Below are 72089 nucleotides of genomic sequence, written 5' to 3' on the forward strand. Positions count from 1 at the left end.
AGGAATAAAGTCCTGACCTGTTCAATCTTTCCTTATAACCTAAGTCCTTCAGACATGGCAACATCCTTGTGAATTTTCTCTGAACTCTTTCAAAGTCCTTACATCTTTCCTGTAGGTTGTGAACAAAACTGCACTCAGTACTCCAAATTAGGCTTCAGCAATGTCTTCTGCAAGTCAACATAACATCCATCTTTTGTTGTCAGTATTTTTGTTCATGAAGGCCATTGGGCTAAAATCTTCCCTTCCGTCTCTATCTAACTGTGATACCACTTTCAGTGAATTAAGGACTTTCTTCTTCAAGAGGTCCCTTTCTGCTATAACACTCCCCTGTGCCCGACCAGTCACTGTGAAAGACCTCCCTTGGTAGGTCAGACCAAAGTGCCACAACTCACACTGGTCTGCATTAAATTCCATTTTCCATTTCTCAAACCATTTTCCCACCTGGTCCAGATCATACTGAAAGCCCTGATAGTCCTCCTCACTGTCCTCTACACCACCGGTCTTGTTGTCATCCACAAATTTGCTATCCAGATTACTGATATAGATGAAAAACAACAACAGATCCAGCACTGATCCTTTTTGCAACCACTAGTCACAGGCCTCCAGTCAGAGAGGCAACCATCTGCTACCACACTCTGGCTTCTCCCAAAGACAGTGTCTCATTCAATTTACTGTCTCATCTTGAATGCTGAGTGACTGAATCTTCTTGACCAACCTCCCATATGAGACTTTGTCAAGTGCCTTGCTAAAGTCCATGTAGACAACATCCACTTGCCTTGTCTTCATCCACTTTCCTGATATCTTCCTCGAGTAGCTCCATGAGATTGGTTAGACATGACCTATCATGCACAAAGCCATGCTGTCTATCCTTAATCAGTCTACATCTATCCAAATACTTATATATCCGGTTCCTGCACTTATGTCCCAATGACTTTCTCACTACTGCTGTGAAATTCACCAACATATCACTTCCTAGCTTAATTTTAGAGCTTTTCTTGAACAGTGGAACAACATTGTCTGTCCTCCAATCCTCCAGTACCTCACCTGTCACTAAGGATGATTTAAATATCTGTGCTTGGATCCCGACAATTTCTGCACTTGTCTTCCACAGGGTGCCAGGGATCTACATTTCAAGCCCTGGGGATTTATCCACACTAATTTGCCTTGAGACAGCAAATAACTCCACCTCTGTAATCTGTCCAGGGTCTCTGAAGTTGATGCTGCTTTGCCTCACCTCTATCGACTCTGTGTCCATCTCCTGAGTCAATATGGATGCAAAACTGCTATTTAAAACCTCCCCCATCTATTTTGTCTCCTGTACAGATTACCATTCTGATCGTCCAGAGTGGGCATGTTTCTGTTCTGACCTTCTCCACGTTTCTGTGACAGAGAAGCTGGCCAAACCTGACTGGAAGGGGAATCTGGTAGGAATGACGATGGAGCATCAATGGCTGGAGTTTCTGGGAGCAACTCGGGAGCTGAGTGATAGACACATCCCAAAGAAGTGGAAGCATTGGAAAGGCAGGAGGACACAACCGTGGCTGAAATGAGAAGCCAAAGCCAACATAAAAGCCAAAGAGATGGCAAACAAAAGAGCAGAAACTATTGGGAAGCTTTTAAAAACCAAGAGAAGACAACTGAAAAAATTGTCGGATGAGCTCACGGTGTGGAATTACGATATTGCAGTCATTACTGAGTCTTGGTAGCACCCAACTGTCTAAGGTATTTAGAGGAACAAAATATCCGGGGCCTCAATATCTCTTGAAAACCAAGGTTCCCTGCACCAGTTACCTTTCTACTTTTAGTTTTGCAGGCACGTACAAACTCTACACCTGCAAAATTTCACTTCTGAAGAACTCCCACTCACCAAGTGCACATTTGCCAGAAAACAGCCTGTCCCAATCCACACTTGTCAGATCCTTTCTGACGCCATCAAAATTGACCTCTCTCCAATTTAGAATCTCAACCTGTGGTCCAGACATCTCTTTTTCCATATTTACTTTGAATCTCATGGCATTATGAGCACTATTCTGTGTCACCAGCCCTAGATCATTTTCTAACAGCCTATTGCACATTTCTACATTGGGAATTCTACATTCCGATTATGGGCACATTTGACAAACTCTACCCCAACTAACCCTTTTACGGTATAGGAGTCTCAGTCAATATATGGAAAATTAAAATCACTTAATATATCAAGCTTTGTTTCTTGGCATAGTCTGCGATCACTAGAGAAAAATTTGTCGCTCTAAATTCCTCAGACTGTTGGCTGGAGCCAAGTTCCTGTAATGGCTGCAATATAATAATATATGTTCCATACACACTGGTTGTCTGGTGACAAATACACAACAGTGCTCTTTCACTTCAGAGCATTGAAATGTTTGAAATAGGGACCTAAATCCTAAGAACTTTCTACAGGGTTACAATTGAGAGTATTGTAACTGGCTGTGTCACTGTCTGGTATGGGGACTGTACTTCCCTCAATCGCAGGACTCTGCAGAGAGTGGTGCAGACATCCCAAAGCCAGGACCAGCAAGCTCTGGGACAGCTTCTTCCACTAAGCCATCAGACTGACTAATTCATCCTGATTCATCCTGTATCTCTATGTAATGTTGACTGCCTGTTGTACACACTATTTATTATGACTATAAATTGCACATTGCACATTTAGTCAGAGACGTAATGTAAATGTTTCTTCTCCTCATGTATATGAAGGATATAAGTAATAAAGCCAATTCAATTCAATTAACCCCCTCCATTATTTGTTCTGTCATTCTGGCTCCCTCCCTGCCTGCAACTTTAGTTTGACTCTCCCACTAGCACTTGCAAGCCTTACCACTAGGACGTTAATCCTCTTCTAGTTATGTTCCCCTAACTATCGAATCCCTATCACACATTTGACTTAGCTCTGCCAGATAATTCCTCCTACAACAGTTTCTAAAGTGTCCCACCTGTTATTGTGGAAAAGCCAGGTGTTACAAATTTCAAAGCCTTATAAATACCGACTCCACAAACCTTGGCCCAACAATCAGCAGCCACGGGCTCCGCTAAGTCCCTGCCTTGCACTCTGAAAATTAAAATACATAATGCCCACAAAGCAAGAGAAGACAGCAAAGGTTTTGCAGTTAGCCATTTCCTTAGTTCGTAATGTACTTAAGAAATGTCAGGTAACAGGAATGGTGGAGGTCATTTTGAGGTCTAGAAGACCAAGAAGTCCTTCCGAGAAAACTGCTCGTAGGATTGCTAGAAAGGAAAATCAAAACACCCGTTTGACTGCAAAAGACCTTCAGGAATATTTAGCAGACTCTGAAGTGGTGGTGCACTGTTCTACTGTGCAGCGATAACTGCACAAATATGACCTTCATGGAAGAGTCATCCAAAGAAAAATTTCCTGCATCCTCACCACAAAACTCAGCATCAGAAGTTTGCAAAGGAACATCTAAACAAGCCTTATGCATTTTGGAAACAAATCCTGTGGACTGATGAAGTTACAAAAGAACTTATTGGCCACGATGAGCAATGGTATGTTTGGAGAAAAAAAGGGTGCAGCATTTCATGAACAGAACACCTCTTCAACTGTTATGCAAGGGGGTGGATTGATCATGCTTTGGGCTTGTGTTACAGCCAGTTACATGGGAATATTTCACTGGTATATGGAAATTGAATCCAATTAAATACCAGCAAATTCTGGAAGCAAACATCACACCGTCTGTAAAAAAGCTGAAGATGGAAAGAGAATGGCTTTGACAACAGGATAATGATCCTAAACACACCTCAAAATCCACAATGGACTACCTCAGGAGGCACAAGCTGAAGGTTTTGCCATGGCCCTCACAGGCCCCTGACCTAAACATCATCGAAAATCTGTGGATAGACCTCAAAAGAGCAGTGCATGCAAGACGGCCCAAGAATCTCACAGAACTAGAAGCCTTTCAAACAAGAATTGAAAGACTCTTGGCTGGCGACAGAAAGTATTTATAAGCTGTGATACTTGCCAACGGGGTTGTTACTAAGCACTGACTATGGAGGGTGTCCAAACTCAGGCCCTTTTCCTTTTTTATTATTTTGAAACTGTAAATGATGGATGCAAAACAGTAATCTTGCTTAAAATATTAAACAATGTGTCATCTATAACTTTATGCCTTTTGGAAATCAGGTCATCGTTTTACTCGCTTAGCTGTTCTCAGGAACAGGAATTTTGAGCAGGGGTGCCCAGACTTTTGTATGTCACTGTGTGCAATTTTCTTACTAAATGATGCTTTAAAAAGTCAGACTTCCAAATATCACTCCCCTTCTTCCCACTTGCAAATTCTCCAGCAAATTTTGCATCACCAAAATGCAAACAGGTACAACCAGTTTCTGTATTTTACATAAATATTTCCGCTGAACCCTCCCGCAAGTGACGGACGGTGATGAACTCGGTTATGGCAATGCCAATGAATATGAAGGGAAGGGGGTGGTAGTTTGACTCACTAGAGTCTGGCATATTTGTGATTTGAAGGCTACTTGTTGCCCAGGACAAAGGTGTTTGATATCATTATGTACCCAGAGAGAACGGGTCAAAACATGTCCTCACGTGTAGAATAGTCCAGAACAAGAGGAGGTAGAACAAGCAACACACACAAAATGCTGGAGGAACTCAGCAGGCCGGGCTGAATCTATGGAAAAGAGTACTAATGCTGTTCCAGCATTAAAAGAGTTCCAGCTTCTGCAGATTTTCACTTGCTGCGGTTGGAGATAGAACAAAATTGATTTTCTCAACAGCTGATAGAAAGATTTTGTTCTCTTTTTCCGAGTTCCTAATCCTTGCATTCAGATAGCTGGAGCTCAGCTCCGTCTGTGAGATCTATCTGCTCCCGTTCCCTGATTAGCCGGAAGCTCCCCGGGGCCCGTGTACGGATCGTGGGGCTGACAGAGAAGAAAAAATCTGGCCTGTGCTGAGTTTGCGGGCCACAGTCTCCGGTTCTCACAGCAATTGTCACCCAATTAGAGTCAGAAAAACCCTTACCTTTCCGATCCTCCCGACATTTTGTATACAGCGCGCATGCGTAGTTATCGGAGACGGCTGCGATCCTGACGCCTGCGCATCTGATCGGTGCTTCAAACGACAGCGAAATTTTAAACGCGATGAATTATGGGTAAGTATGGTGCCATTAAAAGATTCTGCAGGGACCGGTTCCACGTCCATATCTCAGTTTTTTTTCTGTGTAGAAAACTCAGCAGCTTTCTTAACGCAGAAACCGGCTCCCATAAACGATACACTCAATATCAACAGGCATTTCGTGTTCTGAAACAGATCTGAAACAAAAGAGATTCTGCATTTGCTGGAAATACAAAGATGCACATACACAAAATGCTGAAGAGGCTCTGCAGTTCAGGCAGCAACTAAGCAGAGGAGTACACAGTCTAGACATGCTCAAGGGGATCGGTTTAAATGCTGCCCATTTATTCCTCTCCACATTTGCTGCCTGATCTGCTGATTACCTGCAATGTTTTGTAGAGATTAACCATTTTGTTTTTCGATTAACCAGTTTCCAAAAGTTTCTCATGTTTCCTTCATAGCCACATCCCGCTGGTCTGGTTCCTCTTCCTCCTCCTGTTCGTAACCTCCAGAACCCATCTCTTTCCAGGGCCCCAAAGCCCTGACTCAGGCTGGCAACCCTTTGGTCTCTTACTCTGCTCCATCGAAGATTCACTCGCTAGTCTGCTGCCAGGCTTTAGAGGCGCATTGCAACAACCCGGCTGTCTGAGGCACAGTCCTTTGAAATTAGTGAAAATGACACAAAATTTGAAAAGAGCAGGGAAAAAGTTTAACCACCTTAGTCCAGAGCCCTGGGGAAGGTCAAATACTCAGCGAGCTCATCCTGTTAATTAGCCTGGGGAAAATCATGCAGGTGTATCAGATGATGAGAGGCATTGATCGTGTGAAAAGTCAGAGGCTTTTTTCCCCGGGGCTGAGATGGCGAACACGTGGGGGGCATAGATAAGGTGCTTGGAAGTAGTTCAAGGCAGATGTCAGAGATATATATTTTATACAGATAATGGTGGGTGTGTGGACTGCACTGCCAGCGACGGTGGTATAGACGGGTACAATAGAGTCTTTTAAGATAATCTTAGACAGGTACATGGAGCTTAGGAAAATAGAGGGTTCTGTGGTAGGGCAATTCCAGGAATTTTCTAGAGTAGGTTACGTGGTCGGAACAACATTGTGGGCCGAAGGGCCTGTAATTTGCTGCAGATTTCTCTGATTCTAAGAAATTCAAGGGAAATCTCTTCTCCCACGGAGCGGTGACAAGTTGCAACAGGGAGTGTGAGATGTAAATTTTAAAATACTGATATGGAACAGATAACCTGGGCATGGAGCAGATGGACCGAGTGGACTCTCTAGTGTACATTTTTTTTTTAGTTTGGCGGTGACAGTAAGTACCTGCGACATAGGATTTGATACAGAATTGATTTATCTTTCACAGCTCCGCAATATTAAACACCAGTCTAGTTTAAGTCTAACATCAGCAGAACCGACTCCTCCAATGCTCAGTGACCAGGGTTCAGTCCTGGGTGCGATGAGCAGCCGCAAGAACTGCAGAATCTGACAGTAACAGTCCCTCATGAACCTGCAGCTGCCTTCAGTCACCGTGATGGTGAAACATTTAACACGGAGCTGATTTGAACTTCCTCCCTGATGTGAAGTTGCTGGTTTTGCAGCAACTGGGATGAGTGAGTAAAACTCTTTGCTCACTCCGGACAGAAAAGTGGCCTCTATTTATTGTGAACTCACCGGAGCATCACAAGGTGGGTTAACTGAATGAGTCTCTTCGCACACACGGAGCAAGTGAACGGCCGTTTCCCAGTGCAAAACTGTAGATCACGGTTTTCAGTCTCGGCCCGAAATGTTCACTGTTCGTTTCCACGGATGCTGCCCAGCCTGCTTAGTTCCTCCAGCATTTTGTACCTGTTGCTTTGCCCACAGCATCTGCAGTGTACTTTGTGTTCAAGCTCTGGTGAACTGACAGATAAAGCGGATCAAACGTGCTGTTGTGTTTGTGATTCCCATACACAAATCCTTTGACTTTTGTACACTGTTAAAGGTTTATAAAGCACGTCAGTGGATAAAGGACAACACTTCAATTGCAATTATTTCAGTCTCCATGGTAAAAGCACTGTCACAGCTCAATACAAATTGGAGTAACAAAACTTCATCTTCTAACTGGCTACAGTTCCGACATCAGGCACAACATCAAACCCGCCGCTTCCCGCTCTGTATCAAAATGGATCATTCCTCCCCTTCATCAGTCTGTGACTTGGCTCAGTCTGTCTGTCTCCTTCGCATTCTGAGCATGCGCCACACACCCACTGAGATCACATTTTATTCACACGGCTGTGACTAGAGACTTTCTGATTATTATGACCCTCCCGGCATTTGACGGTGGTAAACTCAGAGTCAGCAATGGTATTGAACATCGGGAGTAGGTGATTAGGCTTTTTCGTTGGAGATCGATAAACTGCCGGTAGTGTGTGTCTGGATGAGTGGGTCGTTTTCAGACTGGAAGGAGGTAGCGTTTGGAGTAACCCAGAGATCAGACCCTGACCACAGCTGTTCACAGTTTAATGTCCTGGCGGAGGTAGTGAGATGTGAGATGTCCCAGTCTGCTGGTGATGCAGAAAGAGTGGAGTTAGGGGAGGGGAGGCTATTCACATGCAATTTCGTAGCTTTGCTATCAGTACATAGTCCACTGTGGGGCTGCAGGGGCGGGTTCCAATCTGCTAATTAATCAATGTTGACTACACTACATTGATCGGCCGAATCCCAAACAATAACGAGGCAGCCTACAGAGAAGAAGTCATCACCCCGACACAGTTGTGTCAAGAAAACAACCTCTCCCTCATTGTGACAAAAACACAGGAGCTGGTTGTGGATTACAGGAGGAATGGAGACAGGGACCAAATTCAACATTTCCAAGTCTGTTATTGACACAAATGCACATTTTAATATTGATCATGACACAATGTATTTTAAATATTGTTAATGACATAAAACAATTTTTTATAGATTGTTACTGACAGAGAATCGTATAATTTGTGTTCCGTGTGTTATCTGAATGTACTTGCCCTGTGATGCTGCCACAAGTCAGTGTTTCTCTGACCCTGTACCTTCCCGTACTTGTGCACTTGGCAATAAATTCAACAGGACCTGAGAAATCTCAGGGAGATTTGATTAGTGATGATGATCTTGGCAGTTTGGTAGGTCGAATGTATGCGACAGTACACTGTTAAATACAAAACCCTGAACAGTGTTGATGATCAGAGGGATCTTAGACTCCAAGTTCATCGCTCCCTGAAAGAGACTGCACAGATTGACCGGGTGGTTGAGAAGGCAAATGGCATGGTTGTCTTTATTAATTGAAGCACTGAGTTCAAAAGTCGGGAAGTTGTGTTGCGGCTGTTACGAGCCTGCGGTCGTACTGTGACTGTTTCTTTAAGAGCGCCGGCGTGAGGAGGCGGGGCTATGACGTCAGTCACAGGCTGACAGCGCTGACTGTGGACTGAACCATAAGAGAGAGAGAGAGCGATCTGCAGACAGGCAGTCGGCCAGTCTAAAGAGAGAGAGAGAGAGACTGGAAAAGCTGATCGCTTCAGTTAGTCGCAGCTGAGGCTTGGAACTCTCCTATGCCCACAAGAGTACAAGAGTGGGTTGATCATCGGTACACGGAACCACAACGAATGTGTGTGGCTGTCACTTTGTATAATCCATAGGAGTGGATTTTGGAATATCTTGTGTTAACCCTTGCCTGGGCATGTTGTGTGGTAACCCCTGGAAAACGGTATTCCTGTGACAGGTCACTTTCGCTAATAACTTGTATGTAGAAGGATTCAACGGATAAGAACTTCGACGACGATTATTTTGAAGTAACGGCCGTTTCTCTACGTTTCACCCTGGATCACAAATATCTCTCTCCCATCATTTACTAGGTTACTGAACTTACCTACTTTTTTGTTCCCTCAGGCTCGATAGTCTGGGAATTATATTTACACATAACACTGCTAACTTTCCTTTATTTCATTGTTACTATATTATAAGTAGACACTAATAAAGAGAGTGGTTTAAACATCAAAATCAGACTCCAGTGTGAACTCTATTCCTGCTGGTTCGTTTCTGAAACGTTACAGTTCGTAACACAGTTTTATAAAACTGGTTAGACCACATCTGGAGTGTTTCATACAGTTCTGGTCGCCCCCATTCTCGGAAGGATGTCGGGGCTTTGGACAGGGCGCAGAAGAGGTTTACCAGGACACTGCCTGGATTAGACGGCATGAGCTATAACGAGAGGCTGGACAAACTTGTGTTGTTTTCTCCAGAGCGGAGCAAGCTGGGGTGAGATTGGATGGCCGTTTATAAGATTACGAGAGGAATAGATAGAGTGGACAGACGATATATTTTCCTGGGAGTTGAAATGTCTAACGCATTTAAGTTGGAAGCAGTTGTGAGCGGCAAGTTTTTTTGTTTCCACAGAGTGGTGGGTAACTGGAGTCACTGCCTGGGGTGGGAGACCCTCCACCGTCACGTGATCCCGTTTCCTGTTCACGTTTTTCTGCAGATCTGCAGCATCTGCGGGTCACTGCTCTACGTGTACGTGTAGCGTCATCTTTCCCCGTTCAGACAAGTCAGTGAGATCCGCATCTGTCACGTCCTCTCATTGTGGGTGGACAGTATATTTTTTTTTCTGCAATATTTTCAGCATGTTTCATTCCACTGTTTTTATCTGCTGAAGTGCAGCCAATGTTTCTGGGTGTCTGACCCGTTTATGTGAGAATTTAGCCTGTTCTATTTATCTGAGTTTCTCATAAATGTGTACAGTTCAGTTAATCTTCACTCCACTACTTCCAAAGCAACAACCCGGTCAGTCAAATCGTTCCACACAATTAAAATAGCTTATTACATTTCTTATTTTTTTAAAATTTTTGTCCTATTTATATAATTTAACAATGTAATATTTATATTCTTATTTTAAATCACAATTGTGAAAACCTGTTCTTATGAATTAGGTTCTACTGCTGCCGCAGAGACAACGAATTTCATGACATATGCCGGTGCTATTAAACCTGATTCTGATATTGATATGGGAGACCCACCACCAGTCACCTGATTCCAGTTACCGCAGATCGTAATGTGAGATTGAAGCCTTTTCCATATATTTGCTTTCCACAGAAATGACAACAGTTCAGTTTCTTTCTGAGGTTCCAGAGCAGAAGCTCAGTCTGTCTAATATGTCCACGTAATTAAAATGTGAAATTTGTTTATTCTCATAACGTACTGAGCTACAGTGTAATTCTTGCCTGCCGTACCATCCACACCGATCGATATATTTCAATAGTACATTAAATAGGTTATGTTCGTCCTGTTATTTCTTCCTTTATTTGGAACAATAAGATTAAATAAGTATCACTTAGAAAAATCCAAAAAAGCTGGTGGACTTGCACTTCCTAATTTAAGAGTATTATTGGGTGGTGAAAATTAGACAATTATGTTTTTGGTTATATTGGCTTGATAAGAACCAAAAATCATTATGGGTTGATTTGGAATTAAAAGCTGTTAAACAATTTTATTTAAATTCAATTTTAGGAGCTCCATTACCTTAACAGCTCTCTAAAATTCCAAATTTAAATCTTTACCCGGTTATTAAACAATTCCTACGGATTTGGGTTCAGATCCGTAAATTTTTAAAATTTTAAGCAATTTAAGTTGTCTAGTTTTTTTCATCGAAACTTTTCATTTAAACCTTCAACAACTGACTCTATTTTCTCCCATGGAAAAATAAAGGGATCCATTCTATTACAGATTTATTTTGTAATGGTCTATTGATGACCTTTGAAGAGTTAATTAACAAATTTTCTCTGGCTCATACACATTTTTTTGCAATATGTTCAGGTGAAATATTTTTTACAACAATGTTTACCTAAGAATCCATATTTACAAGAATCTGATTTGTTGTAAACCATTTTGAAATTGAATCTCGTAGTGTAAGTTTCCATTAGCAGATTTTATAATTTATTTTTGTTACACAAAAAGAACCTATCACTAAAGATTAAACAAGATTGGGAGAGAAAACGTAATATGACCTTTGTTAATGAAGTTTGGCTTCGAGTTTCGAAAAAACGTAAATTCTTCTTCTGTATGTGCCAACCATTGTTTATTTCAATTTAAAGTCGTTCACCGTTATTATTTAACAAAGGAGAGACTATCTAGAATATTTCCTAGTATAGACAAATGATGTGTTAGATTTAAAACTGAAGTAGCTACTTTGTCGCATATGTTCTGTTCATATTTTTCATTAAAATCGTTTTGGAAATCTTTATTTTCTGCAATTCCTAAAGCTCTGAAAATTAATTTACAACCTAATAGATTGACTGTTCTATTTGGAATAGTTCCACATCATATTCAGAGTATTTCATCTTCAGATCAACATGTAATTGCATTTGTTTCACTACTGACAAGAAGGGTTGTTTTCTTAAAATGGAATGATATTTCTTCCCCTACATTAACTGAATGTTTATCTCAAGTGATGTTATGACTTAGTTTGGAAAACAAAATGGACGTTGAACTTTTTGATCCTCGATTCAATTTTGAAAGAAGATGGGGTTCTTTTACCAAATATTTTCATTTAATTTGTATTATGCTATATTGGTTCCTTCCGGGTTGTTGATTCCTAATGGTTTTTCCCCTTTTGTTATAGTTAGTGGGGCTTTTTTCCTAATTAGATGGGGTTCTTCTTTTCCTTTTTTTTTCCATTTTTATATTTTACGATCAGTTTTTTCAGCTTTATTAATTGTATACATATTAATCCATAGGTTTTGTCTCATTTTATAGCTGTAGAAGATTATGTACCAATAAGAACGATTCTAAAAATGAAAAATGAAAATGATAAAACAATCACTGTAACAAAGCATTGTGGCTGCAGAGAAAGCGCAGTGCAGATATACATATGGTGCAGGGTCACGTCGAGTTACATTGTGAGGCCGAGTCCATTTTATCATTCATTTGGTTTATAAACACAGACAGGAAGCCGTCCTTGAGCCGGGTGGTTCGCTTTAAGGCTTTTGTATCTCTTCCCCGATGGGAGAGCGGGTTTGCAGCAAGAATGACCAGGTTATGAGGTTTTTGTGTACATGGCCTGCTTTTCCGAGGGAGTGGAAGTGTAGGAAGAGTCCATGGAGTGGAGGCTTGTTTCTCTGATGTTCTCTGCTCTCCAAAGTTCTCTGCAGTTCCTTGCAGTCATGGGCAGAGCAGTAGCCATACAAAGGCGTGAGGTATCGACAAGAAGCTCAGAGACCTCGGCCTTCACCCTGCCTTGTGTAGCTGGATCCTGGTGATAAGAGTGGGCTCCATCTCCTCTGTCTCGCTGACCCTCAGCACACATACCCCACAGGGTTGTCTCTTTGGCCCTGGCATTTACTTTCTGTGCACCCATGACTTTTGTTGCCACCCACAGCTCCAATCTGCTAATTAAATTTGCTGACGACACTACACTGACTGGCCTAATCTCAAATAATAACGAGGCAGCCAACAGAGAAGAAGTCATCACCCCGACACAGTGGTGTCAAGAAAACAACTTCTACATCATTGTGACAAAAACAAAGGAGCTGGTTGTGAATTACAGGAGGAATGGAGATAGGGAGCACATTCAACATTTCCAAGTCTGTTATTGACACGAAAAGCACACTTTAATATTGATCATGACACAATGCATTTTATATATTGTTAATGACATTACAATGGCATTACAAGGACCAGTGTTTGAGTAAATGAGACTCACCAACTTTCTCTTGACTGAATCACTGGAATCTCCGAGTCAGATGGGTTCTCTCCAGTCGGTGCTCTCAGTCCCCGGGCTGGTTCACTTGTTGTTGTTCCCTCGTCTTCAGTCGTGGTTTGTTTCCAATAAATCTCTCACTGCAGGTCTAACTTTAACATAAAAGATAATGAAGCACGTTAACAATGAAAAGGAGGACCAAACATATCTGCTTAATGTTACTAGGAACAAAACTCACTGAAATTTAAATAGTTGGGAGTGAGACAGAATGTGCCCAGAAGAACCAGTTATGCCAGTACCAGTCAGACCCAGTTGTGAAGAAGGCCCCCCCCCCCCCAATATTCCCTTTAAACTTTTCTCCCTTCATCCTTAACCCATGTCGTCTGGGTTTTTTTCTCCCCTAGCCTCAGTGGAAAAAGCCTGCTTACATTCACTCTATCTATATCCATCATAATTTTATACACCTTTATCAAATCACCCCTCATTCCCCTACGCTGCAGGGTATAAAGTCCTAAACTATTCAACCTTTCTCTGTATCTCAGTTTCCCAAGTCCCGGCAACATCCTTGTAAACCTTCTCTGCACTCTTTCGACCTTATTAATATTATTCCTGTAATTCGGTGACCAAAACTACACACAATACTCCAAATTCCCCCTCACTAATGCAATATACAACATCACTATTACAGCCCAACTCATATACTCAGTACTTTGATTTATAAAGGCTAATATACCAAAAGTTCTCTTTACTACCCTATCTACATGTGATGCCACTTTTAGGGAATTTTGTATCAGTATTCCTAGATCCCTCTGTTCTAGTGCACTCCTCAGTGCCCTACCATTTATCTTGTATGTTCTGCCTTGGTTTGACCTTCCGAAGTGCAATACCTCACACTTGTCTGTATTAAACTCCATCTACCATTTTTCCAGCTGGTTCAGATCCCTCTGCATGCTTTGAAAACATTCCTCACTGTGCACTACACCTCCAAACTTTGTATCATCAACAAATTTGCAGATCCAATTTACCAAATTATTATCCAGATCATTGATACAGATGACAAATAACAATGGACCCAGCACTGATCCCTGTGGCACATCATCAGTCACAGGCCTCCACTCAGAGTAGCAATCCTCTACTACCACTCTCTGACTTCTCCCATTCTCAATTCCCATTCAAATTTACTACCTCACCATGTATATCTCGTGGCTGAATCTTCCTAACTAACCTCCCATGCGGGACCTTGTCAAAGGCCTTACTGAGGTCCATGAAGACAACATCCACTGCCTTCCCTTCATCCACTTTCCTTGTAACCGCCTCGAAAACCTCTAATATATTTGTTAAAGTAGACCTACCATGCACAAAGCCGTGTTGACTCTCTCTAATACGTCCCTGTCTATGTAAATAATTGTCGATCCTATCTCTTAGCACTCCTTCCAATAATTTACCCATGACTGACATCAAACTTACCAGCCTATAATTTCCCAGTTTACTTTTAGAGCATGCTTTAAACAACAGAACAACATGACATTTAAATATATCTGTTAGGGTCCCTGTCAGGTCCTGGAGATTTATCTACTCGCCTCAAGGTAGCAAGCACCTCCTCCTCTTCTATCTGTATAGGTTCCATGACCTCAATACTTGTTTGCCTTATTTCCATTGATTCCAAGCCATTTTTCTTAGTAAATTCAGACACAAAAAAAACATTTAACATCTCCCCAATTTCTTTTGGTTCCATGCATAGTCGACCACTCTGATCTTCAAGAGGACCAATTTTATCCCTTAACTATCCTTTTGCTATTAATATACCTGTGGATGCTTTTACTATCCATCACCTTGAATGCCAACGTTACCTCATGTCTTCTTTCAGCTCTCCTGATTTCTTACGTAAGTATTTTTTTGCAACGCTTGCAGAGTTATTTAGGCCAGTTAGAAGAGTGGGTTGAACGATGGCAGATGGAGATTAATGCTGATAAGTGTGAGGTGCTACATTTTGGTAGGAATAATCCAAATAGGAAATGCATGGTAAATGGTAGGGCATTGAAGAATGCAGTAGAACAGTGATCTAGGGATAATGGTGCATAGTTCACTAAAGGCGGAATCTCATGTGGATAGGGTGGTGAAGAAATCTTTTGGTATGCTGGCCTTTATAAATCAGAGTATTGAGTATAGGAGTTGGGTTATAATGTTAAAACTGTACATGGCACTGGTAAGGCCGAATTTGGAGTATTGTGTGCAGTTCTGGTCACCGAATTATAGGAAAGATATCAACGAAATAGAGAGAATCCAGAGAAGATACTAGAATGTTACCTGGGTCTCAGCAACTAAGTTACAGGGAAAGGTTGAACAAGTTAGGTCTTTATGCTTTGGAGTGCAGAAGGCTGAGGGGGGACTTGATAGAGATATTTAAAATTATGAGGGGGATAGACAGAGTTGACGTGGATAGGCTTTTTTCCATTTAGGGTAGGGGAGATTCAAACAAGAGGACATGAGTTGAGAGTTAGGGGGCAAACGTTTAATGGTAACACGAGGGGGAATATCATTAATCAGGGAATGGTAGCTGTGTAGAACGAGCTTCCAGTAGAAGTGGTAGAGGCAGGTTCGGTAATGTCAATTAAGATAAAATTGGATAGGTACATGGACAGAAAAGGGATGGAAGGTTATAGTCTGACTGCAGGTCAGTGAGACTAGGTTAGAGTATGCGTCTGGCACAAACTAGAAGGGCCGAGATGGTCTGTTTCCGTGTTATAATGTTTATATACTTATATGGTTAATATTCGGTGGGACATCTTGTTGAGGCAGCGAAAGTGTGGAACGGGCTTCCAAAGGAAATGGCGGATGCGTGAACGATTTCAACATTGAAGAGGAGATTTTATCCGACATGAATGGGAGGGTGGTGGACGACATGGTCCAGGTGCAGTGTCCACGGGACTAGGGAGAGGATCAGTTCGGTGCTGCAGGATGAACAGAAGAGCCTGTTTCAGTGCCGTACTGCTCGATGACTCTGTGACCAAATGCCACTGCGGGATGTTCCCCAGCGGGGTAAGGGTACTCCCGTCAGGCTGGGTGTGGCGGGGCATCAATATGGGACCGCTGACCATTTCTCTCAGAGTCTGTTGTAGCCAGAAATAATTACCGCATTTTTGAGCAATTCTACTCACTGAGTTAAGCAGTGATTTGGCAAAACAACATATAATATTCCACAAAGCATCTTGGATTTATCCTCTGAATTTGGCGACTCTTGATTTGGCCTTGAGTAAGCTCAGAAACTCTGGTGACTGAATCACTGAGCGACCGGCGCGATGGTGAAAGAACTTATCATGTAGGCAGCATCAGGAGAGGAATAAGGACAGTTGCCTTTTCGGGTCCGGACACTTTATCTCGACTCTTCACAAAATCCATGGCATACAGATCTTCGAGGAGGGGATCGCTGCGCACAATTAGCCATTTTATTCTCATGCACATAGAAAAGGGTTCGACAATTAGTGCCAAAATCCTTCCTGATTTACCATCAATCCGCTTTCCCCGGCACTCAGATAGTTGCGCGGCTCTAATCTGAAGCCAGTGCACGCCCGGAAGCTCAGTTCTTGATGCTGGTTCATAATGCTGCGTTCTTTCCAATGCGTCTCTCCTTGGACCGTCACTCCGTTCCTGATGTGCTGTAGCGGAAGTGACGCAATTGGCCCGTTGTAAATCATACTTCATGAAATGCCAAGGAACCCCGGCCTCCTGATTCTCCATGTTTCTCTATCTAAACGCGAGAACAGCGTGCTTCAGGAATAGGTCGGTTTAATTATGCCGATGCTTTGCTGTGTCCGTGTATTTATGCCCCATTACGCAGTTCATCTCTGTTTAGCTTTTAATCCGCACTTTTTCCCCGAATCAATTTCTTTCTCGTTCAACTTCGAAAATCATCTCGTGACTCTGTAACATATTTAATATCATTACTGCTATTTATTTGCATTAAAACCGGTTTTGATACAATATATTCTGTTTTCTCTGTCTGCTACAGCAGTTGACAATGTCTGTAATGCTGGGGTCATTGGTTTGCATTTCGCGCTGCATACTTGCCAACCTCTGTGTTTGCGACTGACTCCGCTAACAGTGCAAACTGTGAGGGTTTGCGCCAGAAATCATTCATGTTAATGTCCAGTAAAGAATAAATCACCGCAAGCAAAGTGACAGTCACATGAAAATCACATGAAAGGTGCGTCATCACGGGGAATTAACGAGACAGAGACTCCACTCGCAATGTGAGAGTGGAATCAGCGCTGATGAGGTGGACTCACCCACAGGATTACAGACTACTGTCGTCACCAGCGATGCGCAGATAATTACACGGAGTAGTTTGAAAACCTCGCATCAAGTGTTGCGATCCCAGCATCGGCCGTCTCTTGAGGCTTCATGACAGGTGTTGCGTTCAGTTCAATGAAATAAGGCGTATTATTTCCCCACTGGCATTACGGTTCGTTAGAGCACAGATACTTTTGCTAATTAGCGGTAATTAGCACCAGTCACTGTACAAGTTGTTTTCATTATTGGTGACCGATTTTCCCATAAAATACGACATTTTGAGCTTCAGTTACATTGAGGACGGAAACATCCAGACGCGGTAGACTCTCAACAACGTGTAATCGGTGAAGAGTTTTACCCTGCAGGCGCGAATGAAATTTGCTCTCTGGGCTTTGTTATAACTGTTTGAGTTCATTTACTGGCTATTTTCAACTTTTATGATGTTTAGAAATTGACAACATTCCAAACAGAACAGCCTTGGATTAACAATGTTTCCAGACAGGGAGATTTGTTACACCTTCATTGTAATTGTCGGTATCCCGGGTAAGTACCTTTCGATTACTTATACGGAAGCAGAGACCTCACGCCGCGCTCAGCTACTGATGAGTGAGTGAGTGTGTGTGCCTGTCTGTGAGCTGCTGATTGTGCATCTGTGAACAGTGGCAGGCATGCAATGATGTTTGTCCAAAGGAGCAAATTATAGGAGGTTAGCGTGACGTGCTGGGGAATTAGCTCAAATGGTAGAGCGCTCGCTTAGCATGCGAGAGGTAGCGAGATCGATGCTCGCATTCTCCATCGACATTTTGTATTCAGAGGATTCGTCGCATCAAATCCCTGAACTTGGAATGCACAAAAGATGTGGTTGTGCGGAACGTGTCTCTGTCAAAGGGCCGGGAGAAAACGTCGTAGGTTTGCTGCGTTGAAAGCAGATAGGAGGAAAAGCCGGCTGGCAGCTGGTGTTTCAGTAATGCATGAGCTGCAGGCGACGATTCAGGCATAAATCAGGTGAGTGGTTAGAAGGACATTGCCCTGGTTACTGGGTGAAAAGTGAAAGCTGAGTAACCTTTGATTTGAACGGGCGAGGGCGATCAAAGAGCTGTGTTGGAATCGTAGTGTCCCTAGAATTGTCAGAAGCGCGGTGATCGGCGTCATCCCGTGGCCTGTGGCCCCCAGTGCTGGAAGGACGAGATAGTTGCCACAGGCAGGCTTTTGCCATCGGTCGACAGATGCCGGGCTGAAATCTGCATAATGATTGTCGGTAGGAGCCAACGTGGAGAAACTTGGTGTCGCTTTTCCTTCGATAGCTCAGTTGGTAGAGCGGAGGACTGTAGAGGAAATGGAGTCATCCTTAGGTCGCTGGTTCGATTCCGGCTCGAAGGATCAGGACTTCTTTTACTGTGCCCGTCATCAATTCCATACCACAGCCTCGCCATGATTGAAATTCCCCCGCGAACGTGGCATTTGTGGACAAGCAGCTGAAATTTCCTTTATACCATGTTAACATCATTTTAAAATTATGCTAAAATCTTTCGACATCTTTAGTAATATTATAATGAAATACTCTGAATTTAAGTGCATTAATGAATATAATCCATAAATGTGTTAAACACTAAACGTATCACATTTACAATGAAAAATTTCAGCTTCAACGTATGTGCATTGTCATTGTTTTCAAGTTACAACACTGTCACAAATGGTCACAATAAAGACAGAATAGAAGTCTTACTGTTAAGAAACCACCAACGTCGTCCCGTCAGAAAATTTCACTGTTGCATCCTCCCTGTCAATTGTGACTGCCTGACAGTGTCTACGTGTCTTGTGTGTTATGTTTTGTCATCGTTTGAATTGCATATTACAGATTTAAACAACATTACAAGTGCCGAGCACTTTTAAGTCCGGGTAACAATCTTCTGCTCTGAGCAATGGTTTGTCTCCGAAGCAGTAAAATAAAACAGAGGGAAGGTTACTGCGGTGCAATATCTTGTTTTCAGAATCTGACCTTGCAATCGAATAGTAACTCAGACTTTCGGAAAGAAGTCAATTACACTACTCCTCTCCTTGGAGATACCGCGCTTGGAGTTCTGTGAACAGTCTTGGTCGCCCTGTTATAGGAAAGGCAGAAGTCCGCTGAAAAGAGTGCAGTCAGTATTTACAAAGATTTGCTGGGACTCGCGGGATTGAGTTACAGGGAGAGGTTCGGCCGAGTGGCATTTTATTGAGGGCAGAAATGTAGCTGGATCACGAGCGACGTTTCCTCACGTAGAAGTTGCTCTGTGTATTGAACAGCCTGAAAAAGGAAATGGGCGTACAGAGTCGTTAACAATATTTGAAGTACACATGGACAGTTTGACGAATGTGACCCAATCACGAACAACTGTATCAGGTGGCCATGTCGGTCGGCATGGAGATATTGGGCCGAAGGACCCGTTTCTGTGCTCCATCATTCCTGGACTCTGCTCATCGCTGTTGCATCCGTGAACGTGAAGCGATTAATGTGAGCATGCGCTACTGTAAAACGCTTTATGCTGCGGTCACGTGTTCAAACAAACAAAATATCTTTTTACTTCCACTGATAATGTCCAGCAGAGGTTTAATTTCAAGAGAACAATTGACGGCTGCATTTCTGCCAAAAATGCGTTTGCATTTCTTTATTCTTATTTTTGGTCTATTTTTTCACTGCAGTTAACCTTGTGGCGATCATCATTCTCAGCCGAGGAAACTGCGGTCTCTCCACATCCGTCACGCGGTACCTGGTGGCGATGGCTGCGGCGGATCTAATGATGGTGATTATAGAAGTCCCGTTCTACCAGATGGGTCAAGCAAACGGACCGTCTGTTGAATCCGCTACTTCCTTTCTTCCTCATTTTGACCCTCAATGCTCTGACCGTCAGACAGATACTGGCGGCGAACTGAGTCCGCAGGGGACTGAAGGGACGGGGAAATTGTGGGAAACAGCGAGATCCGGAGATGGAGAGTCCGAGACAATCCATCATTCTGCTCTTCAGTCTGTCGGCGAGTTTCCTTCTATGTTGGGCGACAACCACTCTGGTCTTCATTCTCATGCGATGCCTCTACACAGACCGGGAAACGTCTATTCGGCTTTTTCAGGCACAGTTTGGGGTTCAGTGATTCAGAATTTCAGCAGCTGCACGAATACATTTATCTACGGAGTGACCCAGACCAGATTCAGAGAGCAGGTGAAAATCATTCTGCTCTCGCCGGCTACTTTAGTTTTGAAATATTTTAGGTCTGTACCGCTCAGATGAAAGGGTCAAATAATTTACAAATTTCGAAATAAGATACCGCTCTGCAAGTACATTAATGAATTGAACTGCCTGAAAAAGTTACTGTTCGCAGCATTTCTGCCTTTCCATTATTTCAGAAGTAAAATCATTTATTTTTCTGTTACAGATTAGATTGCTTGTCGTTTCTGTTCGGAAAAATGTATTTTACCTTGCACATTATATCACCCTGATATCCGGGATTGAAAACACGCAGATCCATTGTCGAAGTGTCCATTTTCAAAATCTTGCTAGTGACCTGGCCGTGTCTGCCAATCCCGACGTCCCTTCTCCTTCCCTCTTGTTCCGAATTCTCCCTTTTATTTAAACTTCCGGTCTGTCTGCTATACCTGTATGTAGCTGGGAGAATAATTGCATCTTCTCTGTCCGGATGAAGCTTTCTAGTTTCAGCAAGAGTCGAATCCTACAGTCCGGATGAGATGTAATTCTTCACCGGCCCAACTTCGCTCTAATTTGATAACATATCGGGACACATTTCCTATTGGACTGAGAGTATTTTCATACAGTAAATACAAGTTACCCTTGCTATAACAGGTTTGCAGCACAGGCCCTTTGCAACAATGATGTCGAACATGAGGAAAGCGAGAAACAAGTTAAAAGAATTTACGTTTTATACTTTCAATAATGTTAAGTTGTATAACTTCAGAATTAATAATTTCGGTAGGACTAATGTGTGCCCGGCAAGTTTGCTTCAGAAATATCAATCACAGTATTGATTTTTATTATTTATGTTGTCTTCTTATCGTGACATTCAAACGGTAAAATTGCAGCATAATTGCTAAAAGCGTTCACTATCAGTGATACGGGTGATTTGGAGAGAGGGGTTAGATCATCCTTGGAAGATGGGAGACTGTGATGGAATCTGCCAGGATGATATCGCGGTTTGTAGGACAGTCAAATGCTAAGAACGTTGGCTTTCAGTTATATGGAAAATGTGGAGAAGGTAGTTAAATTATGCCTAGAAGAGAGAAGATGTGGGGAGTCTGCCAGGATGATATAAGAATTGCGAAGGCAGAGTCACAGTAGGTGTAAGGACTGTGGACGGTCGGTACCGGAAGAATACACTGAATGTGTCTCGAAGAATCTAACCGGGAATCAAAAGACATTCCACACAGAGGATGGGGATGCGGGGAAGGGGCTCAATTTGCATTAACTGGGACAATTGCGATATATTAGAACAAGGTTGTTTAAAAAATCGCTTCTTAGTTACACGGGGGAACCCTTCAGTGAAGCAGAGGATGCGTAAGCTCATGCAATGGGGCAGTTACTGACTCCCAAAAGCTGCTGGGTAATCGGGTTGCCATGGAGATTTGATATCGTGCAATAACGGGGAGCGCTACTCCGCAGAATCAAGCCCTGAAATGTTGCTGCTTCTCCGGACAGTGAAGGATTCACACTGGACTTCCTCAGATGTCAGTAGCATTTGCAAATTTTTATAATCACTAATGGAGAGCGGGAAAACTTTGGGAGAACATAACCGTGATATAGAGGAAGGTTAATGGGAAATATAGCAGGTGAAATAAAATACTGAAGATCGTGACTCTCGATAATAAAACACGCCTCTCGCACGACCCTCTCACACTGACTACGCGTGTCTCCAAGTAACTACAGATACGGACCTTCGGAGTCTCTCAGCCCCCACAGACACCACAACTCCTCCTCTAACCTCTTCCAATCATCCAGCGCCTTCCGGGCGGGCTGTACCCACATCTCTCCAGCAGAGACCGTTCCCCCACAGCTCGCCCGCTCATTAAACACACCTCCCAATAAACACACGACTCCCCAATGACCTGTCCGAATCAGCCCAGTCCTCCAACACGGAAACCCCCTGAGTCCAGTCCATCAGCACAGACCCTTCGCATTGAAATCACCGACACCCACCCCACACGTTTTACACACATCCAAAGACCACACGCCACCTCACTGAACCCTCCTTCTGAATCTTCCTCCTCGCCACCGACACCCAGCAATGTCTCTGATCCTCCCCATCAGCTTGTGCCAGTGGGTGTTCTACGCTCAGACTAATGGGCAGGCTGAGAGGACGGACACGGACCTGGAACGAGCCCTTCTCTGCCTTCTGTCCGGGAATCTGTCCTCTTGGAGTGACCATTTACTCCGGGCCGAGTTCGCCCACAATACCCTTCAGCATTCACCGCTGGGTATGACCCCATTCGCATGTCAAATTAAGTTTCTGCCCGCTCTGTCTCCTGATCAGGAATTAGATGTCGGAGTTCCCTCCGCCCAGTAATTTGTTCAAAGGTGTCTCAAGTACAGAAACTCGGAAAGGAAATTCAGTCGGGCTGCAGGCCAAGGCCAACAGACACAGGCGGCTTGGCCCCTCTTTCAATATTGGCAAGCGGGTCTCTGTTCAAGTAAAGATCGTCCACTCAAACTGGAATGGCGGAAACAAACCCCTCGCTTTATCCGTCTCTCTAAAGTCGTGAGGGAAACTGCCCCGGCAACATACACATCACATCTTCCCCGTTCTCTAAAAATTCATCCCGCCTTACATGTATCGGGATTTAAACTTGTACGTTGTCCCTACTTGGCCCCGAATCAGAAGCCACACATGGCTCTCCTACCGCCCCTCACCACTGGGAATCATTTCACTAGTATAGGAGGGATATGGTCCGTAGGAACCAGGGATATTTTGAATCCGGTCCTTTATTCAGAATTCCAGAGGACACTCCGGACTCTACTGGGCGTCAGATGCCGTCCAAGGAGGGACGGGATTTGTCGCACCCTTGGGTCGGCGGTAGAGCATTCTCAGCTCTCTGTTTTTCCCTTTGCTGTTTTTCTAATCCTCTGCTCATTTGCTGCCTGAACTGCAGAGTTCCTCCAGCATTTTATGTGTGTGCGTCTCTGTATTTCCATCAACTGCAGAATCTTTTGTGTTTTATATCTGCCTTTGTAAGACGATTTGCATTAGATACCCTTTGATATTGAGTATGGGGGCCGCTTTCTCCGTTAAAGCAGCTGCTGAGTTTTCCATATACCAAAAAAAAACTGAGGTTTGGACATGGAATTGGCGCTTGCAGAAACTTTTAATGGCACCGTGGTTACCCATAATGCTCAGCATTAAAAATTTCGCCTGCGCTGAAGCATTGATCATATGCGCAGGCGTGAAGGTTGTGCCGATGGCAAATTTCACGCATGCGCGCAGTTCTCAAAAGGCCACGGGAGCACGGCTGCTGGATCGGACGCAGGTAAGCGGTTATCTGCGGGCGACTATCCTAAACTCCGACTGAGGGGCAACTGCTGTGAGCATCCCACACCGTACCCCGCAATCCCGGGACAGCCCTGCTCACCTCCCTCTCTCTCAGCCCCACGATCCGTGCACGGGCCCTGAGGTGCTTCCGGCTGATGAGGGAATGGGAACCGATGGATCTCTCAGACGGAGCTGAGCTCCAGCTATCTAAATGCAAGGATTAGGAGCTCGGAGAAAGGGAACAAAATCTTTTACATCACCAGTTGAGAAAATCACCTTTGTTTCACTTCCAATCACAAACTCTGCAGATGCTGGAAATCCAAGCAACACACACAAAATGCTGGAGGAATTCAGCATTAGTTCTCTTTTCCATAGATGCTGCCTGGCCTGCTGAGTTCCTCCAGCATTTTGTGTGTGTTGCTTGAGCTACCTCATTTTGTTCTCGACTTTTTTACCCATGACGACATGTTTTGACCCATTCTCTCTGGGAAGATAATGACATCAAAAACCTTGGTCCTGGGCAACAAGTAGCTTTCACATAACAAACGTGCCAGAGTCTGTTGGTCCTTTCGCTGTGGTACCGTTTCCTGGATGGTAGCACCAGGAACAGTTTGTGGTTGTGGTGAACTGGGTCCCCAATATCCTTAGGGCATGTTTACACACCTGTCTCTGTAAATGGATTGAATAGTGGGAAGTTCACATCTGCAGATGTGCTGGGCTGTCCGCACCACTCTCTGCAGGTTCCTGCAATTAAGGGAAGTACAGTTTCCATACCAGGCAGTGATGCAGCTCTCAATTGTGTTCCTGTAGAACGTTCTTGGTATTTGGGGCCCCAACCCAAACTTCTTCAGTCGTCTGAGGTGACAGAGGTGCTGTTGTGTTTTTTTTTTTCACAACACAGCTGGTACGTACACACGAGGAAATCTGCAGATGCTGGAAATTAAAGAAACACACATAAAATGCTGGTGAACACAGCAGGCCAGGTAGCATCTATAGGAAGAAGCACTGTCGACGTTTCTGGCCGAGACCCTTCATCAGGGCATCATGTGATATCCTCGGAGGTGTTTATGCCAAGGAACTTAAAGCTCTTCACCTTCTTAAACACAGATTGTTTAATGTCAATAGAGGTTAGCCTGTCTCCATTCCTCCTGTCATCCACAACCGGCTCCTTTGTTTTTGTGACATTGAGGAAGAGGTTGTTATCTTGACACCAGTCAGATTTTGTTCAAACCTCAGACAGAGTCAGCAATCACATGGAGCATGGTGTGATGAGTGTGCTGAGCTGTGTATATCACAATGCAAGAAGCATCGTTGGAAAGCCAGCTGAGCTCACGACAGAGAATTATGATATTGTAGCCATTATTGGGACTTCCTTACACCAAACAGTCAGAGGGATTGAGAGGAACAAATCTGTTGAGAGATTGTAAACCATGTCAATAAACATAGTTTGATTCAGTAAGTGATTTTAAATTTACACATATTGACTGGGACTCCCACACTGTAAAAGGACTAGATGGAGTAAAGTTTGTCAAATGTGCCCTTAATCAGTACGTAAAATTCCCGACGAAGAAGTGTGCAATAAGCTGTTATGAAATGATCCAAGCCTGGAGACAAAATTTAGTGATCATAATGCCATGATGGAAAAAGAGAGGTCTGGACCACAGGTTGAGAGTCTAAATTGGAGAAAGGTCAATTTTGATGGTATCAGAAACATCTGACAAGTGTGGTTTGGGACAGACTGTTTCCTGGCAACAGTGCATTTGTAAGTGGGACTTGTTCAGAAGTGAAATTTTGAGGGTGCAGAGTCTGTATGTGACTGCCAAGATAAAAGTTGAGAGATAATTGGTGCAGGGAAACTTGTTTTTCAAGAGATAATGAGGCCCCAGATATTTTGTTCCTCTAAATCTCTCAGACTGTTGGGAGCTACCAAGACCCATTAATGACAACAATATCAGGATTCCACGCACTGAGCTCATCTGAGTTTTTTTTAGTTGTCTGCTTTTGGTTTCTAAACGTTTTTGCTCTATTATGTGCCCTCTCTCTGGCTTTATGTTGGCTTTGGCTTCTCACCTTACCCATGGTTGTGTCCTCCAGTCTTTCTAATATTTCCACTTCTGTGGAATCACTCAGCTCCCGAATTACTCCCAGAAACTCCAGCCATTGTTGCTCCGTTGTCATTCCTATCTTTCCCTCCCAAACAAGTTTGGCCAGCTTCTCTGTCATAGAAACATGGAGAAGTTCAGTATGCAATTGGGCTATTTGGCCCATCTAGTCAATGCTGAAAAAAAACATTTAAACTGTCTAATGCAACTACCTGCACTGGGACCATCACCCTTCATACCCCTACCATCCAGGGTCCCATCCAAACTTCTTTTATATGGTAAAACCGAGCTCATATTCACCACTTGTGCTGGCATCTCATTCCACGCTCTCACAACCATTTCAGTAAAGAGCTTTTCCACATGTTTCCATTAAATATTCACCTTCCCCACTTACCCATGAACTCTGGCTTTAGTCCCACCGAACCTCCGTGGAAAAAGCTGCTTGCATTTAACCTATCTATACTCTCATAATTTTCTATACTTCTAACAAATCCCCAATCTAATGTATAATTTCCTTCTTTATGTTTAGAGCCTCTGTTAGGTGTATAAAATGAAGAGGGGCATAGAGCGTGTTGACAGCCAGAGGTTTTTTTCCAGGGTTGAAATGGTTAACACGAGGGGGCATTGTTTTAAGGTGCTTGGAAATAGATACTGAGGGATGTCAGGGGTAAGATTTTTACACAGAGATTGGTGCGTGTGTGGAATGCACTGTCAGCAGTGGTGGTCCAGGCCCATACAATAGGGTCTTTTAACAGCCTCTTAGATAGGTACATGGAGCATAGAAAAACAGAGGGCTGTGTGCGAGGGAAATTCTAGGCAGTTTCTAGAGTAGGTTACATGGTTGGCACAACATTTTAGGCTGAATGGCCTGGAATATGCTGGAGATTGCTACCTTCTATTTTGAACAGTGAAGTAACTACTCTTCTTTAATCTGTATAGGGTCCACAATTTGAATGCCACTTTTCCACACTCCCATAGACTCTTTGTCCATCCCCTGAGTAACCGGAGTTGGAAAACTATTTAAGATTTAAGATATCCACCATCTGCTTTGGTCCCACACGTGGATTGCCATTCCGGTCTTCCAGAGGACCAACTTTGTGCCTTGCAATCCTTTTGCTCTTAATCTATCTCTAGAATCTCAGAGAATTATCCTTCGTCGTTTCTGTGAGGGCAACCTTATGCCTTCTTTTAGCCATCCTGGTTCATTTCTTATGTGTTCTCTTGCATTTCTTAAACTCCATAAGATTCTGCCTGCCTATACCTTTGACATAAAACAGCCTGTCCCAATCCACAGTTGCCAGATCCTAGTATCTCAATTCCAGGTGTTGACCCATGCCCTGAACACATCTGCCTTTCCTAAAATGCTCCTTGTATTGAAATATACGGAGCTCAGCATATTCACTGCATCATGCTCAACTTTTTCATTCCTGACAATTGAGGACTGAACAACAACTATCTGCACAAACACTCCACTCTCTGTTCAGTTATTCAGGCTCCCATTCCCCCTGCAACTTTCATTTTACCCCCCCCCCCCCCGTTACCCCAACTTCTCAGCATGCCGCTCTATCACCCCTTTGGCTTTCTCCTCCCAGATCAAAAAAAAAGGAGACGCATACCAGGTACAGGCAGATAGGAACAAATGGGGTACTTAAGAATTACAGGAAATTCAAGAGAACACTTATGAATGAAATAAATGAAGGCATGAGGTTGCCCCAGGAGACAAGTTGAAGTAGAATTCTCGGGGAATCTGCAGATATGTTCAGAGTAAAAAAGATTACATGGGAAAAAATTAATCCTCTGCAAGATCAGAATGGTAATCCATATGAGGAAAAAAAATAGATGGGGAGGTCAAGGCAGTGGATGTTCTCTACATGGACTTTAGCAAGGAGTTTCGTCAAGAATGTTCAGTCATTCAGCATTCACGATGAGATAGCAAATTGGATGATCAAACCTTGGCAATTCAAGTGATCTCACCTGAAATGTTGTCCGACACCCATTGATGTATTTTGTAAATCTATTTACAGGTCACAAATGAGAAGGAATTTGTCTCCAGGAATCTCAAACACAGCATACCAGTTTTGCTGTCTCTGTCTAGATGTTTAAGAAGTGGAGCAAGGGGTTCAATCGACCATCCTTCCTACTCAGACTGTGGAGAGGGATTCACTCGGGCATTTGACCAACTGGCACGCACGTCATTTTACACAGCAGAAAGGCCATTCACCTGCTCAGACAGTGGGAATGGAATCACTCGGTCGTCTCAACTGAAGGTAAGTTCACACTGGACAAGGCCATTCACCTGTTCTGTGTGTGAGAAAGGATTCAGTCAGTCTTTCCACCTGTGGACACACCAGTCAGTTCACACCGGGCGGAGGCTGTCATCTGCTGAATTACTGGGAAAGGATTCACTCAGTCATCTGACCTAATGGCACACTAGCGAGTTTACAATGGGGAGAAGCCTTTCACCTGCTCAGTCTGTGGGAAGGAATTCACTCAGTCATCCAAACTGCTGAGTCATCAGCGAATTCAAACTGGAGAGAGGCTCAGTTTGTGGGAAGGGATTCACTCGGTCATCCCAATTACTGGCACACCAGTCAGTTCACACTGGGGAAAAGCAGTTCACCTGCTCAGAATGTGGGAAAGGATTTACTGAATCATCCACCCTGCAGAGTCACCAGCAAGTTCACAGTGGGGAAAAGCCATTCACCTGCTCAGAATGTGGGAAGGAATTCTCACTGGCATCCCACCTACAGAGACACCAATCAGTTCACACTGGGGAGAGGCCAGTTATCTGCTCAGTCTGTGGGAAGGGATTCACTAAATCATTGCATCTGAAGGTACATCAGCAAGTTCATGCAGGAGACAGGCCGTTCACTTGCTCAGACTGTGGGAAGACATTCACTCAGTCATCCCATCTACAGAGGCATCATCAAGTTCACACTGGAGAGAGGCCATTCACCTGCTCAGAATGTGGGAAAGGATTCACTCAGTCACCCCAAGTACTGGCACACCAGTCAGTTCACATTGGGGAGTGGCCGTTGTTATGAATCCCTAGGTTTTGTTTGCCGTGGACTGTCATTTTAAGAGAGAGAAATTAAGAAGGCTAATCAGTCTGACTTGCAGCTTGTTTACATCGCTCCCAGCTTGTTTAGTTTTAACCGAGGACACCGACACTCAGAGTTAGACGGAGAAGAAGGAGGAAAAATGGAAGGATCGAAACCAGGGAACTAGTGGCCAAGGGTAACTGATTGCAACTTTCCTATGCCCATAAGGGTGGGTTAATTAACGATTCAGCATACATCGAATGTTTGGATGTCACCTCGTTTGATCCGTAGGAGTGGAACTGATTTGGGGTAACCTGTGAAGACTACTGATGTGTTAACTCTTCCTTGGGTGTGGTGTGGTAATTCACTTGAAGACAGTACTCTTTGTGACAAGTCCCTTTCGGTGATAATTCATATGTGGATTTGGAACGAAGAGGGATAAAATCTACAGCAACTGTTGTCTGGTTTTACCACCATGAAACCTGTGGAATTCGACATAATTGCCTTCTCTGAACTTTTACGCTGGATTACAAATATCTCTCTCATCACCTATTCCATGGTTGAACTGAACTTTCATACTTTGCCATCTCAAGACTCCAAACCTTGTTTCTCCCAAGTTAAATAGTTTTGGAGTTATATTTACACATATATGTATACACATAAAAATGTTAACTTTTGTTTATCTTGCTTGTTACTATATTATAAGTAGATTCTAATAAAGGTAGTTTTAACTTCAAAAAGACTCCAGGTGTAGTCTATTGTTGCTGGTTCATTTCTAAAGCGTTATGATTCATAACAAAATTGTGCCCGTATCCAAGATATTAACATTTTTCGGAGCATTGACATTAATTATTGACTTAATTGAGGAAGTCCATTTGATTTATTTGTGTGTGGAAAATCAGCAGCAAAGAATGTTGATAGATGTCAGGAAGCGCCAACCTCTGAGATATTAGGGGACACCAGAAGGACTGAGTTGTTGAGTCTTGCTAGAAGGTTAAATCTTGCTAAGGGGAAATCGACAATAAGCAGGGCACAGATGCAGAGGATAATAGCTGAACATTATGTATCTGAAGGAGTGTTTAAAGTGGAGGAGTTGGAGGTGTTTCCTGAAAGTAAACCTCGTGAGCTTGTACTCCAGTACAACTGAGAAAAATGAAAGATAAAGGCTGCGGAAGGCAGAGGCAGTTTGAGGCTAGGGAGGCAGAAAAACAGAGGGACGAAGCAGAAAGACAGAGGCTGTTTGAGCTGTAAAAGATAGAGAGGTCTAGCGTTAGACTCTAGTGAAAAGTTTAAGGCCAGTCAAGAAGTTAAATTGGTACCTCCATTTGACGAGACCGAGGTTGATATATACTTTCAGCATTTTGAGAATGTTCCTGAAAGTTTAAAGTGGCTGAAAGAGGGTTGGCCTTTTCTCTTATGAAGTATAATTAAGAGGAAAGCTCAGCAAGACTATTCTGCTTTGACAGTTGTTGAAGCAGCTGACTATGACATCGTGAAACAGTCTGTGCTGAACGCTTACGAGTTGGTCCCAGAATCATACAGGCAAAAGTTTGGAAATTTGAGGAAATCTGTGAAACAGACATATGGAACTTGCTTATGAGAAATTTGTGTGTTTTGACCGGTAGTGCACATGTAAAAATATAAATGATGATTGTGACAGATTGAAAGTTTTGCTATTAATTGAAGAATTCAAAAGGTGCTTTCCTGATGACATAAAGACCTATTTAGATGAAAAGGATGCTGCCACTTTTCCGGAGTCTGATAGAGTAGTAGATGAGTTTGTTTTTACTCATACGGTTAAGATTATCTGGAATAAGAGCTTCCAAAAGAGTAGCAGGGATCACCAGGGTAAACCAGAAATTAAAGCTGGGACTAGTGACAAGTGTAAGGATGAAGGAGAAATATTCTGGTCTTACTTGTTACTATTGTAAGAAAGCTGGTCATACGGTGGCTAATTGTTCCATCCTGAAGAAGAAAAAGGAAAAGGAGGCAGTCCCAAATGTCTGTGTTCAGTATGTTGAAGCAGCTATCAACCCACAGAGTTCTGAACATTCTGTTTCAGGCTCAGTTAATGTTTGAGAGATCTGACCGTGTTATGAAGGGATTCGATCATTTTATGTCTGATGGGTTTGCATTAGTAAAGGAAGGGTCACCCCGGTAGCAGTGAAAATTCTTCGAGTTACTGGGGCTTCTCAGCCACTTATATCAGACAGTGCTCTAATGTTTGGTGATGAGACTGACACTGGTGAGGTAAATCTTATTAAAGTTATTGGGGGCGACATGGTTTCCGTGCCATTGCACAAGGTAACTTTACTGTCAGGGTTGGTTTCAGGACCTGCTGAGATCGGATTATGCTCCAGTTTACCAGAGCAAGATGTTACTTTGCTGTTAGTGAATGAACTGGCAATTGGTAAAGTTGTTCCTGCAGTGCAGTTAACAATTAACCCAACCACTGATGACCCACTGATGGATTTTAACATTTATCCTTCCTGCACAGGAACTCGGTATGGCTAAAATGTCTGCAATGTTTTGTATCAATAGTTTCATGCGCGCTGATCTCGGAATTGCGTCAAGGGAAACGAGAATCCCAGTCGGGAAAGTATAAATAAGTAAATGCAGAACACAATCCAGAATGTTTAACAAAATGCTTCAAGGGGTTCTGGTTAAATATCAGAGAATGTATACAGTATACAATCTGAAATTCTTACTGTTTGTAGACATCCATGAAAAACAGACGAGGGCACCGAGGATTGAGAGACATAAATTATCTGTGAAATTTCCTCCTACAACCCTCAATGCATGCACACTGGTGATAGTCATTTCAAACCTGTCAGACTGATACTGACTTTCTGGTCTAACTATGACTCTGAATCTGATAAATCAATAAATCCACTCGGTTATACAAAAAAATGAAACCTAATTTTGTCCAAAATCATCGAAAGCGCATGTTTTCTAATTCAGGCATCATCTGGAAAACATCACCTGCGCCGTTATCAGACTCTCCATATCCTGTCTGAAATACAGAGGCCAGACCTCAATGCAAAATTCCACATGCAGCCTAATGATAATTTTATAAAGAATCGTCAGAAATTTGTCGATTACCTAATAGTCAATTCATCGACTGATAAATGCAATCATCCCACAGCGCCTTCTCTACCACCCTACCAACATGTGTAGTCGTTTTCAGTGCAGTGTGAACCTGGATCCCGAGAACCGTCTCCTCATGAATATTGCTGTGAATCTCAACATTACGAACATACTGTTTCTTTACATGTAATGGCCTAAGGTACAAAAAAAAAAGCAACAGGACGCCCAATCATTAGCAGGAAGTAGAGATAGATGTATATAGGGTAAGGGAGGGATACATTAAAAATAATAGGGTGTAATACTTGATGAATTTGTCCTCCGAAATACTGCGAGGGACTGCCCAAGCGTCAACAACTTCGATTCGCTGAAGTGCGTTAATTGTTCCCAGGAATGCTTTGAGAGGTTAAATAAAAAATGATACTAAAAGTCAAATGGTTGAATTCGATCACCGTTGAAGGAATGAGTTTGTTCGATTGGCTGATGTGTTAGCGTGGAAGTTGCTTGGGACCGATGGCCATCACTCTGCTGGTTTACAGGTGTTTAGAGAGAACAGATAGAACTGATACGCAGACATTGAAGTCCGAGACCTTAAATGCGCGGACCGTAGTTTAGGTGGCATGGGGAAGGAAATCGCAAATGACACCGGGAAAGTGTGCAGCCTTTAGGAAAACAGTGGAAGAATGTTCGTGTTCGAGTCAAGGGCAGTGATGACAAAATTAGGGCAGTTCATTTGGCAATGGTCATGGAAGAAATAAACAGATATTTCCAGATACAGACAGCTTGGATCAAAACAGGTGCTTGTGACGTCAAAGGGTCATGGCAGCACTTTAGTAGATCCATGAATATTCTTTTTTTAAAATTATAGAAGAGAAACGTGAAATACTGCCTTTAAAATACTGTACAAAATTCTTGAGCATATGTACATAGGGTGCCACCGACTTTTGCACTGTACTGTAGTAATTTTATATTCGCACTGTACTGCTGCCGAAAATAAATCATGGCATATGTGTGTGATGATAAACCTGTTTCATACATTGATTTCAATTGTAGTCTGAGAGTGGGGAGGGGGACAGGGTGAGAGGAGATTACAGGGAAAAAACGGATGGGCGTGGGGAAGGAGCGGAAGCACCAGACTGATATTCTGTAATAAACAATAAAGAAATTGTTTGGAATCAATTCTCCTTGCCGGGTATTTCAGGGATTTGTGTGCCCTGGTATAACATTCCTGCCATCTATCCCACAATCCTCCCGTGGAGGTCCATCCTTGTCCAATCCTTATTAGAACCTAATGTATTGAAAGTGCGGGAGACAGCTAATGTTGTGTCCTTATATAAGGGAAGCAAGATACAAGCCAGGGAACTACTGGTTGGACAGCTTTACAGCAGTAGAGAGTCGGCTAATGGATGGGATTCGGATGGGCAGGATTTACCTGCAGAGAGAAGTAGTATCGCTGACATGCAGTGAGTTTGACACAGTGAGCCAAGTGCAGGTGGAATTCAGTGTATGGAGGTATGAGGGATACACTTCGGAATGAAAGGTTAATGTGTCGAAACGTTTCTAACTGAAGAAAATTCAGGAGTGATAAATACATAAGGATTTTTGGGTCTTTGTTCTAGATTCCCTGAAGGCTAACTTGCAGGTTATTTCGGAGTTATGAAGGCAAATGCAATGCGGGAACTCATTTCCAGGGGACTCGAATTTGCTGCCTCGGAATGTGTGGAGACCAAGTCACTGAGTCCAGTGAAGAAAGGGGTTTAAATATTTTGATTGGAGAGCGTGCTAACGGTTTATGGCAGGAAGGAGATTGGGTTTGAGGAACAGATCACCCACTAAAGGATTGGTGAAATAATTCGATGGAACGAATGGCCTACTTCTATTCCGATATCCTGTGGTTTAATTGTTTTATCCCAAGTCAATAGATTGTCTGAATCAACCATCGGGCCACACAGAGCCTTACTAAATTGCTTATCGGTGGCTTCTGCTACATTGCGGTCATTACACCTCTTTGTTATTGATTAAAGTACACCCAGGATAACAAAGAAGGAAGGTTCCTTCCTCATAAATTCAGGCAATAACCTGTAGAAAATGACTCGCTTCAGATGATAATTCGACTTTGAGCAGAATATTGTGAGTAGAACACATCTAAAATTTCATACCATCGCACTGAACACAGGTAAACTCGACAGTTGAAGTTAGGATATCGGTAGACGTGGATATTGCCAGCTGACTGAGAACTGAGAGACGTGCTGATGTTGGATACCATCAGCTAACTCTCTCTGCGGTGCTGCCTGCTCAATCTGCGCAATCCGAGCCGGTCCCGATCTGATCTCCGGTCGCTCAGTGAATCCCGCCCCATCTCCGGATGACGGCAGTATTTCCTCTCAGAGAATCGTTTCCTTTCCGTCGCCGAGATGCAACGGCTTTGTAGGTCAGATGAGCGTTGCGTATTTACGCTGTGATGAGGGATACATTATTAAAAGAAGGATGGCTGTAAGGAAAGCGTGAACATGGGGAAAATGAGGAAAATAAATTTAATGAGTTTAATAACTGGTAGGGGGTTGGCGTCGCTGGCTGTGGGTCTTTTCCCGTGCTGTGTCTCTCGGGCACGAAACCGGTTTTATGCTCCCTGCAACCCCACTTTCCTGTGACGGCCCGTTCTACAGTGTGCAGATGGAAAACACTGTGATTGCCTCTGAGAGGAACTTAAATAGCTTGTTTATTAATTAGTTGAATAATTGACATGAGCGGATGTTTCGCAGCGCTGATGAACTGCTCTCTAAACTTGTTCTGAGTTATTCCATAAATAAAAGTGTTTGTGCAGCAACTGAACACCAGCAGTATGTGTCCAGAGTGTTCAAATATGTATTCCGAATCGTTGTAATTAATCTGATCCAATCCGGCGATGGTGTAATAAAGGAATTCGGCAACATTCACCGACCACAGGATGATGAAGCTTCCGGAGACGGAGAGAAGTAAGATCACAGACCTCCTCCTGCTCTCCATCTCCGGGTCACTGCGGTTCGCCGCCTTGCTCTGACTTCTCAACCCCTTACGGACGCGACTCGTTACTAAAATGTGTCTGACTGTCAGCGCGTTGAACAATAGTATTAACACGAATGGGAGTAACGGCGTCAGAACGATAGAAAAGCATCTAAATCCCACCCACCCGGGGTCCGTATAGTAGCCCGGCTTTGTAATACAGTCCCAGGGTATATTGTCGATCACTTTCAAAGGACGATATCGAAAGAAGTAGGGCACATCCTTAAAAAAGAGCAGGACGCCGGTTGTTGTCAGAACCACAGCGGCAGTTTTCCCGGTGCAATATTTTGCTTTCTGATTCTGGCAACAGATGGCGACAAACCGATCAAACGTAAAGCTGACGGTGAACCAGACAGAACAGTCTGTGGCTGCCTCTCCCAAGGCGGAGATCACACTGCACACGGGGGTGATGTCCAGGAAAGTCCCGGGGAAGTAATAATAACTGACTCGCCAAAATATGACCTGAAAGATGATGGTTAGTAGATCTGCCGTTGCCATGGCCACCAGGTAGCGAGTGGTGCAGGCAGAGATGCCGCACTTTCCCCGGGACAGGATCGCAATCGCCACTAAATTCACTGAGGGAACAACAAAAAGAAAGAGTGAATTACTGTGTGTCCGTTCCGTGGGTCTCAGGGCAGAGACAAGCTGGAACTTTGGACTCTATTCATTTCTGGAGGTTTAAAGGTTGCAAAGCGGGAGACGCAGATGCCACACACGCGTGCCTGCTGGGTGAAAGGTAACAGTTTTCTGTACTGGATAAAGAGCTGCGTTTGGGAAGGATGCATTGTCAACTGATCGCTGAGTGTGCGTTGGAGAAATAAATATAAATCTCCTGCCATCAGTTTTTCGACTGATGTGTAAAGGCTGGATACCTCGGCAACTTTCTCAGGGGTTGTGTTCAGATCCCCCTTTCCTGACACATTCTCCATACGGCGAAGTCCCTCTCCCTCCGCCTCGGACGATTTACAAAATTCAAAGCGTTGATTTCACCTGTTCGCATGTCTTCGTCTCCTCCTCGACTCTCCTTTCTCCCCCACCCACAGGCTCCCTTCTTTTAAATTCTACAACTGCTCTTACCCGCGGTTCCTTCTCATTGTATCAGAAAATTCCCAGTTTCGTTTTTTAAATATTCTGGACTTTTTAGACATCTTTCATTTGGTGGGTAAAGCATCTAATTTCTGAAGCAACGCCAATGTAGATGCTTCGCAGCAGTTTCTCCTTTGGAGTTTGCCTCAAAACACTGCAGATTATTCTAAATTACTTTCTTTTCTGAGCCGAGTATCACATGTAACACAGACCGTCTGACCTTTAACAAACACCGCTGGTTTGGCTCTTAACTCCCACCCCACTACACGAAAAATAGAATATGCAAACTAACCCTGTTACAGTAAAACACCCACAGACCCTGATTTGAATTTTCTATGCTCCCGGTGTTTCAGAGTTTGAATCACAAACGATGTTTACCGGTCTCCCCTGAATCCCGCCGGTGATTTGCTTTACCCGTTCCATTCAAACTTGCAGCAATTCCTTAAAAACAGCGCAATACATTTAAAATTGAATTTGAAGCACATTGCTTGATCAATACGAAATAACACCAACGAGGCCGTAAAGGTACCGGTCACGATGGACTATTGGAGTTTACTTTGCCAGCGAATTTCCATTGATAACTCAAAACTGTCTTGCATGAATCCACTTCCCAAATCTTCCGCTCTCCATCTCTTTAAGCTACCGGTTTATTTTCAGCCGAGAGCACTGCAAGGGGACTGCTGAACGAACACGCAGTTTGGCCGCAGTGTCTGCACCGCACTCACTGATACACCGGCATCACAACGCTTTCGGTAATTGACCGAGTCCAAGTACTGTGCCCACAAATCTGCAAATGTTAGTTCGCCTCTGTCCTTACCAGGAACACCGATAACGGAAACGATCAGGTAATATATCTTTCTCACACGGTAAAATGTTTCAATCATGCCGTGTGAGATTCAGCCTGTCTTCCAGCCGCCCGCGATCTCGCTGAAGAAACTCTGAGCTGATGAACCTCCACGGTCATTCATTTATACTCGATCCAGCACACTGAATATTCAATACTGCACAAGGCTGACGTTTTATTGCCCAACAGATAGGGTAAAAATAAACATGATTTCATTCAAGTGAAATCCCAATTGTGATGAGGTGTGGGTAGCTTGACACAAAATTGCAAAATCTCAAAGACGATTCGAGAAGTCAGTGAACATTGTTGGGAAACGCTCTCCGGCTCATCCCTCGGTTTCATGATTGTTGCTCATCTGGTCCATTCCAAGGCTTTGCCGTCCATCGATTTCGTCATCAAAGGTGTAACATCATGGTCTGCTCTGTTTCACTCCAGACATTGCTTCGGTTACAGGCGACAACAATAGAAATATGGCGTTTGTATGTTGCTGTTAATGCAATAACCAACATAATCTCTCGTTCCTCTGAATGAGGAAACAAAGAAATAGCGGACGAATTCAATAACTCCTGTCTTTTCCCACCGTGAGAGACGCCAGCAGTATGCCAGTCGAACGAGACTATCAAGCCATAGACGTTGCTATTGCTGAGGAGAAGGTGGCTGGGAGGCTGACAGATGTGGAGTTAAATTTGTCATCTGGACATTAGTATTCCGAAACAGGGATCTGCCAGACTGTGGAAGCATTAGCGGCGAACTTTCAATACCAATTGGAATTTGAAATAGTCCACTAGAATATAGGAAATGTCATTCCACATAACTTGTTACGAAGAGAGATAGTCAATAGACAGAACATTATACGGCAGGTAGCCTGACCTCAGTAGTTGAAAAGATGAACCTTTATGAAGGATGAGGTCTCGGTTACATGGAGACACGTAATAAAATCGGCCGAATTACGGAAAGTCCGGCCTGAAAGCTGTTGGAATTCTTTGTCAACAACAAAAGGCAGATGAGATAAACGGAGATCAATGGATGTTGTTTCATTGGATTTTCAGAAAGCCTTTTACAAGATGCCACACACGAGAGTGCTAAAGAAGGTAGAACGCCATAGGTATTACTGAAAGATGCTATGGTGCATAGAAGATTGGCTGAATGACAGGAAGCAAGGAGAATAAATAAACAGGACTAATTCCTGTCGGCGTCGTTTGAGAAACGGTCAGCCCTGAAATGCCGAGAACGGGTCCCATTCCTCGAAGAACCGAAGTCAGCGTGTAACTCCAGGGCAGGGTCTTCAAAATATTCTGAAAGGAAAAGAATAAAGACATTAAAGATGGAAATAGAACTGTTTCCGAAGATGCAAGCAAATGATTCGCCGTTTAGAGCCTCCTTAACTTCGCCACGTATTCTCGATTTACTCTGGAGCATGCGTCGCCGGCTCTCGTAACCTTCCATCATCGCAGATGTACGTCAGTTCATCGATCTCTGCCTTCAGTGTGTCCAACCAGCGGCTCTGTTACCTCCTGCGGTGCCCAGCAGTACCTCGACGCTCAAACTCACTCATCGCCATGGATTTCATAATGGGATTAGCACCTTCTGATGGGGCCACGTGGTCATGAGAGTGGTAGATCAGTCGTTCAAACCGGCTATTTAATTGTCCTACCCAGGCTTCCGTCAGCCGATGAGCCGGTGATCTTAGCTCTACATTTAGCACACCTCCATTGCTTCCGTCAGGACAGTATGCAGGCCCGACGATCCGAATTCGTCTCCGATCTAGAGAAACTTTTATTTCCTCCTCCGACATCAGTAGAGTTCTCCTCTGGTGATTATCCGCAGACCAACGGTCAGTCAGAATGAACAAATCAGCAATTGCATGCGTTTTTCAATGATATACCGTCTCTGACCTTTCACATGGAAGAAGTATGTTCCCTTCACCGAGCAGTCCCACAGGCTATACGCCTACTCTGAAACTTGTATATCACCCTTTGATGTCTTCCTGGCTACCAGCCTCCGCTGTTCCCTGCGGAGGAGCCCGCGTTGGAGGTTCCGTTAGCCAGAGTCCTGGTACGCTGCTGCTCAGTACTTCGATGAAGACATGGAGGGCCATTCCAGTCGCCATCTATGCCTACTGCCGCCATGACAATTGCTCTGCCGCCCATCTAGACCTAACAGGCTTGGGGAATTGTCTGGCTGTCCACTTGATATCCACCCCTGCACAACTACTTTCTCTCTCCGGTTTGAAGATAATCCAACGCATCATCCCAGTCACTTACCGTCTCCAGCCGGCACCGCCCCTCAAGATCACACCTAACAACCACAAGGTCTACCCCAAGCCAGCTGTCTACCCCAAGACGGCCCAACCTACCCGATTCTGCACCTCCGGAACCTCGGACGGTTAAATGTGCTCCAGTGTACACGACTCACAGGTTGTTGGATGATCGAATATAAGGGATGGTGTTTATTGGGTGCCGTTGTTGCATCTTGGATCCTTCGCTCAACGATGATTTCCATCGAATGGATCCGGAATATCCTGGAACGTTAAGGATCGGCCGTCGTTCGTTGCGGGGATCCTGCCAATTCTGCTCCCGATGACATCTCCAAGCCTGCACATGCAGGTCTAAACGCAGATAGTGGGATTACCCTGCCACCCAGTGAATACTCGTCATCCACAGCCTATTCAACCCCAGCTCTCAACCACCGTCATTGTGCTATCATAGAAACAGCCGTCCGCAACCGGTCATTCCTCGCTCTCACTCTGCCTACATGAAGTATACATTGTTGACCGCTGTGTTTAGTTGCATTTCGCTCTTGTTTCGTGGCCACTCGTAGCTTTTTTTTTAAATTTTGCCGACTGTAATTAACGTGGCTTATCCATCTCGAAATGGGATCAGTTGCATTCTGACAATTTGGAATCTACTTGCATTGGGGTAGCGACTTAATTAGACATGGAATGGAAAGCCATGTAGGGGAAAGATTATGACCCTGCACTGGTGGTTGGCGGTGCAGCTGCAGAACAGGAACATCTGGTCTAACTCTTACTTGAGCTGTTATTTGCGCTATCGCTTGCGGCAGTAATGCCAATGCGAATGCCGAGAAGTAAAGCCATCGAAGACAATAACGAGAAACAGAAATGCCTAAAATACAGGTATGAACTTAGTTGATCTCTTTGATCTAGCTCATGGACGATCAGCTGACTGCAACGATCGTTCACGGATTTGTATAAATCACTAGCTGAATATTCTACAAAGAGGATAAATTTAAAATATGGATTCTTAGGACTGCATTTCGGTGAATGACCAGCGTACGCTGTGACATCATCACTTTGGTCAGCAACTGTGCAGGAGAAAACATTATCATAATGGTCAACATTCGGCGTGGATTAGTAATGACGCCGTCATCTTTGCCAGAAATGATATCATCATCTCAGCTCATCATCATCATCATCATCTTCAGCAGCAGCAGCAGTGATAACATCAGATTGGCAAGTGACGTGTTAATCAAAGCGCGGTGCAGACCATTCAACTTATATAACGGAAGTATCTATATGAGCAATAAACCAGACACGTAATCATTCAAACAGTTCAATAGTACAGTCAGGGTGTCGGCTTTATGTCAGCTGTCGTGCTATCCCAGTCCAGGTAGTGATACTCCAGAGAATCAGACAGATGTGGGTGAGTGCGCTTGCTGGACAGTTTAAGCACCTTCATCAAATTGTGTTTCACTTCAATCCCCATCTGCAGAGACCACTTTATTCTATTCATTTTCTCTAATTACAGCAATATTTACAAATTATTTCAAGATCTTTCACAAAATGCATGGAGGTCGGTGATCAGTGAGGTGCCTCAGGGATCTGTTCTGGGACTCTTACTCTTTGTGATTTTTATAAATGACCTGGATGATGAAGTGGAGGGATAGGTTAGTAAATTTGCTTATGACGCATAGGTTGGGGGTGTTGTGGATACTGTGGAGGCCTGTCAGAGGTTACAGCAGGACGTTGATAGGATGCTAAACTGGGCTGAGAAGTGGCAGATGGAGTCCAACCCAGATAAGTGTGAAGTGGTTCATTTTGGTAGGTCAAATATGTTGACAGAATATAGTATTAATAGTAAGACTCTTTGTAGCATGAAGGATCAGAGGGATCTTGGGGTCCGAGTCCAGCTGTGCAGGTAGACTCTCGGGCTAAGTATGCATACGGTGTATTGACCTTCATCAACCGTCGAACTGAATTTAGGACCCGAGAGGTAATGTTGAAGCTCAATTGGACACCGGTAAAAACCCACTTTGAGTTTTGTGCTCAGTTCTGGTCGCCTCACTACAGGAAAGATGTGGAAAGGCTGAAGAGGAAATTTGCAAGGATGTTGCCTGGATCGGGAGCATCCCTTATGAGAATAGGTTGAGTGAACTCAGCCTGTTTACCTTGAAACGACGGAGGATGAGAGGTGACCTGATAGAGGTGTGAACGATGATGAAATGCATTGATCGTGTGGATAGTCAGAGGCTTTTTCCCGGGGCCGAAATGGCTGCACAAGAGGGCACAGCTTTAAGGTGCTGGGGTGTGGGTACAGAGGAGATGTCAGGGATAAGATTTGTTTCGCAGAGAGTGGTGAGTGCTTGGAATAGGCTGCCGGCAACGGTGGTGGAGATAGGGTCTTTGAAGAGACATTATTTGTTTGTAATATACATACATGATCTGGATGATGGGGTGGTAAATTGGATTAGTAAGTATGCCGATGATACTAAGGTAGGAGGTGTTGTGGATAATGAGGTGGATTTTCAAAGCTTGCAAGGAGATTTATGCCGGTTAGAAGAATGGGCTGAACGTTGGCAGATGGAGTTTAATGCTGAGAGTGTGAGGTTCTACATTTTGGCAGGAATAATCCAAATAGAACATACAGAGTAAATGGTAGGGCATTGAGGAATGCAGAGGAACAGAGAGATCGAGGAATAACAGTGCATAGTTCCCTGAAGGTGGAGTCTCATGTAGATAGGGTGGTGAAGAAGGCTTTTGGAACGCTGGCCTTTATAAATCAAAGCATTGAGTACAGAAGTTGGGATGTAATGTTAAAATTCTACAAGGCATTGGTAAGACCAAATTTAGAATATTGTGTGCAGTTCTGGTCACCGAATTATAGGAAAGATATCAATAAATTAGAGAGAGTGCAGAGACGATTTACTAGGATATTAACTGGGTTTCAGCACTTAAGTTACAGAGAAAGGTTGAACAAGTTAGGTATCTATTCATTGGAGGGTAGAAGGTTGAGGGGGGATTTGATCGAGGTATTTAAAATTTTGAGAGGGATAGATAGAGTTGACGTGAATAGGCTGTTTCCATTGAGAGTAGGGGAGATTCAAACGAGAGGACATGACTTGAGAGTTAGGGGGCAGAAGTTTAAGGGAAACACGAGGGGCTATTTCTTTACTCAGAGAGTAATAGCTATGTGGAATGAGCTTCCTGTAGAAGTAGTAGAGGCCAGATCAGTTGTGTCATTTAAGGTAAAATTGGATAGGTCTATGGACAGGAAAGGAGTGGAGGGTTATGGGCTGAGTGCGGGTCGGTGGGACTAGGTGAGATTAAGAGTTCGGCACGGACTAGGAGGGCCGAGATGGCCCGTTTCCGTGCTGTGATTGTTATATGGTTATTTGGTTATTTAGATAGGTACGTGGAACTTAGAGAAACGGAGGGCTATGGGTAAGACGAGTAATTTCTAACGGGATATGTTCGGCACAACTTTGTGATGCTGTAGTTTTTTCGTTTCTATGTTCCTAAAATAAATCTGTTCGCTTGTTCTACGTATCCATACTATAAGGAATTAACTACGTCGCTTCTTGACTGTAATTAATCTGATTAGGATTGTGCAACAATTCTCCCTTGATGTTGTTGCTACACATCCTGTTTGGAATCACAAAAACTTGTATATTTATCGCAGCATACAATATACATTTGTTCAAATGTTAACTGTATTAATCGTCTAGTAAACATGGGTGAAAGTTGTAAATGATGTCGTCTCGATATTCTAATGCTCTCCGATGGTTCCATTATCAGCAACACGGCGCACCTATTTTCTTAAATTATGTTCTTTATCCACTGAATAATGCCGCGGTTTGCATCGAGCCCGGAGCCCGCAAATATTTGAGCGTAAGACGTCTTGAAAATAAATGAATAACACCGAATTTCATTTAGATATACAAAAATAAAAATATGCCGGAAAATCACTCTCTTTCCCTGGTGGCCTCGAAATGTAAGCACGGCCCAAAATGATGACACAAAGAAAAAGAGTATTTTCGCTAACCACCTGGTCATTCTTTAAAATAGTAACAAAATGCAAGTTCAACGTCTTTATTTTCTGCTGTCATTTTGGTCGATCGTTGGTACATTGTCCTCACACCTCTGCCTCTAAACTATATTACCGGTAAACTCCAATCGAAATCGACACGTTACACGGGATGGAAATTCTGCCTGTCATCTCTTTCTTTGCAGCCGATCACGAGTTCCATGTATGGCTGTAGTTTTGAAGTATTGATTCTGCCGTTTGTGAGTTTTGGCATTGCCAGCATTTTTATTCGCTGTCAACGGAGCGGGAATGACCAATAAATTCATGACCAATGTGTGCCAATATCGAGTGTCAGTGTGATCAGATGACTGGGCATCATCGCTGACAGTGTGATTGCGTTGAGGAACATGTTTATAAAGAGGGATATTTTCGCTATGTCCATCAACAGACTGGACGAGCTACGAAAGTACAAATTTTGCCAGAGGGGATACTGAATATGCAGTGACATTCTCTCTGTGTCCAGCAGTGAGACCCAATAACATTGTGTTACAGAGGGAACCGGACAAGCAGGGACATTATCTGTGTGGTTGCTGACAGGTCCGAGTAAGCAGTGATGATACCAGTGTGGCCAGTGATGTACCACTGGAGCGGCAACAGTTCTGTTCATTCCCGTAATGGAGACACCTGAAGGAGGGAAATAACCAATCTGTTATCCTTTGCAATCGATGGTGAAATGCCATGATTTTTTTGGGGGAAAAAATTCTCATTTGAGCGGTCTATCCATAAGTATTATTGTCATGTTAAACGAAGACTGGGGAATGACACCTGTTCGGTTTTAATTAGCAGACCCACAAGCCTCTGTAGCAGGTCAGGAACAATCACACTATTGGAAGTATTCCATGGATACCACACTCCTTCCCCGCCCTCCCACCCCGGAGTGACCATGTGGGGTTTGGTATCACACAATGAACCGGATCAGGGGAGAAGTCTCTCCGTAGCTGAGCATATCGGACACAGTAACCACAACTCCCTAACATTCCCCGTTTGGGGACACACTTTGGGGGTGATAAATAAAGCTCCACACTGTATCTGACCAGTGTCCCAGGGGTAGTCGCCCTCAACACCTTACAACATTCGGCGCAGGGGATTTCACCGTTTAAGTGCTAATTTGTTTACCGACTGCCTCTCCTTTTGGAATAAGAATCCCAGGTTAGGTTCCCTGCGGCCGAAGATCTCCTCCAACGCTGCAAGCACAAAATGATTCGGGGAAGAGCGATTTTGCTGTCTGCCCGTGGAACGGAGACTAATGAAAACCGATTGAGAAGTCGGGGACTGATTTATAAGTCTGTGACTAGTAGCGGGCAGTAGGGATAGTTGTTGGGTCCTGAGGTTTGAGCGGTACAAATTGCTGATGAACCTGAGTATCATTTACACTCCACCGCGTATCAAACATAATTTTATTAGATGACGTGCCGAATCTTTGCAAACGTCTAATAAAACAGAAAGGCTGCACTGGCTTCTTTATAACTGACCAATAAGACCATAAGATGACGATGGCATTCGTCTGTATCGAAGGACAATTGCTATTTGTGCTGAACAAACCAAATGGAAATGTGGTCCAGAGCTGACCCCCCCCCCCCCGGGAACTATGCTGCTAATGAGAGAGAGAGAGATGAAGAACAGGGGTAGAGGCAACTGCTACAGATAGGAGAGAGACGAATGATTTAAGTATTATGGCTTCTTCACTGATGGAAATGTAAACAATCATTTGCTACAAGGACACTTCTTTGCTCGTTAACATTCTTGCTGAGACAGCAGGGAGTGGCCGAGTTTGATGGACATGGTCATTTGAGTTGATGGACGGCTGATACACCATCAAGGGGAGTTAAACGACGGGTCTGCGGAGACACAGATAGACAGACCAGTGGACACTGAAAGAGTGTTGGGCACCCACAGGAAGGTGGGGGACTGAAGGATCGGTTCAGGAGAATCGGTCCGGAGCACGGTGGATGAAGGCAGACCGGTGGGGACTTGTGTGCGTCCGCCCTTGCCTGGGTGACGAGTCCGTCACTGAAAAACGGTCTAGCCCGGAACGGAAGGGTCATAACCGATGACCCCCAACCGTACAACGGAACACGAAGACTACCGAAGGTTTGCCTGCTGCAGCTGCTCAACTCTCGCTCTCTCTCTCTCTCTCTCTCTCTCTCTCTCTCTCTCTCTCTCTCTCTCTCTCTCTCTCTCTCTCCAACATTGCAACACAACAACAATTACCTCAGCACGAACTGAACTGAACTGAACTTTATATTCTTCTATGACAATTCATTTACCCCGAGACATTGATAGAGCTTGTTTCTTATTATTGATTATTATTCCTACACTTCTATGTTTATTATTGCCAACCTGTTTTATAAGTATATTTGCATTATTGACACTGTTTTGCTTATTTTACTAACAAACACCTCTAGTGACGGTACCACCAGACTCCAACGTATCATTCATTTTCTGCTGGTCTGTTAACCCAGTCACGGGGTACGTAACAAATTGGTGCATCGTCTCGGGATTTGAATTCGCAAATTGGGGTGCCGGTGAATCTGGATAGATTTCCCTTATCTGATCTGGTTGTGTGAAAAACCAGAAAGGCAGGCAGCAGAAATGGATGTTGACGAGTGTCTGTCAAGTCCGAACCCTGTGGTTTAAAGACGGCTAAAAAGTCTGAGTTGTGGGAGATGCTGGAGTCCTTGGAACTCACGGAGGTGAAGAAAGGGATGACGAAGGCTGAGATACAACGTACGATAGCTGAACATTATGTCACGATGCAGATATTCAAGGCGGAGGTGTTAGAACACTTTCCTGCAGGGAAAGGGGAGGTCCAGTTACGTCTAGAATAGATGCGACTGGAGAGAATTAAGTTGGAGGGGGACGAAGCAGAGAAACAGCGACAGTTCGAGAGGGAGAAATGGAAACGTGTGGATAGCGGGGCAGACCGTGGGGAAAGTTTAATGTTAGTCAGGAGATTAGGTTGGTACCTCCGTTCGAGGAAACGGACATTGATCGGTACTTCCTGCATATTTAAAAAGTGGCCGCCAACCAGAATTGGCCTAGAGATAAGTGGGTGGTGTTGTTACAAAGTGTAATTAAGGAGAAGGCTCAAGGAACATGTGCGGCGTTGTCTGAGGAGGTTGCAGAGGATTATGAGGAAGCAAAACTGGCTATCCTTTGGGCCTATGAGCTTGCACCCGAAGCGTATAGATAAAAGTTCAGGGACTTAAGGAAGCAGTGGAATCAGACGTTCACAGAGTTTACCCTCGAGAAGTGTGTCTACTTCGACCCTTGGTGCGCTGCAGAAGGGGTGGAGGAGGACTTTTATAGCTTAAGAGAGTTGATCCTGATCGAAGAATTTAAAGATTGTGTTCCGGATAATGTCCGGACATACCTGAACGAGAAGAAGAATAAGCCCATATCAGAATCTGCCAAGCTAGCAGATGAATACGCCTTAACCCACAAGATAAATTTTTCCCCAAATAAGAGCTACCAGAGGGGTGGTAGGGACGGTAGAGAAAGCCCACCGGCTAAGTCAGAGAATAAGCAGGGAACTGGTGGAAAGGGTAAGGAGGAGGAAAAGCAGGCTGGAAGGAAGTTTGCCAGCTTTACGTGTTATAATTGTGGGAAAGCTGGTCACATCGCATCTAAATACCTTGCTCCGAAGAGAGAGACAGGAAACGGAAAGACGACAACCCCGACTGGTTGCATTGAGCCGTTCAACAGCCCGATGAAGAAGGCGAGGTTAGATAGAGCCCAAGAGGGGCGTGAGAGGTTTATTTCGGAAGTGTTGGTATCTGTGAAGGAGGGAGAAACTCCAGTTTCAGTGCTGATCTGGAGAGATACTGGGGCTGGTCAGTCATCGATCCTAAGGAAGATGTTAGAATTCGGTGCTGAGACCGAGACCGGGGAGGTAAATGTGATAAAAGGTATCGGAAAGGGGACTGAGTCCGTACCTTTGCACAAGATATATCTGAAATGTGACCTGGTATCTGGACCAGTCGAAACCAGGGTGCCATTAGATGAGGACTGGGCGGTGGTACACTAACTAGGTGGTGGTTCCGAAGGTTTATCGGGAAGAAATTTTGAACCTGGCTCATAAGATACCCCTAGGTGGACACTTGGGAGTGAGGAAGACAGTAGATAGAGTTATGAAAGATTTTTACTAGCCGAATGTGAGGAAAGATATTATCGACTATTGTAGAAGGTGTCACACCTGTCAGGTGGCAGGAAAGCCAAATCATGTTATCCCTAAGGCACCTCTTAGACCGATACCCGCCTTTGAGGAATCTTTTTCCCGAGTCATGGTGGATTTTGTGGGTCCCCTGCCTAGAACTGCGAGTGGGGGGTCAGTACGTGATGACCATGATGTGTACTGTCACTAGATGCCCGGAGGCTGTGCCCCTGGGGAACTTTAAAACTCCCTCGGTGATAAAGGCACTCATTAAATTCTTCACCACGGTAGGATTGCCTACGGAGATACAGTCAGATCAGGGGAGTACCTTCACGTCCCTGACTTTTCAGCAGATGTAGACTCAAATTGGAGTTAAACAAATTCTGGCCTCTGCATACCACGCAGAATCTTAGGCGGCGCTGGAAAGATTCCACGCGACTTTAACGACCATGATTAAAACATACTGTCAGGAAAACACTCGAGACTGGGATGAGGGACACGGTTCAGGAATCTCTGGGGTTCAGTCCATTCGAGCTTATTTTTGGTCATAGGCCCACTAACCTTATTTAAAGAGAAATGGTCTAGCCCGACCATGCATGTCAATATGATTGACTATGTTTTGAAGTTTCGAGAGAGGCTCCACAAGGTTTGCGACCTTGCAAAGAAAAAACTCAAAGACTCCCAAACTAAAATGAAGCAATGGTATGATTAACGAGCCCGAGGACAAGAATTTCAAGTGGGCGATAAGGTCTTGGCTCTGTTCCCTGTAGTTACCAACCCCCTACAGGCGAGATTCCAAGGGCCGTCCAAAGTGATCAAGAAAACAGACTCACTGAATTATGTGATCGAGACTCCTGATAAAAGAAAGCCGAGCCAGTTAGTACACGTTAATATGTTGAAAGGTTATCACAATGCAGAGCCCGCGCCGGTCGGTGCTGTCACGAAAACTGATGAGGCAGTAAGGATTGATAAGGAGGGGCCCGAACGTTTTGAAAAGATAAACTTAGTGCCCACCAGACTAGTGAACTCTGTTATTTTGGCCAACTTTGCTGATAAGGTCAGTCATTTGAAGCCTGGACAATAGGAGCAGCTGACAAAGCTAATTAACTGCAATGCAGATTTATGTCCAGACGTTCCGAGAAGATGCGAGGGAACAACATATGATGTTATTGTAACTTCAGCCCAGCCTATTCAGCAGTCCCCTCATCGGATGAATTTGGAAAAGATCAAGCTAGTGGAAAAAGAAATTGAACATATGTTAGCTGCTGGTAATATCCGGGAATCTTCCTCAGCATGGGCATCTCCATGTCTGGTTGTCCCGAAACCCGATGGTAGTGTAAGGTTCTGTACAGATTACAGGAAGGTGAATGCCGTCACAAATACTGATGCTTACCCTATCCCCAGGGTGTATGATTGCATTGATAAATTGGGTAAGGCGAGATACATCACCAAGATTAACTTGCTAAAAGGTTACAGGTGTGTTCCTTTAAATGACAGGGCTCGAGAAATTTCAGCATTTGTCTCTCCATCAGGGATATATGAGTACAATGTCTTGCCTTTTGGAAAGAAAAACGCTCCAGGGACATTTCAAGGAATGATTGACTCAGTGATTAAAGGATTAAAGAACACAGGGGCATAAATTGACGATTTAGTGGTTTGGAGTGATACGGGGGACGATTACATTGAGGCTGTGGGAGGAACTATTTAAACGGATGTCTGCAGCCAATCTCACAGTGAACCGAGCCAAAAGTGAGCTTGGCTATGCCACGGTCACATACCTGGGGTATATGGTGGGACAGGGGCAGCTGGCTCCTGTGCAGGCGAAAGTACAGGCTTTTTCTGAAGCTCCCGTGCCGACTGATAAGAGGGCACTGAGAAGGTTTCTCGGGAATGGTGGGATACTGTCGGAAGTTTTGTAAGAACTTCGCGGATATTGCCCTCCCTCTTACAAAGCTCTTTCAAGAGAGTGAAAAGTTTGTGTGGAGCAATCCTTGACAAGAAGCCTTTGAGAGGCTGAAAACTATATTATGGAACCACCCTGTGTTAAAAGCACCTGATTTTTCGAAACCCTTCTCCCTGGCAACCGACGCAAGTGACGACGCCGCAGGCGTCCTGCTGCAGAGAGCTGAAGACGAAATTGAACACCCAGTGGCTTATTTCTCTAGGAAGTTCAATGTGCACCAGAGAAATTATCCCACTGTAGAAAAAGAATTACTGTCACTTGTTCTGGCGTTACAGTATTTTGAAATTTACATTTGTCCGGCACAGAAGCCATTGATAGATTATACTGATCACAACCCATTGGTGTTCTTGACTAAGATGAAGAATAAAAATACACGGTTGTTAGGTTGGAGTCTGGTGTTGCAAGAATTTGATATCAAAATGTAACATGTAAAGGGAATTGACAATGTAATTGCTGATTGTTTATCTAGATGTTAGATTTGAAATTATATCTGTGTTACTCTGTTAGTTAATGACTGCATCTGTATTATATTAGATTCTGTAATGTGCCCTACTATTGAATTTTCCCCCCGGTAAAAATTCTTTTAAGGGTGGAGGTGTTATGGGTGATGAGAAAAACAGTTGGAGATGCGGTCCAGAGTCGACCCCCCTTTGAACTATGCTGCTAACAGTAGACAATAGACAATAGACAGTAGGTGCAGGAGTAGGCCATTCGGCCCTTCTAGCCAGTACAGCCATTCACTGTAATCATGGCTGATCATACACAATCAGTAACCCATTCCTGCCCTCTCCCTATATCCCTTCACCCCTATATCTATCAGAGCTCTATCTAACTCTCTCTTGAATGCATCCAGAGACTTGGCCTCCACTTCCCTTTGGGGCAGAGCATGCCAGATATCCACCACTCCCTGGGTGAAAAAGTTTTTCCACATCTCTGTTCTAAATGGCCGACCCCTTTACGAGAGAGAGAGAGATGAAGGGGGGGAGATATCATCTTGCAGATGGCAGTGAGAGAGACAAGGATTAAAATGGATGATTTAGTATTATGACTTCTTCGCTAATTGTTGACTTTAATGCCAAGGACATTTGGCCTGTTTGTGTGGATCCCTGCTGACACAGCAGAGTGATGCCAGGTGCCTGCTGGGACAGGAGGGAGTGACAGTTTGATGGACATGTTCAGTTGATGGATGGCTGATACCCCGTCAGAGGAGATAAAAGACGGGTCTGCTGAGACAGTAGACAATAGACAATAGGTGCAGAAGTAGACCATTCGGCCCCTCGAGTCTGTACCGCCATTCTGAGATCATGGCTGATCATTCACTATCAATACCCAGTCCCTGCCTTGTCCCCATATCCCTTGATTCCCCTATCCATCAGATATCTATCTATCTATCTCGACAGGAGGGAGTGACAGTTTGATGGACATGGTCAGTTGATGGATGGCTGATACCCCATCAGGGGAGATAAAAGAAGGGTCTGCTGAGACACCGGCAGACACGCCACGGAACACTGCAAGAGTGTTGTGCACCCACAGGAAGGTGGGGGCTTGGAGGACCGAATCAGGATATGTCACACTCAGTGTGACGGCAGGACCGGTGGGGGCTTGTGTTTGTGTGTGTCCACTCACACCAGAGTGACGAGTCCTCCACGGAAGAACGGTCCAGCCGAGAACGGAGGGGTCATAATCGAATGACCACATGATACAACGGAACAAGAAGACAACGGAAGGTCTGCCTGCTGCAGCTGCTGACATCTCACTCACACGCACTCTCTCCAACGTCACAACAACAACTACCTCGACTTAAAATGAACTGAACTGAACTCTGCATTATCTTAAGACTATTCATTTACTCCCAGAGTACAATAGAGCTTGGTTTTGATTCTTATTTCTACGCTTCTGTATTTATCATTGCTAACCTGTTTTATTTTTATATTCGCAATTTTGATACTGTACTGCTTAGTTTACTAATAAACACCTTTAGTTACAGTACTACCAGACTCCAACGTGTCATTCCATTTCTGGTGGTTTGGTAACCCGGTCACGGGGTACGTGAGAATATACTCACTTTGCCCTGGTTTCTGTCCTTGCTCGTATGAAGGTGGTTTACCTATTTATGCAAGTATTTCTCTGACAATAGAGATGTGACAGCCTAATGTAACATTGTATGGAAAAATAAGATAACACTGATGCAGACATGTTTTATACATTTAACAAACGGCTTTTTTAATGCAGCAGAGTTAGTCAGTTTTTCAATGTTCGTCGTCAGCCGTGTCAATGTATCCTTGAACTCCCTGTCGGTTGCTGCCGTACGCTCCAGTATTTGTTGTTGTTGTTTTAAGTTTTAAGTTCTCCTGCGCGTGAGCCAACAGCTGTCAGTCGTTTTAAGTTTTTCTAGTCTGTAACTACCCAAACCCGCACTTCAACGGCGAGATTCGACACCAAACATGTCGCTTGTTTTCGGTAGCTGTGTCCTGCGCATGCGCAGCAGGAGGAGATTCGCCGAAATCTCCGTTTCTGTGTGGACAGAGATATTTTCAAGAACGCATAATGTGGACGCCTGTTGTTTTCAAAATTAGCCAGTGTAGTGTGGATGTAGCCCAAGAGTTAGCAATGTTATGCATATATAGAGGTATAAATAAAGTTCTCAATCTCAGGTGGCAGGTATTACAGGCTTACGATGGTACGTAAGGAAGTTCCGTTCAGTCCGCAGAACTGAGGCGAGAGAGAGAGGTATTTGTAATCCGAATAAACAGATGTCTCTGATCTTCCCGTTGCTCTCCGGATCCTTCAGGTGAGCCAAATGTTGACTTCACCAAGGGTACCGTCTTCAGGTGGTAAAGAGACCGACCAAGGTAGGGGTCAGGGGTGGGCAAACTTTTTGAATTGTGGGACAAAGTGTTCTAAAATTTGACAGGGGAGCCGGACCAGGAGCAGATGGACGGAGTGTTTTGGTAATACACCTCATAAGAGAAAATAAAATACCATGGGATATGTAGAAAACATGTGCTTTAATTTCAATTGAAAATGAACAAATGCATTACAAGAAAATATCTGTCTTTGAAGTCCCATGGTATTTAGCTGTTTATTGAAATGGCTTTTAAAACACTGAAAATTAAATGAATAAAGTACAGCTTTTTTAATAGTAACAGTTATTATTTTAAAGCACTGAAAATTCTGTTATCCTTCAAGATATTATCATCATCACTCTCCTCCTGACTGTCTTTATTTCAAAAACGGTAGGAGATGCAGGTCTACTTGTCATGCTCCTTCTTATTCAACTGTCCCCTGTGCCAAAACTCAACAACGACCAGCACAAAGACAGAACAATGACAGTGTGCCAGTGTGCGGAGCGCGTTATTTGATCTGGAGCGCATTTTTTATTCTGAGAACATACGTGCACCTGCGCATACTCATGTCCATCACTTAACAGAAATGACATGTAACATGTAAGGCTTATTGAAAAAAAAATTTCAAATGCATTTTTTACATAACACAACGAAGAAACTTATTTTTAATTTCAGTGGGAACAGTGTTGTTGGTCTCCCTTTTTAGCCAGCGCATCAAAGTCTGGATTTAGTTTTGTTTTGGCGATTCTCAGGATGGATCTGAGGTGTGGGTCAGTTAACTTGGATCTGTGGCTGGCTTTGTTGATATTCATGACGCTGAACGCCTGTTCACACAAATAGGTCGAGCCGAACAAAGAGTAAAGCGCAAATGTGGAGTAATACGCTGCACCTCAACAAAGGTCAATGTATATAGAGTGCGTCATCTATTGGGAAAACGCCAGAATAGCGGGGAAAAAACGTTAACAAGGCTTATTAATATAATTTCATCAAGTTCTGCGGGCCGGATTAAAAAATATGGCCCGCGGGCCGTAGTTTGCACATGCCTGGGTTAAACACACCGGTAGTTCCCACACTGTAACAGCCATTGGTCCAGTTCCGCGACGTACGAAAGAACTCCAACAGTGATTTGCCTTCTTCAGTGAACAATCTCGCCCAGACAAGGGTAAACACGCAAGTGATATTCACAATGGCTTCCCTCTCACTAGAGAACCCACTCCTGTGGATTAACGGTGTGACAATCACACTTCTGTATTCGAACGGAATCGAAATCACCCCTCACAGGCTACTTGGAGAGTCAAACAGTGATCTCTTTGTCACTAGGTTTTCTCTGTTTCAAACCTTCCACTCCTCTCTGCAAACTTCTTCCGGCTGCAGCACTTGTGAAAGTCATTTATCAACACTCTGGATCGATCTCCACTCACCCCTTTTAAACTCCTGAAAGTTTAAACCAGCCACCCCACGCACTGGTGTCTTTCATTAACCGAAGCCATGTCTACTCTGACTGTGTCCTTGTATATTGCAACTCTACAAATCTCTGGTGAGACTGCACTTAGAGTATCGTGTTCAATTCCGGTCACCTCATTATAGGAAGGATGTGGAAGTTATGGAGAGGGTGCGGAGGAGATTTACCAGGATGTTGCCTGGTTTTGGAGAACAAGTCACATGAAGTAAGGTTAGCAGAGCTGGGACTTTTCTCTTTGGAGTGTAGAAGAATGAGAGGGGACTTGATAGATGTCTACAAGATTATGAGAGGCAGAGATAGGGTGGATAATCAATCCCTGTTTCCCAGGGCACCAACTGCAAACACCAGAGGGCATCAGCACAAAAGTAAGAGGGGAAGTTTAGGGCAGACATCAGGGGTAGGTTTTTTACACAGAGGGTTGCGAGTGCCTGGAATGACTTGCCAGGGATGATGGTGGAGGCTAAAACATTAGGGGTATTTAAGAGCTTCTTGGACAGGCACATGGATGAAAGAAAAATGGATTTCATGATATAATTTATTTTTATTTATTTATTTTTCTTTATTCTCTATCGGGAAAATCCTTATCCGTGAATGTTCGGAGATAACTGGAAAGATTTTTTTCTCTCACGTTTTCAAATTTTTATCCTCAATTGGACTGCCCAATCTTTCTTTTTCTTTATTTTTTTCGTTCATTTTTTTTGCTTCAGTTTAGTTAGTTCGGTTTTTGTTCCCTTTATCAAATAAAAGTTCCAATTTTTTTATGATTGCTATGAGGAGTTGTAATTTTTTTACCGTTGTAAATAAAACAGCGAAACATTTTACCTGTCTGATTTTGACATTATATACGTTCTGATTTGTGTTACTGTTTATGTCTTTTATATTATCTGTTTGCTAAACTCCTCCTCTGATTTGCATATTCTTTCTTGGAAGACCAATAAAAAGATTGAAAAATGAAATGAAATGAAAAACTGGAGGGTTACGTGGTAGTGAGGATTTAGTACTATTTTTTAAGGATTATTTGGGTCGGCACAAAATGGAGGGCTGAAGGGCCTGTACTGTGCTGTAGTGTTCTATTCAAAACAAGCTGCAGTGAAAAACATTCATGTCCATCAGATAACTCCACCTCCCTCACCATAGTAAACAGGTCTTTCTCCCCACCCCCCTCCTCCCTTCCGATTTCTCTCTCCCCCCCCCCTGTTCCTATCACTTCTTCCTTTCGACTTTCAGGCTCTCTACCCCTCCCACTCTCTCTCCATCGCCCCCCGTCTCTCTAACCCGTCCCCCACTCTTTCTTCATCCCTGTCTCTCACCCACTCTCTATCTTCCCTCTCTGTCTCTCCTCCCTTTTCAATTCCTCTCCCACTCTCTCTCTCTCTGTCCCTCCTCCCGCGCCCTTTCCACACACACTCTTTCGCTTCCCCCTCTCGCTGCTTTCCCTGTTCAGTTCGTCTCCCTTCTCTCGCACATCCACTGTCCCTTTTAAACTTATCTCTCTCACTCTGTCTCTCCCCATCTCTCTTTCTCTCTCTCACCTCCTCCCCCACCCCGTCTCTCCTCAATTTATCTCTCTCTCTATTTCTCTACGGCAGACCATCGTCTGCCTGGTTGCAAATGTGATCTGCGCCCTCGCCTGCACTCCCGCCATCTTCCTGTACTCGCTGAACGTCCGCATCTTCCCCTGCATCGGCGACTGCTACACCGGATGCCGGATGGTGAGTGTTCCGCCAGCACCCCCCCCCCCCGAAAACACACACACACACACACACACACACACACACACTAGCGAGCCAGCCGTCATCCACACACCCCCACCTCGTACCCACGGCCTTCCCCCTCTTCACCGGCGCCTCCTTGCTCCCCTCGCGGTAGCGCTCCCCCTCTCCAAGCAAAGACTCCTCCGAACCCCCTATCCCCTCTGTTGTATCGGCTCTTCTCTCCTCTCCTCCCCCTCTACCTCGACCACTTCCTCTGGCATCTCGTTCCGTATCCCTCTGAACCTTTCCTATCCGTGTCTCTGTCCGAGTGCTGTTAATGTCCCTGCCTCGACCACTTCCTCTGGCAGCTCCTTCCACAGACGGACCACCCGTATCCCTCTAAACCTTTCCTATCCGTGTCCCTGTCCGAGTGCTGTTAATGTCCCTGCCTCGACCACTTCCTCCGGCAGTTCCTTCCATTGACGGACCACCCTCTGGGCGAAAAGGTTTCCCCTCGGGTCCCCTAATAAATCTCTAAAACCTGTGGCCTCTGTTTCAAGATTCCCCGACCCTGGGGAAAAGTCTGTTCATATTCACCCTATCTGTGCCCCTCGTGGTTTTACACCCTGTCAGGTCCCCCCCTACGCTCCAGGGAAGGAAGTCCCTACCTGCCCGACCTCTCTCCATAACTCAGCCCCTCGAGTCCCGGCGACACTCTCGTAACTCCTCGTGAGCTCCCGCCTCCGGTACACGGTGCCCTGTCCGGCGATGGCGGGCATGCCAAACGCCGCCTTCACCGCCCCGTCTGCCTGTGATCCCGCTTCCAGGGAACCATAAATCTAGGAATCTGGGAATAATGGTGCATAGTTCCCTGAAGGTGGAATCTCATGTGAATAGGGCGGGGAAGAAAGCTTTTGGTATGCTGGCCTTTTTAAATCAGAGCACTGAGTACAGAAGTTGAGATGTAATGTTAAAATTGGACAAGGCATTGGTAAGGTCAAATTTGGTATATTGTGTACATTTCTGGTCACCGAATTATAGGAAAGATGTCAACAATATAGAGAGAGAGTACAGAGAAGATTTACTCGAATGTTACCTGGGTTTCAGCACCTAAGTTACAGGGAAAGGTTGAACAAGTTAGGTTATTCTTTGGAGCGTAGAAGGTTGAGGGGGGACTTAATAGAGGTATTTAAAATTATGAGTGGGGTAAATAGGGTTGATGTGGATAGGCTACTTCCATTGAGAGTAGGGGAGATTCAGACAAGAGGACATGAGTTGAGAGTTAAGGGGCAAAAGTTTACGGGTAACACGAGGGGCAAGTTCTTTACTCAGAGAGTGGTAGCTGTGTGGAAGCAGCTCCCAGTAAAAGTGCTAGAGGCAGGTTCGATTTTGTCATTAAGAAAATGTACAGGAAAGGGTTTTGGATTGAGAGTAGGTCGGTGGGACTAGGTGAGAGTAAGCGTTCGGCACGGGCTAGAAGGGCCGAGATGGCTTGTTTCCCTGCTGTAGTTGTTATATGGTTATAAACCAAAACTTGACGTGTTCCGTTAATCGAAGGCTAAAGTTCTCCGTCTCTCACCCCTCTCCCTCTTTCACCCCTCTCCGCCTCTCACTCTCTTTGTCTCTGCCCCCTGATTTCCACCTTTCTCTCCCCTCCCTGTCCGACCTCTCTCATCTCCTGCCTCTCACCCCTCTCTCTCCCCCATCTGACTCTCATGTCTCTCCCTCTATCAACTGTCCTCTGCCACCTCTCTTCTTTCTTCCCCTTCCCTAACCTCATCTCTCTCCCACCCACTCCCTCTCTTCCTCCCCGTCTGGATCTCCCCACCTCTGCCTACCCCAATACACACTCTCCGTCACCCCTCTCTCTCTTCCCCGGCCATCTCCACTCATGCCCCTCCCTCCCTCTTTCTCTCTCCTCTGTCTCTCACACTATTTTTCTCTCTCTCTCTCCCCATCCACTCCTCTTTTTCCGTCTGGCTCTCTCCCCCCTCCCATGCTCCCTCTGCCAAACACCGAATCTCGCAGAGGTTTGTCAGCGGGATCACGGTGATCTTGCTAGTCAACTGCCTGGTCTCGCTGGTGATGTCCGTCCTCACGGCCATCGCCAACTGCAGGGACCTCGAGTGCTGCGCCACACAGCCTCCGCTGGTGAGTGGGATCTTCCTGTGCACGGGTTTGTGTGTGTGTGTGTGTGTGTGTGTGTGTGTGTGTGTGTGTGTGGCTGGCGAGGGACGGGGCATGGGTACAAGAGATGAGGGAGGTGAACAGCGTGGGAAGGGAGCAAGAGAGCGGGAGGGGTAGAGAGAGATGGAGGCAGAAAAGGAATAAAAGTGTGTGGAGAGGGGTGGAGAGAGGATGATAGGGTGGGGAGAGGAGGATAGGGTGGAGGGGTGCAGAGAGGAGGATAGGGGGCGGAGAGGGGAGGAGGATAGGGTGGAGAGGATAGGGTGGGTAGAGGGGTGGAGAGAGGAGGATAGGTGGGGAGAGAGAGGTGGGGGAAGAGACGGAGAGAGAAGAGGGGACCGAGGGGACTGAGAGAGGCTGAGGGTGTGGGTCTCATCTCTCCTCACCTTCTTTCTCCCCTCCTCAATCTGACCACTCCCTCTCCCCCACCCTGCAGAAAATGGTGGTGATCCACGCCAACCAGCCCGCACCGCCAGACCTCGCCTCAATCTCCTCTGGCAAGCCGGCGCCCACTCCCGCCTTTGACGGGCCCCAGTGACGACACGCCCCTATACTCCACGGGAAAGCCTGAACGATTCGGGCCGAGCGATCTGAGGCTCAGCCCGAAAGAAAAGTCAAAGCAGGACTTTCGAGGCTGAGGAGGGGAGGGAAGGGTAACGGTGTTAGCCTCTTCCCGTAGTCACATTCCTCCCCCGTGGGAACCTCCCAGTTCCATCTCCCTTGTTACGAGCCGCCCTGTCCCACCCTCGGCTCCCGTCACTCCTGAAACACTCCGCTCTCTGTCCCCTCGCTATCATCGCCCATCCCACCCTGGCTGGCGGCCATTTTGTGATGGTTACCATTGACAACCGCTCTCCGTGCATCATAGAATGGGGCACACCCTTTTCCTCACCTTCCACTCACTTCCCTTCCTGTTTATTCAATCTCAACTCCTCATCCCTCCTCTCCTTCCCCTCGGTGTCCGATCTCCTGACTCTCCATTTAACCTTCTGCCGACAGCCATTTTGTGACAGTGTCAGACCCTCCTTCCCATCCCATCACTCGCAATCCCCTTCCCTCCCTCCCCTCGCTCTCCTCTCCCCGCCATCTCGATGCTCTGCATCGCATGCTGGATGGGGTTGCCATATTTCGATGCCTGTCTTCACCTCTCCTCATCGCCCCCTTTCGCTCTCTTTTACCCAGTGATTCACTCCCCTACCCACCCCATCACTCCTGACATCCTTTCCCCTTTCTCCCGCCATCCACCACATCCTGAGTGGTGAAAATGTTCTGTTGGGATCATTCTGCTCCCTCACCCACTCCCTTCCCTCCGTCGTTGAGTGAGTCGCTCCTCTCTCCCTCTGTTGGGACACTCAACTCTCCGTCTCGTCAGCCCTGGCCGCGTCCCCGACCACCCCCCCCCCCCCGCTCCCCCTTGTCTCCGAACACACCCCCTCCCTTCACCACCCATTGATCCTCCACTATTGAAAACGTCACTCCCCACCCTGTCCAATCAGACCACTCCCCCCGCTCCCCTTGTCTCCGAACACGCCCCCTCACTTCACCACCCATTGATCCTCCACTATTGAAAACGTCACTCCCCACACTGTCCAATCAGACCACTCCCCCTTGTCTCCGAACACGCCCCCTTTCTTGCAGTTCGTCTTATTTGTGAAGGAAATGGTCACCACCCATTGATCCTCCACTATTGAAAACGTCACTCCCCCCACACTGTCCAATCAGACCACTCCCTCCCCCCCCCCCCCGCTCCCCCTTGTCTCCGGACACACCCCCTCCCTTCACCAACCACTGATCCTCCACTATTGAAAACGTCACTCCCCACACTGTCCAATCAGAGCACTCCCTCCCGTCCCATTACATCCCCTCCCTCCCCGTTCCATCACTCCCGCTCCCTTCCTGTTGTTTCTCTCCTCCTCACCCCGTCTTTATCTTCTCCATGTCGGCCACCAGTTTGTGTCAGGGACTTTCGCCCCTTTTCCGTCCCCTATTGAGTCAGTGACTTCACCACGCTCACCGTCTCATCAGTCCACTCCTCGTCCCGTCACTCCTCTTCCTCCCAAACCCCTCACCCCTCCTCAACAAAACCCACATGTATATATGTATGTGTGAATATCTGAGATATATTCATTAGTTTATTCAATGACAAAATTATTGGACTTAAAACATATGTACAACGCCCAAGACAATATAAAACACAAATTAAAATACTGTTATTACAATCAATAACACACTCGATTCCGGGATTGTATCCATGGGCACCGCACGTTCCTTCACCATAGATTCTGTGTGTCACAGTGGCCATTGTAAGTCAGTGTCTCACTCCATCCCTGGCGGCCACATTAACCAAGGATTCGCCCATTTTAAATCAGCGCGTCCCTCCCTCTCTTGTGCTCACTTCTACCAAAGCCGTCACTCCCTCCCCAGCGGCCATTTCAAGTGAAGCGTCGGACATCCCACCTCTCCCGGAAGTTCCGGGAGTCTCCCGCATATTGTTCGCGGCTCCCTGACGCCCGCGAATTATATACAATCTCCCGCAAATCGATTTTTTTGAGAGGGGCAGGGAGAGGGAGAGAGCGCTCCATGGCAGAGTATTTAAAAAAAAAGAAAATACTAAACGTACTTCACCACAGACTACACTAAAGTGTACCTCTGCCTAATAGGGGTCAGGAATAATGACAGTGTTGCTCGCTGCACTGTTTGCAACAGTGACTTTTCTATTGCCCGTGGGGGGTTAAATCACTGTTGAGGTGAGTTTAACGGGTGTCATTCGTTCATTCGCATAGCTAACGCTATTTAAACTAGCTGGCTGGCCGCTAAGGAGCTACTCTCTTGCAGACATCCCACTTCTCCCGGGAGTTCCGGGAGTCTCCCGCAAATTGATGGTGTCTGCTTCCTTGAAATGAGATTTTGCAGGGTGGAATTCATTGAGTGATGGAATGGTGCAGACGGAACTTCACTGTGTGTTTGGCATTGCAAGTGTGTGATGGGACAGTGTGGAGGACAATTCTCTCTGTGGCTGGTCCCGGGTGTGAGTAAATTTACAAAAGTAACTTAAACAATGTATGAGCTGCTGACGTGCGGGAATAAATAATCTGCTCACAGTCACACACAATTAACTGACCGGCGACAAGGAGTGACCGGTTGAACAATCAGTCCCGTTTCTCACCGTCACTCTGCACCGGGGAACCGATGATTATAAAATCACACTTCAGGGCTGTGTCCGGGATCGCTGCAGATCCAGGGTCACTGCCGAGGGATTTGTCCATTTAACATCATTATATCGGCCAGGCTGCCGAATGCACCTTCCTCAGAAAGGGGGCAAAAGGATTCTCTCCCGGGATCATCGCCCCCACCCCGGGACACCGGTGTCCCAGACTGAGCCCCGGCCCCGGGGTTCTTCCTGTCTTGGTAATTCTCCGGCGTGTCACGTGGGAGTCTCGAACTCGCACTTCCGGCGGACAACAGGCGGAAACACGTCACTGCGGGACGCAGCGCGGGGCCCGAGCCGGGTCCGTTAAAACCGTTGGGAATCAGCCCCGGCGCGCGGCCGTTAAAGGTAAGGGCGGGAGTTAAAGGGGTGGGCGGGGAGTTGGCCAAATGTCCCCATCCAGCGGGCGGGGATGTTCACACATTCAGATGTTCAGATCCACACTCTCAGTCCGGGTCTGACTCCCCGCAGAGATCTCAGTTCATTCTCCCCGGTCTCACTGAACAGATTCCCCTCCAGCCTGAAACAGATGGGAGAATAAAGATGAAATAAACAGATTACACAACAGTGTCAGTAACAGGGGACCGGGGTTAATGTTTCAACAACACTCACAGACAAATATCACCAGAAAACCCGCGGATCCGCTGATATTTTATCACATTGAACATTAACACAAACACTCACCAGATCCACTCCAGACTCCGGAGGGTCAGTATGAGGCGGCGGAGAGCGGGGACAGATTGGTCTGTCAGAGAGTTTGATCCCAGGCTCAGATCCGTCAGTGATGGGTTTGTACTGAGAGCGGAGGCGAGATCCTCGGCACCAGAATCTGTGAGACCGACACGGATCAGCCTGGAGATGAGAGAGAGAGTGAGGGTGAAGGACATAGAAAGACAGGGGACAGTACAAATCCCCAGTGTTTATCAGTAACACAATTACTGATCACATTAATATTCAGTGTCAGACACCCAGTGACTGTAAACACGATCTCCCACAGTCTGGTACTTACCACAGTTTCTGTATTTTACACTCCCGGTTCCTCAGAGCCGCAGACACCAGTTTCACTCCTGAATCTCCCAGTTTATTATCACTCAGGTTCAGCTCCGTCAGTGATGGGTTTGTACTGAGAGCGGAGACGAGATCCTCGGCACCAGAATCTGTGAGACCGACATTGTTCAGCCTGGAGATGAGAGAGAGTGAGGGTGAAGGACAGAGAGAGACAAGAAACGGTACAAATCCCCAGTGTTTATCAGTAACACAATTACTGATCACATTAATGTTCAGTGTCAGACACCCAGTGACTGTAAACACAATCTCCCACAGTCTGGTACTTACCACAGTGTCTGTATTTTACACTCCGGGTTCCTCAGAGCCGCAGACACCAGTTTCACTCCTGAATCTCCCAGTTTATTATAACTCAGGTTCAGCTCCGTCAGTGATGGGTTTGTACTGAGAGCGGAGGCGAGATCCTCTGCACCAGAATCTGTGAGACCGACACCCCACAGCCTGGAGATGAGAGAGAGAGAGGGTGAAGGACACAGAGAGACAGGAGACGGTACAAATCCCCACTGTTTATCAGTAACACCATTACTGATTTTTTTTCTTCAGTATGACTGTGCAGGTCAGCCAGTGAGAACAGCGAGAAGAGTTTAAAAGGAAGACAGATTTACAGAGTGAGCGTCAGAGGAGCGGGAGACAGAGTAGGAAGGCTTTGGCTCAACGGGGCTTCGGCGATAAAGGGTCGAGGTGAGGTAGGTTATCTGTTTACAATACAGAGAGCATGTGTGTGAGGCTGGGTTTCTGTGCTCGGTGTCAGATGTGGGAGATCCTGGAGACTCCAAGCCTCCCGGACGGCAACATCTGCACCCGGTGTGTCAAGCTGCAGCTCCTTAGGGACCGAGTTAGGGAACTGGATATGCAGCTCGATGATCTTCGTCTGGTCAGGGAGAACGAGGAGGTGATAGAGAGGAGTTACAGGCAGGTGGTCACACCGGGGCCACGGGGGACTGAAGAAGTGGGTGCCAGTCAGGAGAAGGAAGGGCAACAAGCAGGCACTGGAGAGCAAGAAGGAGATACTACAGAGTACCCCAGTGGCTGTACCGCTTGACAATAAGTACTCCTGATCATGTGCTGCTGGAGGGAGGGACGGCCTCGGGAGGGGGGGAGGGTGGTGGGGAAGCAACAGTGGACGTGTCTCTGGCACAGAGTCCGGCCCTGTGGTTCAGAACAGCAGGGAAAGGAAGAGGATGGCAGTAGAGATAGGGGATTCTGTAGTTAGCAGGTCAGACAGGCGAATCTTTGGATGCAGGAATGAAACACATGAATGATGGTAGTTTGCCTCCCTGGTGCCAGGGTCCAGGATTTTCAGATCGCATTCAAGATAGCCTGCAGTGGGAGTGAGAACAGCCAGAGGTCGTGGTACATATTGGTACCAGTGACATAGGTAGGAAAAGGGAAGAGGTCCTGAAAACAGACTACAGGGCGTTAGCATGTAAGTTCAGAAAAAGGATTACTGACTGTGCAACTAGACAGTGAGAATAGGAATAGGATGAGGTTAAGGATAAATGCATGGCTGAGGGATTGGAGCAGGAAGGAGGGATTCAGATTAATGGATCATTGGGACCTCTTTTGGAGCAGGTGTGACCTGCACAGAAAGGACGGGTTGCACTTGAATCCTGGGGGGAGCAATATCCTGGCAGCAAGGTTTGCTAAGGCTGTTGCGGAGATTTTAAATAGAATTGCTCGGGGTTGGAAATGAACTGATGTGACGGAGTAGAGGAAGGATGGCTCACAAATAGAGAAAATTTGGAGAGAATGCGAAAGGGAGGATAGGCAGGAGATAGAGAAGGGACACATTCAGTCCAGTCATTTGAGATGTGTCTATTTTAATGCAAGGAGTATGATGAATAAAGCGGATGAGCTTCGAGTGTGGATCAGCTCTTGGAGCTATGATGTTGTGGCCATTACAGAGAGTAGGATGGCTCAGGGGCAGGAATGGCTACTTCAAGTGCCAGGCTTTAGATGTTTCAGAAAGGACAGGGAGGGAGGCAAAAGAGGTGGGGACGTGGCACTGTTAATCTGAGATAGAGTTACGGCTGCAGAAAAGGAGGACGTCATGGAGGGGTTGTCTACGGAGTCTTTGTGGGTGACAGTTAGGAACAGGAAGGGGGTGAATAACTTTACTGGGTGTTTTGTATAGACTACCCAACAGTAACAGGGACATCGAGGAGCAGATAGGGAGTCAAATTCTGGAAAGCAGTAACAATAACAGGGTTGTTGAGGTGTGAGATTTTAATCTCCCAAATATTGATTGGCATCTCCCTAGATTGAGGTGTTTTGATAGGGTGGAGTTTGTTAGGTGTGTTCAGTAAGGTTTTGTGACGCAATATGTAGATAAGCCTACAAAAGGGGAGGCTGTACTTGATCTGGTATTGGGAAATGAAACAGGCCAGGTATCATGTCTCTCAGTGGGACAGCATTTTGGAGATAGTGATCACAATTCTGTCTCTTTTACCATACCTTTAGACAGGTATAGGATTAGGTAAGTTAGGGAAACCTTTAATTGGAGTAAGGGGAACTATGAGGCTATCAGGCTGGAACTTGTAAGCATAAATTGGAAACAGATGTTCTCAGGGAAACATACCAAAGATATGTAGAAAATGTTCAGGGGATATTTGCGTGGGGTTCTGAGTAGGTACGTTCCAATCAGACATGGAAAGGATGGTAGGGTACAAGATCCGTGGTGCACAAAGGCCTTTGTAAATCTAGTCAAGAAGAGCTTACAAAAGGTTCAAAAAATGCGGTAATGATATGAATCTGGAAGATTATAAGGCTGGCAGGAAGGAGCTTAAGAATGAAACCAGGAGAGCTAGAAGGGGCCATGAGAAGGCCTTGGCAGACAGGATTAAGGAAAACCCCAAAGCATTCTGCAAATATGCGAAGAGCAAGAGGATAAGACGTGAGAGAATGGGACCAAACAAGTGTGACAATGGAAAAGTGTGTATGGAACCGGAGGAAATAGCGGAGGTATTTAATGAATCATTTGCTTCAGCATTCTTGATGGAAAAGGATCTTGGCGATTGTAGGGATGACTTGCAGTGGACTGAAAAGCTTGAGAATGTAGATATTAAGAAAGAAACTGTGCTGGGGCATTTGGAAAGCATCAAGTTGGATAAGTCACAGGGCCATGAAGGGATGTACCCCAGGCTACTGTGGGAAGGGAGAGGGGAGATTGCTGAACCTCTGACGATGATCTTTGCATCATCACTGAGGATCTGAGAGGTTTCGGAGGATTGGAGGTTTGCGGATGTTTTTCACATATTCAAGAAAGGGAGTAGGGATAGCTCAGGAAATTATAGGCTAGGGAGTCTTACTTCAGTGGTTGGTAAGTTGATGAGAAGATCCTGAGAGATAGGATTTATGAACATCTGGAGAGGCAAAATATGATTAGGAATAGTCAGCAAGGCTTTGTCAAAGGCAGGTTGTGCCTTCCGAGTCTGAATGATTTTGTTGAGGATGTGACTAAACACATTGATGAAGGAAGAAGATGCAGTATATATTGATTTCAGTAAGGCATTTGAGAAAGTACACCATGCAAGACATATTTAGAAAGTAAGGAAGCTAGGGATCCAAGGGGACATTGCTTTGTGGATCCCGAACTGGCTTGCCCACAGAAGACAAAGAGTGGTTGTAGATGGGTCACATTCTGCATGGAGGCCGGTGACCAGTGGAGTCCTCAGGGATCTGTTCTGGGACCCCAAGTCTTTGTGATTTTTATAAATCACAATAAATGAGGAAGTGGAGGGATGGGTTAGTAAATTTGATGATGACACAAAGGTTTGGGGTGTTGTGGATAGTGTGGAGGGCTGGCAGAGGTTACAACGGGACATTGATAGGATGCAAAACTGTGCTGAGAAGTGGCAGATGGAGTTCTAACCAAATAAGTGTGAAGTGGTTCAATTTGCTAGGTCAAATATGATGGCAGAATATAGTATTAATGGTAAGACTTGGCAGTGTGGAGGATCAGAGGGATCTTGGGGTCCGAGTACGTAGGAGACTCAAAGCTACTATGCAGGTTGACTCTGTGGTTAAGAAGGCGTAGGATTGTTTAAGAGTCGAGAGGTAACGTTTTAGAGTTGAGAGGTTATAAGAGGGATAGATCGAGTTGACGTGGATAGGCTTTTTCCATTGAGAGTAGGAGAGATTCAAACAGAAGGACATGATTTGAGAGTTAGGAGGCAAAAGTTAAATGGGTAACACGAGGGGGAATTTCTTTACTCAGAGAGCGGGAGCTGTATGGAATGAGCTTCCAGTAGAAGTGGTAGAGGCTGGTTCGGTATTGTCATTTAAAGTAAAATTGGATAGGTAAATGGACAGGAAAGGAGGATTATGGGCTGAGTGGAGGTCGGTGGGACTAGGTGAGAGTAAGCATTCGACACAGACTAGAAGGGCTGAGATGGCCTGTTTCCATGCTGTATTTGTTTTATGCTTACATTTTGCAGCTATGCAGGACCTTGGTCAGACCCCAGTTGGAGTACTGTGCTCAGTTCTGGTCGCCTCACTGCAGAAAGGATGTGGGAGCCATAGAAAGGGTGCAGAGGAGATTTACAAGGATTTTGCCTGGATTGGGGAGCATTCCTTATGAGAAGAGGGTTGAGTGAACTCGGCCTTTTCTCCTGGAGTGACGGAAGATGAGAGGTGATTTGATAGAGGTGTACAAGATAATGAGAGGCATTGATCGTGCGGATAGTCAGAGGCTTTACTCCAGGGCTGAAATGGCTAGCACGAGAGGGCATAGTTTTAAGGTGCTTGGAAGTAGGTACAGAGCAGAGGTCAGGGGTAAGTTTTTTACACAGAGAGTGGTGAGTGTGTGGAATGGGCTGCTGGCAGTGGTGGTGGAGGCGGAAACGATCGGATCTTTAAACTCCAGGATGGTTACATGGAGCTCAGAAATATAGAGCACTATGGGTAAAACGTAGGTAATTCTAAGGTAGAAACATGTTCAGCACAGCTTTGTGGGCCAAAGGGCCTGTATTGTCCTGTATGATTTCTATGTTTGTTTGTTTCTACTGATCACAGTAATGTTCAGTGTCAGACACCCAGTGACTGTTAACACAATCTCCCACAGTCTGGTACTTACTCCAGTTTCTGTATTTTACACTCCGGGTTCCTCAGAGCCGCAGACACCAGTTTCACTCCTGAATCTCCCACGTCGTTCTCCCCAAGTCTAAACACAAACAGACAGATTGATGAACAAAGTGATTCAAACCGTGGATCTGAGGGAATTTCACTCACTCGGATATTTCAGGAAACATTAAACTCTTCAGTAAATCACTGATCAGAATTCCCATCACTGTCAATGTCCCTCACTGCCCAGCTCCAGGGTATTCGACGAATGTCAATAATTTAGTCTGTCGGTGTGACCCTGTAAAGTCCACATATTCTCTCTCATTTCCACATGGCTCAACAAAATGTTCCACACAGAAATGCAGAAATGTCAATGGGACACAGTAAAATAGACCCCCCACCCCCGAGCTAAAGGGATGGTGAAGAGAGACCCCACAGAGGGAAGGGGGATGAGGAAGAGAAATCCCACAGGAGGGAGGGAGATGGGGAAGAGAGATCCCACAGGAGGAAGGGGGATGGGGAAGAGAGATCCCACAGGAGGAAGGGGGATGGGGAAGAGAGATCCCACAGGAGGAAGTGGGATGGGGAAGAGAGATCCCACAAGAGGAAGGGGGATGGGGAAGAGAGATCCCGCAGGAGGAAGGGGGATGGGGAAGAGAGATCCCACAGGAGAAAGGGGGATGCGGAAGAGAGACGCCACAGGAGGAAGGGGGATGGAGAAGAGAGACCCCACAGGAGGTAGGTGAATGGGGAAGACAGATCGTACAGGAGGAAGGGGGATGGGGAAGAGAGATCCCAAAGGAGGAAGAGGAATGGGGAAGAGAGATCCCACAGGAGGAAGGGGGATGCAGAAGAGAGACCCCACAGGAGGAAGGGTGATGCGGGAGAGAGACTCTACAGGAGGAAGGGGGATGTGGGAGAGAGATCCCACAGGAGGAAGGGGAATGGTGAAGAGAGACCCCACAGGAGGAAGGGGGATGGGGAAGAGAGATCCCACAGGAAGAAGGGGGATGGGGAAGAGAGGTCCCAAAGGAGAAACGGGGACTGTGTACAGATCCCAAAGGCGGAAGTGGGATAGCGAAGAGCGTTCCCCAGGAGGGAGATGGGAGAGAGTTATACCACCGGAGGAAGTGGGATGGGGGAAGAGAGATCCTACAGGAGAATGGAGGATGGGGAAGAGAGATCCCACCGGAGGAAGGGGGATGGGGTAGACAGGTCCCACAGGTGCAAGGGGGTTGGGAATAGAGATCCCATAGGAGGATGTGGGATGCGGAAGAGTGATCCCAGAGAAGGAAGGGGATGGGGAAGAGAGGTCCTGCAGGAGGAAGGGGATGGGGAAGAGTGATCCCAGAGAAGGAAGGGAGATGGGGAAGAGAGATGCCTCAGGAGGAAGAGGATTTGGAAGAGAGCTCCCATTAGAGGAAGGGTTATGAGGAGAGAGATGTCGCAGGTGGAAGGGGATGAGGAAGAGGGATCCCTAAGGAGGAAAGGGGATGGATAAGAGAGATCCCACAGGAGTAATATGATGGGGAAGAGAGATTCCACAGGAGGAAGGGGGATGGGCAAGAGAGATCCCACAGGAGGGAGGGGTTGTGGGAGAGATCCCACATGAGGATGGCGGATAGGGAAGGGATATCCCACAGGACGAAGGGGGATGGGGAAGTGAGATCCTACAGGTGGATTGCTACCCGTGCCACGTGCTACTGAGGCTAGAAGTAGGAAGATAATGCAGCTAAATACGTGGCTGAGGGGATGGTGCATGAGGGAGAGGTTCATGTTTCTGGACAATTGGGCTTTCTTCCAGGGGAGGTGGGACCAGTTTGAATTGGATAGTTTGCACCTGAACTGGAGGGGACTAACATCCTTGCCGGTAGGTGAGCAAGTTCTGCTCCGGGTGTTTTATACTAGATCGCAGTGGGACGGGAACCAGATTGTTAGATTAGATCATGATGTGGAGGAGGTGAAGGGTCATGCCAGGACTGCTTGTATAGACAGATATCAATTATTCGTATGTGATAGAAATGTTCTCAGTTGCATCTATTTCAATGCAAGGAGTATTGTGTGTAAGGCAGATGAGTTTAGGTTGTGGATTGGCACTTGATGATTTTGACATTATTGCTATTAGTAAGACTTGGTTGCAGGAGGGACAGGACTAATAACTACATAACCATATAGCAATTACAGCACGGTAACAGCCCATTTTGGCCCTTCTAGTCCGTGCCGAACGCATTTTCTTACCTAGTCCCACTGGCCCGCAGTCAGCCCATAACACTCCATTCCTTTCCTGTCCATTTACCTATCCAATTTTACTTTAAATGACAATACTGAACCTGCCTCTACCACTTCTACTGGAAGCTCATTCCACACAGCTACCACTCTCTGAGTAAAGAAATTCCCCCCTTGTGTTACCCTGAAACGTTTGCCCCCTAACTCTCAACTTATGTTCTCTTGTTTGAATCTCCCCTATTCTCAATGGAAAAAGCCTATCCACGTCAACTCTATCTACCCCCCTCATAATTTTAAATACCTCTTTCAATTTCCCTCTCAACCTTCTACGTTCCAAAGTGTAAAGACCTAACTTGTTCAATCTTTCCCTGTAACTTAGTTGCTGAAACCCAGGTAACATTCAATTAAATTGTCTCTATACGCTCTCTATTTTGTTGATATCTTTCCTATAATTCAGTGACCAGAACTGTACACAGTATTCCAAATTCGGCCTTACCAATGCCTTGTACAATTTTAACATTACATCTCAACTCCTATACTCAATGCCCTGATTTACAAAGGCCAGCATACCAAAAGCTTTCTTCAGCACCCTATCCACATGAGATTCAACCTTCTGGGAACTATGCACCATTATTCCTGGATCACACAGTTCTACTGCAATCTTCAATGCCCTATAATTTACCATGTATGTCCTATTCGGATTATTCCTACTAAAATGTAGCACCTCACACTTATCAGCATTAATCTCCATCTGTCATCTTTAAGCCCACTCTTCTAAGTGACCTAAATCTCTCTGCAGACTTATTAAACCTTCTTCTATATCCACAACACCACTTACCTTAGTATCATCTGCATACATACTAACCCAATTTACCACCCCATCATCCAGATCATTAATGTATATGACAAACAACATTGGATCCAATACAGATCCCTCAGGCACATCACTAGTCACCGGCCTCCAAACTGACAAACTGTTATCCACCACTACTCTCTGGCATCTCCCATGTAGCCACTGTTGAATCAATTTTACTAATTCAATATTAATACCTAACGATTGAATCGTTCTGTGCAGAACCTTGTCAAAGGCCTTACTGAAGTCCATATAGACAATATCCACTGCTTGACCCTCGTCAAATTTCCTCGTAACCCCTTAAAAAAATTCAATCAGATTTGTCAAACATGACGTTCCACGTACAAATCCATGTTGACTGTTCTTAATCAGACCCTGTCTATCCAGATAATTATATATACCATCTCTAAGAATACTTTCCATTAATTTACCAACCACTGACGTCAAACTGACAGGCCTTTAATTGCTAGGTTTACTCTTAGAACCCGTTTTGAACAATGGAACCACATGAGCAATACGCCAATCCTCCGGCACCATCCCTGTTTCTAATGAAATTTGAAATACTTCTGTCAGAGCCCCTGCTATTTCTACACTAACCTCCGTCATGGTCCTAGGGAATATCCTGTCAGGATCCGGAGAATTATCCACTTTTATATTTTTTTAAAAGGCCAGCTTCATGTTCAATTGTTTCAGAGGTGATGGGGGTAGGGATGAAAGGGGAAGGAGTGGCATGACGATTCACGGAGAATATGACAGCTGTGCGTAGATGGAGGGATTGTGTACAGAGGCCATATGGGTGGAGCTGAGGAACGGGAAATGTGTGAGCACACTAATAGGGTTGTATTATAGACCGCCCTATAGTCAGAATTGGAGGAGCAAATCTGTAGATAGGTAGTACATCAATATAAGAAACAGGAAGTTGTAATCGTTAGGGGATTTTAACTTTCCACATATTGACGGGGTCTCCCACTCTGAGAAAGGGTTAGATGGTGTGGAGTTTGTCAAATGTGTTCAGGAAAGTTTTCTAAATCAATATGTTGAGGTACCAACAAGAGAGGGTGCAGTACCTGATCTCCTATTACGGACCCAGACAGGTCAGGTGACAGAAGTATGTGTAGGTGAACATTTTGTGTCCAGTGACCATAATGTCATTAGTTTCAAGATAATTATGGATAAGGATCAGACTGGTCCACCAGTTAAGGTTCTGAATTGGAGAAGGGCCAATTTTGTGGAAATGAGAGAGGATCTGGGAAGAGTGGATTGGAATAAGTTGTTTTCTGGCAAGGATGTGTTCAGTAAGTGGAACGCCTTCAAGGGTGAAATTTTGAGAGTGCAGAGTTTGCATGTTCCTGCCAGGATTAAAGGCAAAGTTAACAGGCAGAGGGAACCTTGGTTTTCAAGGGATATTGGCAATCTGGTTAAGTAGGTGTTTAGCAGGTATAGGTAACAAGGAACAAATGAGGTACTTGAAGAGTATAGAAAATGTAAGGGAATACTAAAGAAGGAAATCAGGAAGGCAAAAAGAAGACATGAGGTTGCTTTGGCAGATAATGTGAAGGTAAACCCGAAGGGTTTCTACAAGTATATTGAGAGTAAAAGGATTGTAAAGGATAAAATTGGTCCCCGAGAAGATCAGAGAGGTCGTCTATGTTGGAGCCTCACGAGATGGGGGAGATCTTAAACAGTTTTTTGTGTCAGTGTTTACTCAGGAAACTGGCATAGTGGATATGGAATTAAGGCAAACAAACAGTAGTGTCATGGAACATATAGAGATTAAAGAGGAGCTGCATGCTGCCTCACAGTAAATAATGATAGATAAATCCCCCGGAACTGACATGATATTCCCTCGTATCTTGAGGGAGACTAGTGTAGAAATTGCAGGAGCCCTGGCAGAAATATTTAAAATGTCCTCAGCCAGGGGTGCAGTGCCAGAGGATTGGAGGGTAGCTCATGTAGTTCCGTTGTTTGAAACAGGCTCCAAAAGTACACCAAGTAATTACAGGCCAGTGAGCCTGACATCAGTAGTAGGTAAATTATCAGAAGTTGTTCTGAGAGATCGGATATAGAAGGATTTGGACAGCCAAGGGCTGATTAACGATAGTCAACATGGCTTTGTATGTGGTAGATTGTGTTTAATGAATCCTGTAGTGTTTTTCCAGGAGGTTACCAAGAATGCATATGAAGGAAAGGCTGTGGATGTTGTCTACTTGGACTTTTGTAAGGCCTCTGACAAGGTCCCA

The 72089-nt window shown here is 45.2% G+C and overlaps 1 protein-coding gene, 1 long non-coding RNA gene and 2 other non-coding genes across 9 annotated transcripts in view; 3 read left to right on the top strand and 1 right to left on the bottom strand.

Moving 5' to 3' along the window:
* The first annotated feature begins 17821 nt into the window (after nucleotides 1-17821).
* trnaa-agc (transfer RNA alanine (anticodon AGC)) lies at nucleotides 17822-17894 on the top strand. Its single transcript has one exon. It is a non-coding gene; the product is annotated as a tRNA-Ala (tRNA).
* A 499-nt stretch (nucleotides 17895-18393) lies between these two features.
* On the top strand, nucleotides 18394-18479 carry trnay-gua (transfer RNA tyrosine (anticodon GUA)). Its single transcript is given in 2 exon segments — nucleotides 18394-18430; nucleotides 18444-18479. It is a non-coding gene; the product is annotated as a tRNA-Tyr (tRNA).
* A 41137-nt stretch (nucleotides 18480-59616) lies between these two features.
* Nucleotides 59617-72089, bottom strand: part of LOC132386251 (NACHT, LRR and PYD domains-containing protein 3-like) — a 21579-nt gene continuing 9106 nt past the window's right edge. The window contains exons 2-6 of one of the 3 annotated variants that reach the window (XM_059958528.1): nucleotides 66784-66870; nucleotides 61980-62150; nucleotides 61654-61824; nucleotides 61329-61496; nucleotides 59617-61164 (exon numbers count right to left, since the gene is read on the bottom strand). In XM_059958528.1, the coding sequence (XP_059814511.1) occupies nucleotides 61077-61164; nucleotides 61329-61496; nucleotides 61654-61824; nucleotides 61980-62150; nucleotides 66784-66870 (685 nt within the window). In that variant the 3' untranslated portion in view covers nucleotides 59617-61076. The remainder of the gene's footprint in view (nucleotides 61165-61328; nucleotides 61497-61653; nucleotides 61825-61979; nucleotides 62151-66783; nucleotides 66871-72089) is intronic. The other 2 variants (XM_059958529.1, XM_059958530.1) reach the window with 2 other exon arrangements.
* Nucleotides 60926-72089, top strand: part of LOC132386252 (uncharacterized) — a 21150-nt gene continuing 9986 nt past the window's right edge. For 2 of the 4 annotated variants that reach the window (XR_009509441.1, XR_009509442.1), the window contains exons 1-2: nucleotides 60926-60992; nucleotides 62253-62395. This is a non-coding gene — a long non-coding RNA (uncharacterized LOC132386252). Of the gene's footprint in view, nucleotides 60993-62252; nucleotides 62396-66145; nucleotides 66202-72089 lie in introns of those variants that run through there. The other 2 variants (XR_009509443.1, XR_009509444.1) reach the window with 2 other exon arrangements.

The sequence above is a fragment of the Hypanus sabinus genome, unplaced genomic scaffold, assembly GCF_030144855.1.
Source record: "Hypanus sabinus isolate sHypSab1 unplaced genomic scaffold, sHypSab1.hap1 scaffold_1072, whole genome shotgun sequence".
In the NCBI taxonomy this organism is placed as follows: Eukaryota; Metazoa; Chordata; class Chondrichthyes; order Myliobatiformes; family Dasyatidae; genus Hypanus; species Hypanus sabinus.